The sequence below is a fragment of the Galleria mellonella genome, unplaced genomic scaffold (assembly GCF_026898425.1).
Source record: "Galleria mellonella isolate WM207_F2 unplaced genomic scaffold, CSIRO_AGI_GalMel_v1 utg132, whole genome shotgun sequence".
Lineage (NCBI taxonomy): Eukaryota > Metazoa > Arthropoda > Insecta > Lepidoptera > Pyralidae > Galleria > Galleria mellonella.
In genome coordinates, this window is record NW_026441989.1 from 1,969,088 (window position 1) to 2,041,176 (window position 72,089).

A 72,089-nucleotide genomic window follows, 5' to 3' on the forward strand; every position below is an offset into this window, starting at 1 on the left:
GCTCATACAAGCAAACATAAAATTAGGAATTTTGGATATTCTTGTGTAGTACTGTTAATTCACCATATTTTAGATATAAATCTTATCCGATTAAGCGCTAACTTGTCTAAGTTGGCGCTTAATCAGATAAGTTAAACTAGTTGTAGCTTAACAGAGGAACTGGCTTTCTTGGAGAACGTTGATATTAATTTATATGTCTTTTAGGAAAAAGAAATCAATTTAATTTATACAAATTTGCGTGCTACGGGACCCGAATTATTAGGTGCCTATGTTTTATTAGAACTTATTGATATACGTATAATGTAAAAATAATACTAGACCTATAAACTTATCTTTATTTTAGGTACTTCATGATGATTCCGCTCAATATATATATATATATATATATATGTATAAAATGAATCTGTAAACTTGCTTGTATCTGTACTAATTAATATACTAATAATCTTATAAAGATAAATTAGATTTTTTGTATAGATAAACTAAAAATCTACTTGAGCGAATTTAAAAATTCTTTCATTTATACAAAGCTACATTATTAGGGAGTAACAGTCTATAAAATAACTATAATATTTTAAAACTATATTTTACTTGAAATTTTTATTAACAAGTTTAATTGAAATTAAAGAAACGCTTGAATATTTGAGAGTAGGTATGTACTCGTATTTACACAGTCTCGGTGTTCTTTTATTATTTTAATTATTTCTTAGTACTTTCAGCATTTTTTTGGACTTTCATAAAGTTTTAAGATGTTTTATAATTATTTTATAATTTGTAAATACCTATTTAAGAATTTAGTCTTCAAATTCCAGATATATAATTGGATAATACTTAAAATTTATTTTATCAATTTCTGAATTCTTAAATAATTCATGTTAATAAATTTAAAAGACCAAGATACTGTTCTCTACGTTTACGTTTTTTTTATTTGAGACAGACTACACAAGGTACTATTCTCTAGTGTAGTCTGTCTCAAATAAAAAAAAAATGTATTTATGTATAACTATACGCAATTAGCATACTAATGTTAGTGACAAAGAGAGATAGGTATGCAGTAATAGATTCACTAACAGTCTTACATAGTTTACAAATGGCATCTTGTCTGGTATTTCTCACGGTGAATTTTAACTATCAAAGTAAGTATTAACAAATAGGCCTAAAATTCTTAACATAGTAGTATATGCCAATAGCTTAGGCGAGGTATTTTATTCCATTTTTATCCTATAAAAATTTTGACAGTAATTAAATTCCATCCGGTATTTTTTAATATATATTTTTTAATCTAAGGAGCTTTAATTCAATACAATAAGTAAAGTTACAGAATCGTTGGATCAAACTAGGAAAAAATCGAATCGACCCCCGTTTAAACGAAACTTCTAAACCGATATCTGATGTCAAGATGTTTGAGACTTATTCCAAACTTTTTCATATTACTTTCAAACACTATTTCTACCCCTTAGGGAGCCGATATTTTATATTTCTAAGGCGTATTTCATAAGAAACATTTTGCTTAACAATTATGTATTTTTTCTAATCAATCATTTCTAAGTCTTTTTAAAAAGTAATATCATTTTATTTACAGTTTTATTATATGTCATTAGTGATTAAGTTAAGTCTAAATGGATTATATATTCGATAAACATTATATTTTTATCAATTTCATCAATTACATTATAGGGGGTTAGCTAAGAAGTTTTTTCCAGAATCTGTATGTTTTCATTTTGCATTGCATACCTATCTGCTTCATCAACCTTTTATCTAAAATTCTTTCTACATTCTCGAAACCATGTAATATGCCCTTTCTTATTTTTGCACCAACACTTTCTTTCAAATCATTTCCTCCTCGTACTACTGTATTACGAATATGGTATACCCGGTCTATTTCTAAAAATTCTGCACAAAGTTTCCATTTCGAAATATGTACAAATTATTATATGATTAATGTTTTAATTGGCACTTTTTAAATAATCATTTAGAAAAATAGATAACTGTTAAATGATTATGATTTCGTCTATATAGTAGAAAAAGGCATAGAATAAAATACTACAAAATACTAAGACATATTTATAGAATACAAATTACTACAAAATCAATGTGATATATACAGAAAGTGATGCGATAGTAAATGCAATAGTAAAACATTCAAGTCGACCTATTTTTTTTACAATGAGATCTATACTGATTTCACAGGAGTCTTCATTAATATTTGCAGGTGAAATGTGCACAAGCATGGTGTGTAATATTAATAGAGCGTAGTATGATTAATATGACCAGTGCCAATGTTGGACAGAGTCGGAGCGCCACATGAATCGTAATGCATCTGATACCGCTACGTAAATTTAAATTCTATCTCTGCTTCGTGCGGCCAGTCAAAATGTAGAAGTCCTTACTGCCGGACCAATTAGATTTAGTTTCGAAATGAACGTTCCAACTTGAAGTTTTAACAAAGTTTCAGTTGATGTGTGAAAAGTTCAGTTGTTCAGTGTGTCTGATGTTTGTGACTGGGGTACAGAGCTGGAATGTTTTTGTGGTTGTTTGTTATTTATACAGGTCAGTTTGGTATTTTATAGTGCAGTTTCGTTTTAATCGGTTTTATTGAAATTAATGGAATTCGTCGTTTATATGAATTACATTATTATATATTACTATGTATGCTTATATATTCATCAATATTTGGATACTTCTATTAAAAGGAGCTACCATAAAATAGATTATTATTTCAAATAAATCAATTATTCAGTTATATTTTTGCAATACACTTATCCCAAATAAATTACAGTTCATTTATTATTGATATGAAATTGCTAAACGTTGCTTAAATTTTTAAGGTTATGTAAATCTAGGGCTTACATATTTAGTATCATTGGAACCTGTGAAGTGAAAAATTTATTCTAAATACTCGTATATTAATTTATAAATTAAATTATTTTAAATAAGTATAAAGGCACTTTTTGTAGACTTAGACACAAAAATATAATTATATATATATATATATATATATATATATATATATATATATATATATATATATATATATATATATATATATATATATAACAGTAGGTACATGTCACCCAGAAGACCGTTTGATATGCACCGTATAAATGTGAAAGTAAATTTGTTGCATTGTTTGTTTAAACTTTTCAATCTTCATGAATATATTTCTCATCAATAAGTATGCGTTGTATTTTGCACAAAAAATGACTTTTTAATTCGATAATATAAATAAAGTTGTAAGCACAGTTATAATTAGTTTAATAATCCTACCGCATAAATAACGAACTAGTACTAATAGTACCAGTTCTCGTAATGCAAAATGTAAAGGTAGAGTCACACTGAAAGAAAAAAATATTTGTTCAGATTATAAGAAATGGTATTGAGTTTTAAGAATAAAGAATAGAAGAGCAAAGAAAAGACAATGATACTCCTGTTCTGTGGTCAAGTTCGAAGCATTCATTCATCGATTTGTGTTATCCATTTAGTCAACTCTCGAGAAAACATGTTCGAATTCGAAGAAACGTATTGAGTATTGTATTGTACGTATCTTATATTGTAGTTCAGACAAAAAAATTGTTCACAAACTTAGTTGATTAATTAAAGGAATATGTTTTATAAGTTTACACTAAAATCTAAACGGTATTAAAAGAGTGAGTTAACTTAATCTTAATACGTTAAATAGATAGACATAAAAATTTAGAGTGCATCAATATAGGAATTATAAACAAAATCTTTGAAAATCATCTGAATTTTAATAGAAAGGAGAGGTTAGAAGCTTGAATCTTAATAATAATATATTATACATATCTTTACAACTCTATATAGTCTATGATGTAATTGGATTAATTTTAAAAATATTTTACACATAGTAACTAATACTTAAACGGAAAGATATAATTAGGTGCTAGGTATTCTATTCAAACAGCTAGTGTTTCGCGAAACAAACTATTAAACGGTAATATAATTTGTATTTGGTTGTGTAAATTTATATCAAATACTATTAAATAAGTCAAATTTGTACATAAGTATTTATAAATATTTGTGTACTTTTGTTCTTGAACATTTTTGTAATAGATTTTGTAAAATAAGTATGTAAAAATTTGTAAATCGCCATTAAATTTTACAATCATTTAAACAAACTAGTAAGTATAGTATCACCCACTAACCTACAAATTCCTAGTCAACTTTCACGTTGTAGAGAGTGGTGTGTTCACACGTTTAGTTTTAATTAATAGATGTCGTGAAGCGATAACAATCTCGTTTTCCTCAGCCCTTTCTTGGAAGTGAACCGTTCCCGTTTAGGAGTAGGTAGTAAATGAGGAGAATTATTCATTGGAATCTAATATCACCGTTATACGTTTAACTCCCGAGCGAAACCTATATAATTATTTAAAACTGGTATTGTATAATAAATATAACTGACTTTTATTACAATTCATTTAATTACAAATAAAAGGTTACGTAAATGCGATACGTGACCGTACTTTTTATAAATATAAATTACATTAATATTTCTTTCATGGATAAACTTTAACGAAAGATGAAAAAAGAAAGACATTAATGAGAAATAGAACACAAAATTTTTATTTAGTGTAGGTACTTTAATTAATTCGGTTCTTTATAATTTTACGCTTTATAAATTGCAGACAATTATTTATATTTTAGCCTTCAGGTATGAAAGAAAAATCGAGGCCAACAAATTACGGCAAGATTTATGGCGTGCAGTCACTCCTTTGGCTAAAAAACCGTGATTACTGAAATTTTTACATTATGAAATGTTACGGAAGCAAAACCTATAAATGAAATATTTTTGAAAATGTAATTTAAGAATTTATAATACACGCGATACTAAACCCATAACAATGACTCTCAATTTTTTCCTACTGGTTTTCGTTTTTGTGATTTTTTGTGTGTTTCCTAAAAATGGCCGGACTGATTATACTTCATAAAATTTTTAAAGTCTATTCATATATTATATTAATATAAATTAGTATTAAAATTTAATTATAATTATTAACATTGATTATTTTGAATCGCTGGTCTATTTAAACTATTTATTATTAAGTAGTGTTTACTTTAAGTTGAAGTTTAATATAGTTCACACGAATGAAGTAATAAAGTAGCTATATCTAATGTTTAAATAAACAATACGCTACATGAAGTAGGCATTTATTTAAATCCAATAATATACTATCGATAGGAAAGCAGTTAGTGCCGTTATCGCGAAACGTATCAATAGCTTTTATATATGGAATCACATGAATTACCAAGTTCTTATAGATTTTTTTTATACCACTGAGGTGGCAAACAAGCATACGGCCCAGCTGATGGTAAGCGGTTACCGTAGCCTATGAACGCCTGCAATACCAGAGGTATTACGCGCGCGTTGCCGACCCTGAAGAAACCTCTTTACCCCCCTTTTGATTTAGATTTATATTACAATATTATTGGCATATTAGTGTTATTAGTAACTTTATTGTAATAGATGTTTAAAAATTTTCAAGTGACTATATAAAAGAGGTACTTATTCACACTAACAATAACGATTATAGAAGGTTGAGCTTAGATACGAGAACATTCTGTTTTATTAAAAATAAAGTTAACTTGCAATAGAGAAGTGTCCTATACTTGTTTAGATTTTTGATTACAAATACATGTTTAGACACGTGTTTGTAGTAACACACGCTGACATCTGTTTATGTGTAAACAAAAAGAAAGTCTATGTCATTAAAATATAAAGTGATTAAAGTAATAAATTTTATTATATTAATCTGTAGATTTTGGCACATTATATTAAGAAGTAATATTATTACATTGAATAAATTATGTTTAATCACTTAGATATAATTTTGGGATAAATAATGTAGCTATAATAGCCAATGTTTTTCTTCACTCCAAGTAGTCCGTGTAGTTAAATTTTTTTATACTAAAAAAGTAGCAAACATGCATACAGTCTGTCTGATGGTAAACGGTCATTGTAGTCTATGGACGCCTGCAACACTAGCGGTGTTACGTGCGCGTTGCCGATCCTAAGAAACTTGAAATTGAAGAATTTGGTCGTCAATTAACATGACAATGATGAAATTAAAATGAGATCGACTTATAATTGTAGTGCGAATAACTGTTAGGTACTAAATTATTGTAAATAAAATTGAAAGCAAGAGTCTATTTTTATTTATTTTTTTCTATAAAAATAGTAACTTTTAAAGTAAAGGAACAAGCTGTACCGTTTCAAGGGGACTACTATTAAAAATCAACAAAGAGTCGTACTCGTATAGAAAAGTTTTTGCTTGGCAATTTCACGAGAAATCAAATAACAAATGGAGAAGGCGGACTGAACCGCGGAAATCTTTTGCCGTTCTTTGTTTTTATTCACAACATTCTATACCCGGTTGGCGCTGCAACTGGTTCGTACTGTTTCCATTTCACCCGCTTCGTCCCGGTGGTTGATTTCGTTAACTTTATGGCACTGAATTTGTAAAATAAAAACATTGAGCGAGATTCTTATTGGAAAAATCGTTCGAAACTAATGTTTGGATTTTATTTATTAATGTAATAAGAATCTACGGGTATAAGTTAAAATAAAAACAGGACAATTCTTCGGTTGTGTTTTTTACAAAACAGAGATATTTTACAATAACTAAGCAAGTTTAATTTTTTTTTTTATAAATACGATACACTAACTGATATTTAGATTTGAAGTTTAACAGTTTTCAAAATGTAATTCAAAATGTATTCAAAAAATCTTACAAGAAATAAAGTAAAGAGGCAACAATAGGTGGCCTTATCAGTAAATAGCGATTTCTTCCAGGCAACCTTATCACGGAGAGAAATAATTAAATTACGTCTGGTGTTATATTGTTTTTTATAGTAAAAGTAAACTACAGGAATGAGGACACCGTTTTATATACAACTAAATTTCCTAACTCATTGTCAAACTGAAGGCGATAGAGTGACGATTCTTAAACCTACATTTATTTTACAAGAAACCATACGTATAAATTGTTACGAGCATTTCAGTAATTTGTTTTTGTATTGATATGTTTTAGCTGTTGGAGTTGAAGGAATAAAATGGGACGCTCCGACACCATACGATCCTGTATGGTTGGCGAGCGTCCAGCAGTACTCCGTAGTTCCAGCACTGAACGAGTCCAGGTTCTGGATGGGTTGGGTTTCCGAGTCGGATGTTCAGTTCAGATTATTCACAAGGTATAATTAATTGATTAAACCTCAACCTTAACATCTTAATAAGGCTCCACTGTTTTACATTACTTTCTCTATAAGCTTCTAGGCTATTATCACCATAAAAGTCAGACATCTGTGTAGAGTTTTATTTAGAGTTTTCCTTCACAAGCACTATTGTACTGTATTTTATTCCTTTAGTACCGTTTTACGATATTCTGAGGATGACATGGAATAGTCACATGACCGTCATCATCTGGAGTATACTTGTATATATACTTGAATTCAATCTATTTTTCACAAAAGCTTATAAAACAAATTTCCCTAGTAAGTACATAAAATCCATTATTGAAAAGATTAAATAAGAGACTTCAAGTAATTACTAGACTGTAAATTCATACTATAATAGAATGGTAAAGGTCGAAAAGTCTGTAATTTCGATGGCAACAGCTAGCTTAATTATAAGCTAATCTCACAACTAAAAACAAACTAAGTAGTTACTACTATTATAAAATGATTTTAATTATATCAGGAGTAATCCATATGATTACCAAGTAATCAATATTAACGACACGGCTTCTCTACGGAACTCCAATTTCGATTTTTACAAGAAAATCAAGGTATTGACTCATGGGTGGGTCAATAATGGATACAGCCCTATGCCGGAATCAATCAAGGAAGGTATAGTTTTATTTCAATATAATTATTTATTTATTAAACTTTTGTACATCAAAAAAGTGTAAATGGCGAGCATACACCATATGGCGTTATCTACCAGTTGACCGTAGACAGATGAGAAAGTTTATTTATTTAATTATTTACCGTTTAAAGAATAACACAAAAATAAGTATATATTACATTATGTACAAAGGATGGTATTATCGCTAAAGCAATCTCTTGGATAATCTTTAGGCAGAGAAGAAAAGAAAAAGGTGGTAGCTATTGGTGTCCTAAGTGTATTTAATAAAAAAATTGTCATGTTAATAAAACATTTGCAAATAATAATAAATTTATATCTTACATTGGCCGTGTAGTCCCGGCATAGAAAATGCCACCTCTTTCTTTCCCGTAGGTGTCGTAAGAGACGATTAAAAGAGGGCGAGAGATGGGCAGCAGCATCCCTCTTAAAACATCTCTAAAGCCTAACTGCGGTTGCCAATCCTCCTGCAAAGCGTAACAACTATAGGTAAAATCTCCCAAGGGGCAGGCTTATATTCAGCAATGGATACTTAAAGGCTGATAATGAAATATGCTAATAATAATGCTGCTGCTGATTTTCACCACCGTACAACCCGCCATAAACTAAAGTTTTATCCCAACCATCTGGACGAGTGGCGGTCTTCCACTGTGCGTTTTTCAAGGCATCTTCTTCCACGCACAACAACACTTTGGAATCAACTTCCAGCACAAATATTTCCGAACCGATACGACATCATAACCTTTAAGAAAAAAGCATATTCCTTTTTAAAAGGCCGGGAGCACACCTGCAATGCCGTTAGTGTTGTGGGTGATCATAGTCGGCGGTAGTCACTTACCATCAGGTGAGCCGCACGCTCGATTGCCCCCTGTGTTGTAAAAAAAAATTATATAACATAGTTTGTAACGGTCTTTGGATTTTTAATTCTATAATTCGTAAAATACTTAGCTTTCTGCTCGATAAGATTTTCATGGCGGGGTCTAGGTTTACCTTAATTGATTATGTCACATTTATAATTATTTTTTTATTTTTAGCTTACCTTAATGTTAGTGATGTGAACATCATTGTAGTAGATTGGAGTAATGCAGCAAATGTTAATTATATACTGGCTAGTTATAACGTCGCCATGGTGGGGAGACTGCTTACCGAGTTCCTCAACTTTCTTATCCGGGAAGGTGTCTCCATGAATGATGTCCACCTTATAGGGCACAGTCTCGGAGCCCATGTGTCGGGTATCGCCGGTGCTCATGTCAAAAGAGGCCCGATATATTCTATAACAGGTAATTGTTTAATTTATTTATTTAATTTTATTTAATGTATTTATTATCTTGAAATAACAAATAAGCTGATTGAACATTATGACAGATGGTGTCACAATCGTCTTATGAATAAAACCACGTACATCACCAGAGTGCCATGCTACGTCAATATCTTTAATGATTATGATGTTATAAATTTACACCTACTTATCACACTGTCATATGCCAACCTACAAACCGTAACAGAGCCATGAAACCACAGATACATGAGTAGTGAGATAGTGGGATTAAGTTATCTACATTGTCGAGTTTTTTACACAGTATTCCTCTATTATTACTGTCTCTAATTTCGGCAGCGTGGTGGGCCGGGTTGTTGAGCTCTCTATAATATGGTTGAACACAACAATGGCTGGCTCATCTGTCATACTTGTGAACGGGTGCTTCTACTCGAAGTAGGGACTGGTACGTTTTAGAATACTGCGATTGATTGTAGTTTTTTATTTTCTTTCTTTTTATCAATATGGAGTTTGTGATAGTCATTCTATCTATTCATATTTTTGATGTAAAAAAAACTTTTATTTGAAAAAAAAAAGCATCAGTTGTGTTTCTTGTTCATTCTTCTTAGCTAAAATTGTATTTCAAATTGGGCGGTATATTCATAAAAAAATATGACTATTTAAAAAATGCTTATTATTAAGGTGAATAAAAAATTATTATTATTTTGAATATAGTCTTTTTTATCATTGAGATGACATACAAATACACAGTCTACCAGTTTCTAGATTATTTCAATATAATATGTTAATTTTAGTTGTTAGTTTAAGTTGTCTAAATTTTAAGTTGTAAATTCGATTGTTAACACATTTTATCAAATATACCTATATAAGAATCAATATTGTTTAAAAAAAGTATGTAAACTATATTATGTTTGGATCGTTTTCAAAGTTATGATAGGTAACTTATTATAATATTTTTATAAAGATAATAATTTCTAATAAACAAATTACAATTTAAATCGTAAGATGTTTCTCGACCCATTTTTAATAAATTATAAGTAAACAAAATTATTTTTTGCTGTATTAAATAAGCTGTCTGCCGAGGTTTTCCCTAGAGACTACAGCATGGGGTTCATCAAACGGGGGTTAAAAATGTTTCTTTAGGGTCGGCAACGCATGTACAGTACCCCTGGTATTGCAAGCGTTCATAGGCTACGGTAACCGCTTATTATCAGGTGAGCCGTATGTTTATTTGCCACCTCAGTGGTATAAAAAATACAGTACTTATCGTTAGCCATTACATTAAAAGGATGATGAGTTTTAAAATGCAAAATGCGCCTATTATCTCAGGTGCATTATCATACTAGTGGATATGCTCAACCAGCTATGAAATTGGTAATTTTATGATGCACTATATGTACAACAACAACTGTCTAGAAACTCTTGTTTAAATGTCTTATTAACAAATATTTTTAATGCTATCTATACCAAATATCTTACTATCTTACTATTTATCTATCTTACTTTCTTACTCTCTTACTATTTTACGATCTTACTAATTTTACAAATTTTACTTATATAATAAAATTGTAACTAGACAGTCTCTGTAGATGAGATATTTGAGAAAATTTAAATGAAGGAACTCAATAAGAGTAAAAGCCTTTTGGTTGTTTTCAATATAAAAAAAAACTGTTACACGCAAAAACTATTGCATCACATTGGATACTATTTTTATAATTGTATTTAGTCGAGGGATTGGCAGTAGCGTCCTTCTTAAAACATCACCAAACACTAACTGCGGTTGTCAACCCGCCTACCAAGCGTGGAAAATACTGGCAAAACCCCTCAAGAAGGAGGCTTGTTCAGCAGTGGACAGTAAAAGGCTGATATGATGATGATGATAGCTGAGTAGGGCAAGATTCTTTAAGCATATAAAACTGATAATAATCTATTACTTGATTAAACGTGGTCCACTAATGACTGATAAAGTGGACCCGTACATGTTGATCAAATTTATTGATCCAATATGAACTGGACCCATTACATTTTAAAATTCTTTCAGGTTTAGATCCGGCCTTACCACTCTTCACATTTGGCAATAAAGACGCGAGACTGGACAAACATGACGCAAGGCATGTAGAAGTTATACATACTTGTGGTGGCTACCTTGGTTTTGCGTCGCCATTAGGACATATTGACTTTTATCCAAATGGTGGTACACGGCAGCCTGGTTGTGGATTCGATTATAGAGGTTTGGATAAGATTCATTGACTAATAAAAAAATGAAGGCTGCTTTAATTTTGTTCCAGAATTTATAAATTTAAGGATTTTGGATATTCGTTACTTATTCACACTTAAACAGCTGAACAGATTTAAATGAAATTTGCACCATATATCAATTCAACATAGGATACAAGGCGTATCTTATTAAAGTTTGTTAAAGAAAAGCCTTTAGTTACAGCTTTATTATATTTTATGATGATGATAATGATATCAAGGACATATATATATATATATATATATATATATATATATATATATATATATATATATATATATATATATATATATATATATATCTACATAACTGCCTACACAACCACACCAATTTAATGGTCCTTAAACTTAGGATACACTGTGTTATAAGAAACCAGACGACAAACATCTGGGGGTATAACTGAGGACCGACCGAAAAATTCGTTTCCTAATTTGACCCGTCCGGAAATCGAACTCTCGACCTCATTACGCGAAGCTACCGTCTACCGCCACATATGTATGTCGTCAAATTAAAAACGTCCTCCTATTGGAATTTAGTTGAATATTTTATAAATGGGTAAAAAGCATATACAAGTGCGAAATTCAGTAATACTGAATGAATAGTAAAACATATTTTTTTATTAATGATTTTTATATTCAAAGATATACCTATGTTATATCGTATCATCATTATTCAATCAAATTGATTGCAGAAATCATATCGTTTAATTTTACAAAAGCGAACATCAAAGTGATATGAAACTTATTCTGCTCATCTAACAATGTGATCTTACATGTTACATAATATTGTTTCAAAGTTTCTTGGTTAAGTATTTTGTGTATACCTACCAGTAACAGATAGGTACATACATACATCCCAAATATATTACTCTCCTTTCTTAAGCAGTCGAAAAGAAATACCATTCTACAAACATTTTTACGTATTTTTATTGAACTAACGTGAAATTTTAATGTAGTTTGTTAGCTTATCAAGGTTTGAGTGCAGAACAATTTCTTAATTTATTTTTACAAATCTTTTTGCACTCTATTACTAGGAATATTTTATGATTTTAATTCTTTCTACTTTGCAATATTTAAATTAAATCATTCAAAATAGTAAAATAAATAATTGGAATGTTTTACATGGTTAAATATTAATTAAAAAGGATTAAAACTGACAATTTATAGGACTCTGCGCCCATAATCGAGCCCACATGTTCTTTGCCGAGTCCATAATTTCCGACGTGCCCTTCACCGGGGTCCGGTGTGAGAGTTACGACGAGCTCTATTACCACGGCTCCTGTAAGGGCACCGGGGAGACGTTAATCATGGGCGGTTTCGACGTACATTTCGGGTGAGTTGTTTTATGATAAGTTGATGTGTCCAGACGATCATACAGTATGTGTTTGTAAAGAATTTTGATTAGATTACTTCGCTAACAATTTTAATTGTTAGTAATTTATGTAATACGTGCTGTGAACAATCAATGAAAGAAATACAAAAAAAAATGTCACATGTGGAATTTGTGATTATATCGTCATTTCACTCAACAGGTTTTTCTTTGTAAACTATTTTTCTCTGCAAACTTTTTTTATATACATGTGCAAACATACCTTATGATTGTGTTCCACAAATATAAAAAATAATATTTTGAATCGATTCACGGAATATTAAAAAAGAAAAAAAATTGTAAAAGAGTGCAACCGAATTGAGAATCTCCGTCTTTAACAAGTCGGTTGAAAATAAAAATACTGCTCTTCTTTCTTTTAAATATACCTACTTGTTACGACTTTTTTTTATATTTGTAATTAAAAATATAAAATATTTAATTATGTAAGATATTCATAAAAACTAAAACCTTTTTCTTAAACCTATTTTAACTGTTAGAGTTAAAATAGGTTAAAAAAGAATTAAAATACAAGACACCTCAATAGCTGAAATAGTTTTATAAGATGTTTGATGTTCTTATGAATAACGGAGTAAAATTTTTGCATAAACTCATTTTTCATATACAAATTGATCGATTAAGTCAAATATTACAATACATAAAAAAAAAAGTTTAGTAATTACTGCATTAAATGTTTGAAACACAAATCGTATATACATTTCCCAAATTAAAGTTTTATTCAAATTACCTAGTAAGAACTAACTAGTTACATTGTCAAATATATATGATCACATGTTTATTTTAGAGTTGCAAATATAGAGTAGATATGAAAAGTAGTTTTAGTAGGAGATTCCCAAGGTGTACAAGATATTGTAAAACTCTAAAATAATTTTATGGTAAACGCATATCAATATATATCATTGGAGTAGGCAAAATATAAATGAATTAGTGCGTGCAGTACAGAGAGATGGTAGTTTACTAAATATTTTTTCTAATTAATTTAGCACTGCATGTGCTGGATTATTGTGTAATATAAGTTCAAAGTTTGGCAGTTGCTAGTCAGTTGGAAATATCGTCACTATCAACAGTATTGTATTTGTACATCTCGTAACACAGAAACAATGGAATGTTAAATGCTCCGATTCAAACAGACCTCGTTCTCTTCCTTCACATTCATCAATTTACTTATTCATGCAAACTCGCCCTGTATCAATATAGTTTCGTAAACCTATAGATCTTCCTATGATCCAACATATTTGATAGTCAAATATCGCACTTAAACCTTAATAACTTTGCCGTATCTATGTTTATACAAACATGATTCGTTTGTAAAGAGAATGTTAGCTTAAATCTTGAAGATCCACGTCTATTGTTTTGTTTCAGGAAAGATGGAATTTACTACCTCAAAACGAACGCTGACAAACCCTACGCAATTGGGGACCCGGTGTGAAATACGATGAAATATTAATCTCCGACAGTGCCAACTTCGCCTATAAATTAAAATTTCAAAGGAATTATTTTGGGGAAGTAAAAAGTGGTCCATTTGAAGATATTCTAAGGGAATTTTTTTTAACTTATTAAATAAGAGTTTTCATGCCCTTAATATTATTGATGCATTTAACTTTAGTATAAAAATAATTTATAATAAAGTAAACTACATATAGTGAATTTGTTTTATAACTATTGTTTCACCCTGGCATCGTACGGTTTTTTTTAAATAATTAAAGATCGTGCCCACCAAAAAAAAAAAAAAAACTAATTTCAATTGTGACAAAAACAGTTATTTTGATTTAAAACTACAAAGTATGGATTGCCTTCATCTTCTTGGAAATTCTCTATACGTTGTTTTTTGTAAATGAATCGCGTTGCCAGAATTAAATTGTGTTTTACAAAGAGACCGATTTTGATTGTGGTAATACCAGTTATTTTGATCTCAAACTAAACTACCGAAAAAAATTATGGGGACAAATTTATTATAAGTATATCCTTTCAAAAAAAAAAAAAGATAATTTTACTTTAGAATTGAGACTGAGAAAAACAAAAAATCTGAACTTTTCAAGGGAATTAAATATATTAATAGACAAAATCTATTATGAGAATATAAGGTACATACAACAGTAATAGCCGACAAACGACTCTTATCTAGGGATTACAGTTATGAGTATATTTGTTCATTTAGTTACTAGTCTTAAACTGCGACTTTGTCCCGTGATCGGGATATATTAATTGACTGGCATGAGAAATAGTATGTCCTTTTTTGTCACGTACTCGTATATGCTTTTGAGATGATGGGTTGAACCATTAAAGCCTATTTAAATCCATTTAGTAGTTTTTACGTGAAAGAGTAACAACCATTCATTCATCTTAAAGAAAAAAATTAAAGAACAACATAGCTATTAGACATATATATATGTAACTTATTACATTCGGTACTATTTTTTATAATATATTAAGATAATTGTAGGTTTTTAGATATTATGTTCGTTCGTTTTTTATAAAATTATCTTCACATTTCTTTCATGAGAAAATTTTGGTTATTTTGATAGCCTAAAAAAGGATATAACTTGACTTATACATTTCTCAGTAGAGGTACAGATTTATAGCATGAAGTCCAAAGTTCCTAATCAAAAGAAAAAAACTGTAATTAAAAGTGTCGTGACATAATTGTTTACTATCTCAACCTTACATAGAACCTCAGTGCCGTCGGTCACATAACGAGCACTTTCAGCAAAAAATTGCAAGAAATCGATTTGTTACTGGATGTTTGTAGAATAATTGATTTTTTAAAATTTAATTTGTATTATATAATATTTGACACTGCACAATGCCTACCAATGCTTATAAATACATACATACATATATAAATAAATACATGATAATATATTTAAGTTTATAGATCTTATGATATCCCTCTTTACCAGAGGGAGACTTTGTACAAGAGTCGATTGCTTGAGTACCTCTGTCCCATTCACAACAAAGAATCAATTTGTATTCGAAAAACTAGTATTATATAAAAACATATTACTAATTTTCTGACTACTTCATACGCGTGGAAATCAGACGAATAGAATTTAATAGATCACTTTTAGTTGACGTATCAAAACAAAACATATGTAGGTACACCAGATTTTAAGATAAATCTTCAGAAACACTACTATAGAACTGTATCTTATTTGATGTAGTAGTTTTTGTGTGATGCCGATACAAACATACAGTCAGTCATACATTCACCAAAGGAAGACTTTACACAAAAGTCGTTTGTTTGGACACTTCTGTCCCATTCATATTTCAACCGTGAAGCAGTTGTGTTTGCATGGCTGTGTTTCGGTTTGAAGGGTGGGATATGGCGTGAATTTACTGGGTACAGAGGAATAACACCTGAGTTCTCAGGAATGGCAACGCATGGGGGGTGTCATGGGCGAAACAGTATATTCTGTTATGTCCATGGTACTGCTCATGTCTATAGGCGACGGTTACCACTTTCCATCAGGTGGGCCGTCAGCTTGTTTGCCATTCTAAGTTGTATAAAAAAAGATTATATTACGTATATATAATACGTAATTATATTAAACAATCAAATCAGTAAAACTAAAATAAACAGACCAACAGCAATTGTTCAGTCACAAGTATGATGGATGAGCTACATGTCACTGTATTTTACTGTATTTTAGAGTGCACAATAACCCACTATGCCGTCTCATTATGAGTTTGCGTTTTACAGCATTCATAACATAATTGTATTACCCACCCCTTACTATTATTTGCATTTATATTTACATTATACTCTTATATTCTTCGATTTTGTCCACGTACGGTAACTTGTGTTTTTTTATGCAATTTAGAATGGCAAACAAGCTGACGGCCCACAGAATGAAAAGTGGTAACCGTCGCCTATAGACATGAGCAGTACCATGGGCATAATAGAGTATACTATTTCCCCATGCTATATATCCTCCATGCGTTGCCATTTCTGAGGACTCAGGTGTTATTTCTCTGTATTCTGTAAATTCCCTGCCATAACCCACGCTTCAAACCAAAACACAGGCATGCAAATACAACTGCTTCACGGTAGAAACACGAAAAATTTGTACAAAATTTTATACAAATCTATTTAACTATTTGAGAGTTGGTTATTAATTAGAATTATTATGTTTAATTCCTTTACCATTAGTATATGTGTGACGGCTAACATTTGAAGATTGACCGCCACTGTTACTACCAGAAATTCCACAATCTTCCATATTAGCCATCAATCTACGACTGCCATTTTATTCACGTACGTTTTGCGACACGTGTTTTACCTCTAAATGAAGCATCTTCAGACAAATTTATTAAATCACTACTTGGAGCCTAGTGTTAACCATTCGCCACAAACTGTGAATATACTGCCTGCGCTAACGGTATACGCTGGCGGGGCATCAGTGAGGAATGATAGATGAGAATGAACAGGCAGGTCAGTTAGCCCATGATAAATATACTTGGAATTAAGCACGGTGGTTTTCATGGAGGACCACGAGGAGGTCGATCTAGTTGAGTATATTGCTAGCAATAGAGCCTTTAGTCTCCATTACTAACAAACATTTCCCTTCATATGGGTGGAGTCAGGTATAAAAGGTAGGTGCATAAACGAAAGTATCTAAACATAAATTTACAATACGTATAACATAATGCATTCGTGACATTCGCCAAGCGGTATTTAGTCTAGAAATATGTAGAATTTGTATTCCTCTTGGGGTTGTTCGCCTACACCACCGGAATATTAACCGGGCGTAAAGAAATAATGTGAGGTAAACCGCTGCAGTGAGACGTGCAGGGTGCAGCCTAGATAATATACCTTAAGATGGAGCATGCTCCATCTTGAGGTATATTATCTAAACGGGCTAAAATTCATTTAACTAAATGTTGTTTTTCGCCAACTTAGTTAGGCAAAATGTTTTTTAAAACAAACTAACGTATTCTATTCACTACAACATATCGGTGTAGTAAGTAATTATATTAAAGATTATTTACATCAGATGGAGTTTTTAAATTTAAATTGGGAAAAGTTTTTTCATAAAATATCGCAATTATGAACTACCGCGGTAAGCATTAAATTTTAATTTAATAACTACCGGTTTAACTTACGTGTAATTAGATAGAAAAAAGTTTCGACTAGTTTCGGATTCAATTCGTGATCCTTAGTTATGAATGACTGTGAGCAAGCACGATCCTGACTGCGTGTTTCGGCCCGGTGAGCGCGAGCTATAGGCTCTGGCGGTATCGTCACAGATAAGAAAGACGGCGTTTGGAACTCTTCAGGTATGAACGGCTGGGCTCCGTAGTCTTCTTGTCTGCACGTCTTGTCTGCCGTATTATTGCCATTGGTTGTGGTGGTAAGCTGTCGTGTGTGTGTATGTGTTTTCGATCTAATTACACGTAAGTTAAACCGGTAGTATTTACATTAAAATATAATGCGTGCTTACGAAACTTACGAAATAAAAAAAAATATAAATAAAAAAATATATATATATATATATATATATATATATATATATATATATATATATATATATATATATATATATATATATATATATATATATATATATATATATATATATATGTATGTGCTAATAAAAGCAACGGCACTTTTAATGATAAATCATATCGAGTACATATTTGCAGTTTTTTCTAGATATCAATAATTCATGAAGATAAACATAACTATGAATCGCTATGCTTTGTTTACCCCATTTTATCAAATGTTGAATATTTTTTATTTTTCAAATAGTCTTAATAGTGTATATTTCTTTCAGTTACTGAGTAATAATTATATATTCTGGTATCCCTATTTATACATGATAAAAAAGTTGACCCATTTTTGGCAAACCGTTTACATTGAAACACTCCATCTTGAGGTATGAAGATCTAGCACAGGGTGCACCATCTTACAAACACGTGCGACTGCTCTAATCATTCATAATGTAATTTTAATATAATTAATTAAAGCACTTTCATTAGCTTCACTTTTATGTCTGTTCTTAGCTGTTGAGTGCACACGTAATGGTCGAGTTTTATTATCGTTTCTAATGATAATGGATTTCAAACACACAGTTTATAAGGAAAATTTCTTGGCTCTGAAAATATACACAAAAATTTCTAAACTGTTAACTCAAGATCTAAAAAACAATATCTTTATGTTGTACTGATTATTTTCAAATATAGATACCACAAAAGACATTAATCTATATCTAAAGTTATAATAGGTATATTTTTTTTTATGGCAAACATACCGAATGTCCACCTCATGGAAAATAACATCAGTGATGTCCATACACAATAGATTTTACCGCCCATGGTATATCTCGTTTATTGTATTTATTATAATACTGTTCACTGCAGAATATAAGTATTCCCCTTGAGGGGGATTGCCAGTAATTATTACGCTTGACAGGCGAATTGGCAACCGCAACTAGACTGGAGACGTTTTAAAAGGGACGCTGTTGCCCGTCTCTCACCCTACTTTAGTCGCCTCTTACGACACCCACGGGAAAGAAAGGAGTGATCTATTCTATGCCGGGGCCACACGGTCAATTGTATTTATATTCATGTAAAAAAAATAGTGAATATACTTGAGGCTCGTGCTGAAAATCAGCGCTGTAGTGTCCCTGACACTACAGCAAAATGCTGAGCACGGACGTCATTTTGCAAGTATTGCGATGCACGCATACACGCTCATTTTGGATGAAATATGCATTTTTATTTTATTTTCTTAATTTATATTTTTTTCCTGAAGTTTCTTTATTATAATTTTTAATCATTTTTTTTATTCCTATGTGAGTGTAGTCGTATATTTTTGTAAATTTTTTTTTTCTTTATTTCTACTTGTAAAGAGGATTACAAAAATATACGTAAATGGTTGAGTAAATTGTTCAATGGCAATAATAAGTTTGTGGTTCAAACCGATTTATTTTCAATCTAAGTCTCCACGATTAGAAACTACTCTTACTACAGAGTTCTCGAAACGAACATGCGGAATAGAAAAAATATGTCTTCGCTTCCGCTATTATGTAGAATTATGGTTTCGCCGTTTACGTACTCTCTTTCACCTCGGTATATTTTCCTTCAATGTTAATGCAATAGTGTTGTTGTTTCCTGAACGGTACCTAACATAATATTCAATACCGTTTCTACTACTTATATATATATATAGTTTTTCTTTCATTACGACAAGCATTACAACTTGAAATGTTCTTTAAAATATGTCCTTAGTTAAGTTGTTTGGTTTCTGATTTTGTTAGACGAGTATTATGATAATATTATATAAAATTGATTTTATATTTGGTAAAATGATCAAGAAGAAGTACAACTGTGAAATGAAGGCCTACCATGAAATGTTTTCCAAAATGTTGAGGCCAAACGAAACGAAATTTTAATGTTAAAACTACATAATACAAATTGTTTACATATAATAAAAATGTAATTCCTTTGGACTTTTACTAGGATTAATGATTAACGTCGATTTCGGTATATAGAAAAACACGAAATTGAGTCCGAACATTCGGATTTTTTTTATGGTAGACCCCCTGATATTGGACGTCTATATATATGAAAAACACCACGAATATCATATAGCAGGTCTCATGCTTTGTCACTGCTGAGGACATGTTAATATTTTCATTATATTCTTCATAACATCATTACATATATGATCATGTAGTAAAATATTATCATAAATTAACAACCCATTAACTTCCTACTGAATCTTCCCCCATAAAGATATGGAAAATATGGCGGGTTGTTATGGGGTTTTATTTAGAGTTTTCCTCCTGTTGTATTGGCGTGTAATGTTTTTTTTTCTTTAGTCATCTCTTACAAATATTGGTGACACCCATGATAGTATTCTATCACTACATGGACTTAACAATTAAATTAAATATTTTTCTACGTGAATAAGTACCTTCATCTAAATTTACATTTTATGTGTGTTTAAACATTTAGATTTAAAAAAATAATTTAGAATATTTTATTTTTTGAATTTTATATAAGGTTTTATAATAAATCCAAAATTAATGTCGGTTTGTACAAAACAAGATAACATTACAAATCTTTGAATTACGTTATCATTTAAGTCGTGTGACAGTAGTAAAATACATCTAAAATATTTTGAACTGTTAGAATCAAATAATTTTGATAACTGATTCAAAACAATCAAGCTAATTGTTCTTAATTTCACTGTGGAACAATTTTTATTTATTTTCGTACCTTCCTGTTAAAGGTATGAATATAAACGACATGCTATTTTGTATCTAGAGAACTTTGAAATTCATTTGCGACTATAATTTTCAGAGTGTTGCAACCGCAGTCGACCGTGGCTTGTTTATAGTCAAAGTTAGATGACCCCATTCACGAGATCGACACGTACATTCCTTCAAGAGAGAAACATAAAACAACACGGAATGAACTCGCGAAATATACATTATTACAACTCTATATTGTATTTCACTTAGTTTTGGACGCGTTCTTGTTAAAAGATTAAATTTCCATTGACGTATGATGTAATGAAATTATTATTTTAATTTTAAATATAGCGATACGCTGATCTTGTTTTATCAGACTGAATAAAACAAGCTAAAAATAAGGTAACAGCTACAGACTTGCTATAAAAGTCATCTGTATGGTTGTTTTATTTCGATAGTTAGGTCATGGCATTGAAAGTACCCGTATGAAGGTTTATTAAAGGAAAGAATACTAAATATTCTGTAATATTCAAGGTGCTATTCATATTTTACAGACTACATGGTTACCACTTTTTATTATGTAATATTAAGTAATCCATTGGTTTGTTAGGTTGTATTCTAAGATTATATAGATAAGAGTGTATCCATAGAAATGTTTTGAGAAAAACGGGTCAACTTTTTTATACAATTTTGCGTGATAAATAATTATGCGTGATTCCTTTATAACTTCTATATTTTTTTATCTTATAATTTCTGCATCTTTTTAATGCGTAAACACTAATTTTCTTTATTAAATAATACGTCAAGATATATTTTATGTGTAAATATATAGAAGACTGATAAAAAAAATAACGAGTCAGCTAATTTGACAATTAGCTGACAATAAGTTGACCTCTTTTTAAGCCTCGATGCTCTATCTATATAATCTAAAGTGGTATTGTACAACCTAATCAATTACAGCCCTAAAGGTACACATTAGATATTCAAAATGATAACAATTTTACAATACCGAAAATCTAAACTAGAAGAGAGTTGATAGCAACCTTGTTTCTAAGTGCCTACTATACGAAAACATAGTCATTACGTTTAAAGATAACAATACGTTGCCAGTAGGTATGTATAAGATAACTCCGCTATTATGTTATCGAAATTGGATTTATAGGGTTATTGTATTTCACAAAAGGAGCACATCATACTCGTACGTCTGTTTTGTAACAAAGTGATGATGTTTGAGTAACGTAATTTGATTTCAAATAGATATTGTAGACAGATTCTTGAGACTTGTGTGTAAAGATTGATTATTGTATAAAATTATATTTTTAAAGTAGTAATTTAGGAATCATATTTACAATTAAATTGTTGCACAAACCGAACTTTTATTGTGAAAAACTAGTAAAAAAATTTCGAAATGGAGAACAATCTTTAACTATCTACTGCTGAACATAAACCTCCTTCTTGGGGGGTTTTACCAGTAGTTGCCACGTTTAGCATGCGAATTGGCAACTGCAGTTAGGCTTTGGAGATATTTTAAGAGGGAGATGCCCATCTCGCTAATCCTTAGTTCCCCTTAGTCACTTGTTACGACAACCACGGGAATGGAAGTTTTTTTATACAACTTAGAATGGCAAACAAGCTGACGACCCACCTAATGGAAAGTGGTAATCGTCGCCTATAGACATGAGCAATACCATGGACATAACAGAGTATACTGTTTCGCCCCATGCGTTGCCATTCCTGAGGACTCAGGTGTTATTTCTCTGTACCTTGTAAATTCACTGCCATATCTCACCCTTCAAACTGAAACACAGCCATACAAACACAACTGCTTCACAGTAGAAAATTTCAAACTGTCTCTAAATAATAGCATTGCAATAATGAGATGTAAGGATTAGACTAAGGATTAGAGATACTGTAACTAAATGCTGGCAAATAATATTGTTAATTAAAATACCTATAATATATTTGCTACTCTCTATTACATTGGCACAATAATATTCTATTTCCAAACCTGTTGAATGAAGCAGATTATCTGGGATTATGCGCTATGTCAAGCTGTGTCTAAATAATGGAAATTGTAATGATGACAGAAATACTGTTCCTATTCTATTTATAAATTTGAAAGTTTGTAAAGATGTTTGTATATTTAATTAAATAAATTTTAATATACAGATAGACCATATTCTGCATTAACACTCTTCATCATCAACTGTTAACTGTACACTGCTAAACGTAGTTTTTGTCTCATAAGAAGGGGTTTGTCCAAAGTCGCCACGCTTGACCAACGGGTTAATAACCGTTATTAGGCTTGTTGATGTTTTACATTTATGATAATTTATATTAACTTATTCACATGGACAAAGCCGCAGCATACAGCTAGTGAGAAATAAATAGGAAGTTTTATTAAATAAATGCAAACACATTTCGTTTTCAACAATTCAATGAAATGTCATATTCTCTTATGAATTCATGAAATTTTTTTTTATATTTATTGTTTTCTTTTTTTTATTATTATTTTCCATATTCCTGTTTTGTTTATATTTTTTTTGATCAAAAAATTCATTTACAAGATTAATTATATTATAAATAGGTATTAGTTAATTATTTATTCATACAGTTAATATAATTATCTAGTGAGAAATTAATAGATCTTAAAAGATATTGAAATTATTTACATAAAATAAATTATTATAGTAGATATTTTTGTGATATTTTACTAGTAGCTACTCACAACTTTTGGCGATGCACCCAAGTTCTATAATGTAATTGGTAGAACTCGAAACTACTGTAAAAATATACAGCATCGCTTTATAATATAACGGAAAGGCACTTACTGGATGTCGGTAAGGCAACAACTGTTATAAAGTCACATTGATATCGTTATTATTGTAGCTTTCTTTCCACTTTGTACTCCCATGTTTATTTATTGTGATAGAAAAAGGAATGAAAGAGTTTGAAATCATTTTAGCAAGAAATATATTATTATTTTAATTGAAGCGAACTGAACTGAACCTCAACAAGAATATGTACTGCTAATATTAAGAACTAAAAAAATGTTATACATACATTATGATGATTGATGATAATATTTCATCAGTACGATGATAGCGAATTGTTGGTGCTAATTTAAACCGAATTACAGTCCTACTACTTGGGTACGAGTGTGCCTTCCAAGTTTCCATATACCCTTTCTTATTACACGAGTCTCCGACATAATTTGTTGGATGATTCCGAAGTACTAAGCAGGTGTTATAATGAGACTTCGAGAAGTAATCTAATAATTTGTCTGAAGATGCGTTTAGAGGTGAAACACGTGTTGCAAAACATGCGTGTATAAAATGGCAGTTGGAGATTGTTGGCTTATATGGAAGGAAAAGGGAAGGAAGGTGTGGTCAATCTTCGAGTGTTGACTGACACATACTAAAGGTAACGGAATTAAACTAAATAATTCTAATCAAATAACGAATGTTATAGACTTCCGCAAGTTAAGACCTAGTACAGTAAATTATTTTTAAAATCATACAAACATCAGTTTCAAAATTCAGAGGGTTTTGGCTTTCAGAGGGTTTATGATTCGATATTGACACCACTGTACCGTAGTCAAGCTTTGTTCGATTGAGTTGCCACCGCTTCACAGCAGTGTATGTATTTACCAACATTCTGTAAACAAATACAGCCATACGAGGACAGCTGCTTGGCGGTAGAAATATGTCTAAATTTCAATACGACAGAGGTACTTGCTCGTGTAGACTACTTTCTACAAACACTCATTTTGTTAAAATTTTAAATTATAGTTAAAATATATTTTTAGAGAAAGGTGTGAATTTCTTTAGTGAATACTAGCAGAGTATGTGTATTTTTGTGTGGTATGACATTTTATTTAGTAAATACGTGCCGCTATACCTAAATAAAAAAAAGCTTTTAAAAGGCGCTTGTTTTATTACTTTCTCCTACATTAATAATTTACTTTATAAGTAATAAAAAATGAATCCGAAATAAGTAGCTAAAATAAGTTATAAGATGTTTGACGTTATTGCAAATAAGAAGGTTATTTTATTAATTTGTTATATCAATACGCTACTATTGAAGTTTGGAAGTTGTATAATCGACTAAATTGAATTTAGAGTTTGAATAAAATAAACTAATATTTATGTGGTAGGTATTTATAATACATACTCGTGTTAATGAATATAGTTACTGCATTATCCCTACATCAAAGTTAGACTCCTAGTCTTGTAAATAGGTACCTACTTGTCTATTCGGAACACCGACAGGATATCCTGGCGGTTAGCAGGTGGATATAAGTTTTAACATGCTTTTTGGTTTCAGACGACCGCCGTAGTGCAGTAGTAGATACGTTGCTTTTGTAAATAAATAGAGTTTTGGTTTGATTCTCGGTAAAGCCAATTAATAAAAAAATTTTTTTAATTAGTTCAAACAATCTGTACAAATTTGATTCCAGACTTTCCCATGACTAGGGCCATTAAGGGAGGGAACTGTTAGTCCTAATGCAGATATGTACTAATTATGTCGAGTTTCATGACTTCCGTGTAAACCATCGTGGTTTATTTTCAATCTATTTTAAAAAGTATATTGTAAAAAAAAAATACAACTGAATTGAGAAAATGGTTCTTATTGTATTTTTTAATATTTGTCTCCTCATAATTCCGCCATTTGTAAACCGATTTGGAATATTATTTTTTATTTACTCATTGGTTCTATATATTATAATTTCTAATATTTATTAAAATCGGTTCAGTAGTTTAGTTTTAAAATCAACATAACTGGTTTAGCCACAATTTTTTTTTTTTTTTTGTGAATCAAAATCTTTATTGATAATATAAGTCCAACTACGTTGTCTTCACTTCTCACTGACACCCTGCTAGCGTAAACTATGAGAAGAGACTGTATCTACATAGTGAGATACGAGTATTAAATGATATAGAAATTTCTATGGTTTAATATGAATATTACAACTTATTATGAATTAAACATACAACATTATATAAGCTTTTGTTTAATAATAATTCTATTGAAATACTGAGGAATATGTTATGAAAGTTCACTTTTGTAATATATAGTATATGAGACGAGCTGGGTGGCGAACATGCCGCTACCTACAGCTGGCTGTCAAAGCACGTAACAACCATAGTAAATGCGGTTCATAATTGACTTAGTAGGGACGCGGGCCTGAGTGGCTTCGATTCAATTAGCTTCGCTTAACTCGTGTCGGGGCACGGAAGTTTTATATAGGCCATTTATTGTAGCACTGTTTGTTGTAACAATATGGAATAATTACATTTGTACGTTCAATTTTAATTAAAATTGAAGAGTCTACAATAAGAAAGTTTGCATAAAATATTATAACTATAATTTCATATTACCTATAAAGTATGGATTAGCTTTTTCTTCTCGTACTATTTCTGTATATTGTTTTTCTTTTTTTGTAAAATAGCTTAAATGAATCGTGTTGTTATAAAAAAAGCTGGGAAGTCGGATGAAACGCAGCATATGTATAGATAAAATATATGCATATAAAAAAATTATATATAAATGTGTAGAAGTAGTATATTTTTATAGGTAAAATATTTAAATGTCTTGTAATAAATAGTTTTTATTTTAATTGGCATTGTTATTAATTTTGTTATAAAATGAAAATAAATTATTCTAAAGCTATGTTTTAGCCTGCATGAATTATTATACCAGTCTTTCCATTCCACTAACTCTCCATTGGGAATTGTATCTTTTCTTTTTTAGGTAAAAAGAGTTTATCCATCCACCAAAGTTTCATTCAAAATTTAAGCGTGAACGATTGACTAATAAAAATTCAAACACTCTAACATTTATAATATTAAGAGAATAAGCTATCAAAATCTGTTTTACAATAAACATAATTCAGACATATTCCGTGGAAAGCACGTAATTGATAATGATTAGATAAATTATAAGTCTTTATTGCGAATTGAGAAAATTGTTTTTATTTATAACAACTTAGCAACAAGTAAACGTGATATAGCTAAAAATATTTTTTTTCAGTGCCCACGTAAAAGGCCGTCTAGACGTACGATGCTATTTTAAGACAGTAAAACAACGTTGCTAATCAGGTGGCTTTTAATGACACCCACCTTCTAGTAGGGTTGTGTCATAAGCATTAAGATGAACGTGGCAGAATCCTAAGATTATTGATTACGTTAGGGTTCTGCTATGTTTATCTTGAGAAATTTCATTTCACAAACATTAGCTCCTAATTCAATCGACTAACCGTATCCGGACGTCAATTATTTGCTTCTTTTATTTCTTACCTTGATTACACTTAATTGTATTGAATGAGGAAAGTTTTGACAGACAGTTTCACTGACTGTAACTAAATAATACTAAATATAATAATTGTGATAATTAATGATCATCATTATTATTTTTAGCCTACTGCAGTTGGTCACTGATGATTAGGCTTATAATGATATAGATTCATTTGCCATGAAGTGCGATTTTTGGATCTTGGTTTTCACTAATTAGCCGGGACCATATGAATATTATCGCTACAATACTTGTAATCAATTAAGTTTGGAATATAGTTTCGGGCAAATAAAGAATATTTTTGCTAATACGATGAAATAATCTTTCTATTAATACGTTGAAAAAAGTGAAGAGATACAAGGATCAAACCTAATATCCCCTTGACGATGTTATTCCATAAAAGCAAAAAGTGGCTCTTCCCGAAGAGTGCATTGAAGAGTTTCCATTACCAAATTTTACATTCAAATGTTTTTAACACCTATCTACGGCTTCGATCAAGCCTCGGGAAGAGATGAATGCTTTGCAAATATTTAACTTTGACTAAATGAAAAGTGGAAATATCTTTTTGTGTGCATCTCTACAGTAACAGGCTGAGAGTTTTTTGATTATACACATAATAATAATATCTTTCCAATGAGATAGCTTAATATTTATACCAAACGATTTCATAAGCAATAGTTGAATTATACAATAAAAAAAAAATAGAATATATAAGAAAAATAAAGGAAATTAACAAGTGTAGTTTGCTCCGAAAATTTAGGAACATCAAACTAAAAAAACTTATTATTTCTTGTAATTATTAAAAAAAAAAATTATAGCCCATGTTACTTAAAATGTAAGGATTCTAACAATGCCCTATACATACAAATCTGTCTCATTCAACATGGACCCTGAAAACATTACAATTCTTTAGGTAGTCATGTAAAAAAGCACTTTTTCTTTTTATTACAGAGAATAAATACATTTATTAACGACTACTTCTAGATTAATAACCGGTTTACTCACAGCAATATGAGCCTTGTGATATCCTTATTGTAATATCTTTATTGTACATAACTTACATGGGGCACATTAAAAGATTTAATATACAATGGCGGACTTATCTCATCGAGGGATCTCTTACAGTGAACCTTTGAAAAGCTGAAAGAAAATTATAGAACGTTAAGGGTAAAAACCATACAACTAAAGATAAACTCAATAATAAAGTCTTATTGTATGAGATTTTTTTATTATAACACGACGAAAAATTTATTAGGAAAAAATATGGCTAGACAAGTGGTTTACTAAATTGCTAATGTAAATTTAAAATTAGCCTTTAACCATACAGTCTTAGGGACTGACATACATATATAAAATCTATTAGTTATTTTATGTATAAATATATAAATTCCAAATTTATCTTTTTGTTTTTTAACGCTTTTATGATCTGATATAGTTTTGTACATAACTGATAGTAATTAGATACAAAAATTTCTGAGTTAATAAAAATAAACAGCAGTTTGCAGTAGATGAGCGTACCAACGCGCGGATGAGGACTGACAGCTATTCAGCAAAGTTCAGATAGCAATTAAAACTTTCAGTTGGAAACACGGACGGGATGCAAAGCTTTTTAACGAACGATGCAACAGCATTGTATCGGTGACATATGCTGAAGAGGGCACTTGTTTAGTTATTCTGTTAGTGCCAACTTTCATTCAATGAATTGGTAAATATAAAGTAGGGCGCATTAAAATAACAACAGTAACAGTCTATTATGTGATTGATATTCATGGTGCTTTTCTTGTCTGTAGACAACGATTGCACCACCTTTTCATTTTATTTACTATATTCCAAGTCGCTAATAAAATAATCTTTATTTTAGGCATTCACTCATATTATAAATATATTTCAATTGACATTTGTAGTTTATAATTATTACTTAATTATATATTTTTTTTTATTTAAAATCAAAAGTTTGTGTCAATTTCCATGAATTTGTTAGTTTGAATAACTACAGTCATCACTAGTCATCATCAGTCTTTTTTTGTAAACTTTCTTTTTAGTTCCTTGTCTTTTACTATTCTGTTCAATATGATGATGCAACTTCTGGTTTGTTTTGAACAAGGGTCATTAGTGATTTGACGATTATCATCATATCAGCCGGTATCTGCTCACTGATGAACATGGTACTCCTCATAAATTAGGAGTTTTGCCCATAGTTGTCACACTTGGCAGGGGGCTTTGCAACCGCAGTTAGGTTTTAATGGTGTTTTGAGAGGGACGCTACTGTTTATCCCTGGACCCTTACGTCCCCTCTTACGACACCTATGGGAAAGGAAGGGGTAGCCGGAATTCTACGCTGGGACCACACGGTGAATTAACTTTGAAATTATGTTTGTATGGAATATCTATAATTATATATTCGTATTAAATTTATCTGAAAACAATATATCAGGTTATAAACTAAATAGATGCCTACTGTAGCGAGTCAGGAGTGCTATTCAAAGGACGCGTGCTCACTCACGAACTACCTAGTTACGCTTATTGCTATACCACATTGATGCGCGAAGCATGAAACATTTCATAAACAGCGTTATATACACACGATGGTAAAAGGTATTTACGGTTTACCTGCCTCAATAAATCTGTGAGTGCCGCTCGCCAGTGAGGCTGCGGTAACATATTAAGCGGAACTTACAAGCGATCAAACTTGGAAGCTAGTCTTTCACAATTTCAAGGAAACAGTTTATTACAATAACTTCTTACATCTACAAAATTGCTAAGATATTAGTCTTTTTCATTTATTGGCATTAAATGTTATTATGTCATCAAGACAAAGGTCTTAATAATATAGATTACGTTATTGTTAATACCATGCAGCATCGGCATCCTTATTTTTTTTTTAATGAATGATAATGGAATAGTAACCCCCCCTGCGCTATTGGTATACGCTGACGGGACACCAATGAGGGATGATAGGTGACAATGAAGCCAGGCCAGTTAGCCCATAGTGACGAATTCCACTAGAATTAACCACGATAGTTTCCGGGAGGAACCGCGTGGAAGTCGACCTGACAGGGTGGATTGCAATAGCAATAGGTCATAATATAATATAGCTAGCAATAGGTCAGTTAGACCCCATTACCAACAATCCCTTTCCCCCCCGGCATCCCTCTTAAAACACCTCTAAAGCTTTACTGCGGTTGCCAAACCGCTTGCCAAGCGTGGCCACTACTGGCAAAATCCTCCTAGAGACAGGCTTATGTTCAGTAATGGACAGTAATAGCTGATATGATGATGATGATGATATAAAAATTGAATCCAAATTTTTTATGCAACTTAGAACGTCAAACAAACTGATGACCCACCTGATGGAAAGTGTTAATCGTCGCCTATTGGCATAAATCACAAAGTTATATGTATACTGCTATATATATTGTACCCATCATACGGTGCCATTTCTGAGGACTAAGTTATTATGCCTCTATATTCTGTAATTTCGTTGCCCTAGTTAATTGACAGCTGATGTTTTAAACCGAAACGCGGTCATGCAAATACAGATACTTCACGCTAGAACACGAATGAGACAGGAGTATCAATGTAGACGAGCTGTATGCATTCCTCTGGTTATCGTCTATTTTTTTTTAATTGTTCGTTTATCTATGGCACCAAAATGAAAGCAATAAACTGCTTACATACTTGATCAGGAACCTAAGACCACAGCCTGAAATACATTCACTGGTAAAAGCGTTGAAATAAAAGTGACATGGTACTTTTTGTTGACTGTGGTTTGTCTGCTGACATTTCCACTCTGGAAGCTATAAAGTCAGCGATTCTCATTGTATTTCTGTTGACAAGTCGTGTAATGAGAACTTAACTCGGCACTTGTGCAGTGAACTCGTAGTTAATTTATTATCAAGTGTTCTGATTTCGTTCTTGTAGGTACCTATTGATTTGTATGCCAGTAACACAATTTTCTTCTTAAAATCTTTTCCTTAGATGGCTTTGATAATACTCTATGATCTTTACACACATTAATATAATTTTGTACCTATTTTTGCTTTGATAGTAATGGAAAATTGTGTAAGGAGCCAATGTTAGGAAGAAGTTAATTAAGAAGAGTTCTTTTGACTGTGTCCTGACCGGGATACCTATAAAGGTAACTTTCGGGCATTGCCGGCAGCACACCTGCAATGCCGTAGGTGTTGTGGGTGACCATGGGCGGCGGTAGTCACTTACCATCAGGTGAGCCGCATGCTCGTTTGCCCCCTGTGTTGTAAAAAAAAAAAAAAATTGTATAACGCATCTACCTATTCTATCTTAGCTTTTAAATTCCGTCCATAAATTTAAAATTAATAAGAAAATATTTCAGTGTAAGCTGGTAATATTTATCTTTGTTGTTTTAAGGAATTTGATTACCGTACCGATGAGATGCGTGGTTGTTTGAATATCCTTGGTGTTAAAAAATTATCTATTATTTCATATTTTGTAACACTAGTAATTTTTTGTTTGTTAATTGCTACTAAGTATATATGTATTAGTTTCAGCTATTACTTCTCCACTAATGAACATAATAGCCTTGCCCTATCGACTAACATAAGGAAATTTTTTTTATTGAGATAATAATGGAATGATAACTCTATTTATATCATCGGTAGGTGGAATACCAGTAAATGATAATAGACAAAAATGAAGTCAGTTCAGTTGGCTCATCGTAGCGAATCCACTAAGAATCAATCACGATGGTTTTCAGGACTGCATGAAGATTGATCTGACAGGATGTACTGCTAGCGATGGGGACCAAATTTCACATGTCGTCCTATCATCAGTTGCTAACTTAACTAGACATGTGAGCTAGGGTGAGAGGATTGATCTTTCAGGTCCGTCTCTACGTCATCTGCTCTGGAAACCAAAGTAGATAATTCCTGGAGAATTTGTCACGATTTCTTTTCGTTTTTATTTAATTAAAAAAATCTCCAGTTGTAAGTAGATATAGGTACAAATTTCTAATTAATATTAAAAATGTGAAAGTGGATTTTTGGTTTCTTACGCTTTCATGCCTAAAACGCTAAAACGATAATAATGAATTTTGGTATAGAGATAGATGTGATCCTGGAGACGGCTATAGGCTACTTTTTCTTGCGAAAACTTTGTATAGGGGGTGAGGGACGGGTAAATTTTTATGAAACTTTATTACATCATCGGATTTGCTTTAAGCTTTGCAGAATTGTTGTCTACTTATTTCTTAATTAAAGTATACAAATTTCTTTTTTATACTAACTCTTAAGAGGTTTAGGATTCTTTTTATAACTATTTTATCTACACTTATACCAATGTATATAAAATCAATATTAACGCGAGCGAAACCGCAGGTAAATCTAGTAATTAATAAGTGGCAGTTCGTAAAAGTTATTTCTTACTCATAATGAAATTATGTTTAAATATTTTCTAGGTAACCGTTAAATCCAGTGCCATTAAGTCGATTGGCCCTTAAGCGCTTATAAAATATTTGAAGAGTATTAGCTGATATCAATTAGTGAGATAATATTTAATAAAAAAAAGTGTGTATTTTAATAACAACATCTATTAATTATTAGTTAGAAATATAAAAATATATAGATATTAAATTCCTATCTACATATTATTATACATACTACGTATGTACATATAGCTATTCTGATTAACTTGATTACATCTGTACATTTTGCCTTGTGCTCCTGGTATAGAATGTGAATAGTAAGAGAACTTAACCCCCTGACCGGGCATCCCGTGATTTCTGCGTGCAGTATCCACTAATTTAAATTTTACGCATCTCGCGATTTTGACGTGATAGCATTTTTTATATTTATTGACGTTGTTATCTCGCGATTTTTGTTTTGGTTAGATTGATTCGTACTGCTATCTATTGTCAAAGCGACGTGCGAAAATGAAGCGAAAAAAAAAATACGCGGTCAGATGGTTAATGGTTGAGGGATGTACAGCAGCGTCCCCCTTAAAACATTACCAAAGTCTAACTGTGGTTGCCAACTCGCCTGCCAAGTGTGACAACTATTGGCAGAACCGTCTTATGGGGGAAGCCTATATTTAGTAATGGATAGTTATTGGCTAGTATAATAATAGTAAATTTTGATACTAAGCTATATTTTAGTAAAATTCCTATTAATGCCACTACTATGTATTGTTCATTGCAACTTTATGTTTAATCAATAAGCTTTTCACGATAAATTCCAATAAGATAGTAATAAATAATTATTGTGTCAAATAATACAATACAGCGGATTGGCTATAATCCGAATTTGGTTTAATCTCCATTGTTTTTGAATTATTTGAATGTAGGACAATTCAATAGCTCGTATGATTTTATCCCTCCATTTCTATTTTGGCCGGCTTTGACAACACAGCTACATAGAAGGCACAACACAATACTATTTTATTGCCGGCCACAAATCTTCATTTAGCGGCATTGCCCGAGGCTTTTTAGTGTTTCCGTACACACGAAAACGAAATGGTACCATTTATATTTGATTTACGGCTGCCGATAATTACCTACAGAACCGGGATTGGATTTGGCACTCACCTTTTATTATCTTAAGTTACTATTAAATGCTTCTATGAATTAATAATTAATTGTTTTGCTTCAAAAGCTATTTTGTCGAGCAGTCAATTTTTAGGCACTCCATTAGGCATTGGAAAATAAATTTGAGCAAGTCAGTTTAGAAAGAAAGGTTTCTATTTTAGATTTTATCTCTACAGCCTGTTAGGGATAGCTACATAGTATTTCATTTAATATATTCTAAACTCGGTTATTGTTGGCATCCCTTCATAAAGCTGGGTTATATGTAATAAATGTAACTTCGGAAACAATCGTACTCGTAAAACCTCGTAACATTCTAATGATCAAAGGGCAGTATTAGGCGATAACCGTGATGATGAAGTGTCAGTAATAATAACGTTATAAAAATAAAAGTTGGTGTTTCTATATAAGATCAATATAAATATAATTAACTATGTATTCTAGAGGTCTAGTCCTCTTCGAATTTAATTACGACAAATTAATTAAAGAGAAGCCTTCTGTTTAATTCATCTCCATAAAAACAAGTGGTGGTCCAATAAGCGGTTATTAAAGTCCTTCGAAGAACGAAGAAGGTCTAAAAACTCTTCACATGTAGACCTTTACACAAGTGATAGTATTATAATAGTAGTTGGTTTTATAGAAGTTTTTTTTTTATTGTGGAAGTAATAATTCTAAAAATAACCAGTGCAAAATACATCCAGTTTAGATTTGAGGAGTATGTATCTATGTAGTAGAAAATTAATTTTTATAAGGAGAATTTATTTATATAATTATATTGGAAGAGATTGCTTTCCTGCTTATATGACGATAAATTCATGTAACACCTCTCTATAATGCTACATCTGAATTACGAAGTAATTAACAGTCTGAAACGTACATTAATTAACCTGTAACGCAATAAATTGGTTACTTCAATAATGTAATAATTATAATTTTATTTCTCGGTAATATTATATTATATTTAACCCTAGCTCGCATAACAACTCACTTTTGACCTTTATATAGATCGTAATAAAATGCTTATTTATCCTTTGAGGGGCTAATGACAATAATGATAATGCCCGTTTCACTCGATGTCATGTTATTTTGGGACTGCCCTTTTATTAGCAATGCTTATATGAACATTAAACGGTAAAATTTTTTTTTTACTACATTGCTTTCACCTTGGTTCTCACGAATAGAAACTTTAAATTACTAAGAAGTGAACGTGACAAAGTCATAAAATCCAACTGTAAAGTTTTGACATTTTATGGCTGCTATATTCATGTTATACTGTCATAATGTAACCACAATTAAATCTGATTTCTTTTTATCATAATCTCATGGCTGAGAGACGTGATTATGGTGTGTAACTGATTTCATCATATTTTGGCAAATCACAATTTTGTGATTTCTGGATGAATTAAAAAAAGACAAAGTGCTCCATCACACACAACGTAGCATATCATTGGATGCCGCTACGTATCTTCTCACCATATATCATATCCACCATGTGACTATTGTATAGCCTACATCGTGTAAGACTCTGTAAAAATGCTGACATGCACGTGAATTCGCCGTAATATTTTCCAATAGCCATTGTTTGATTATTTTTAATCTCTCTGGGCAAACAAGTATTGTTACTAGTCAGATCTGATCGGGTAATCAGTCAAAACACACTTGTTCATTTTATTTAAATAAAATTTTTGTCTCTAAAAACTTGCTTTTAAGAAAGTCTCCATCGGCCCAGCTCGTAACAGGACTCGCTTACAAGTTTCTACATAAAAGATAAACGTACGTAGAATAAAGACCCACTAAATCTTAGTTTGTAGAATCACCGCTTATATTCTATTCAAGATGTAACAGGCAAGTTTAAGTAAATTTAACAGCAATTTGCAGTATGTTAACAGTACCGGCGGCACTTATTGCTGCTCCGCTCTCGTTACACTCTCACGCCGGATGATATTGCTAATTGGGTTTCCTGGCTGCCGGAAATCGTATGAAGTTTAACTAATATGGCAAAGCTGCTGACACGAACACGGCATTACTTTAATTGCCATACACTTATGAAGTCTCTGTATCAAAGAATGTGCTGTTTACGTTACTTATATTTCCACAATGTTGAATTTTGTAAGTATTTAATAGTTCACATTTGAGAGACGAGAATGGGTCATAGAAATTATACAGAATTGAATATTTGTTTGTTTACAGGATTTTTTTTTTATATCTCGATGGTAGTAAACAAGTGTATTATAGCCTGACCACTGGTATATCAAAGGTGTAATGTGGTTTTTTGACCCTTAAGATACTTTTAGTAGTACTTTTTGAATAATCCCTCAGATTATTTCGGGAAAATATTAACGGTCAAATGTGAGTTGCATTCACTCATCGACGTTTCCTTACATAAAATGTCTCTACAAAGGTTTTAGTATAAAATATTTGAATATGTTTTATAGTCGCCGTTGCTTTAAAAATACATCGAAATACCAAAAAAAAAAAAAAAAAAATCACTACAAAATGAATGTGTTAAAAAGTTGCAATTACCACGACATACACAAAAAAATCAAATGGATAATACAAGCACATAAGATTTTTTTATATTCAGTGCTAGAATGATTACATTTCCGTAGGTATAAGAACAATATCGGAATCTAAATTTTTAAGAACTTTTCGTTTGGCTATTTGATTTAGCCAAACCAGGTGCCAAATAGGTGAGGTTATTATAAAATTATAATTCTAAAATGATCTCCTTATTATATTTTTATATGAAATAGACACTTATTAATAATTATTATTGTTATTTAAATTACTATTTCCGCATTTAGGTCGTAAATGTGGCTATAAACCCGACCGTAAAATTGAGTTTGTTTTTGAAGGTTTTTTGATAATTTCTTAAACACAGTGCTAGTTAGAAACATATTTTATTTTTTATGTAATACTCATATATACATCTATAAACAATCATTATTTCAAATTTTTCGCTTCACGAAGATAAGGAGACTAATGTGTTTTTTTTCATGTTTTGAGGTCATAACTAAAAATCTACGCATAAATGAAGCCCTTTCATACGATACCAATTTTAAAATACGTCAATTTTAAAATATTGAGTATCTATTTTGGACCTAGGGCAAAGAAATAAAGATTTTTTTTTTAATATTTCCATTTAAACACGTGCGGGCCAGGATATGTAAAACTGTTTCTTTAAAATCCATAGCATTAATAGTTGCTGAGCTATAGCAATGTGACAGATGGATGGACATTTGTATCTTTTTGATATGGAACCTTAAAAATTTGTTATGTATTCTTTATTGACCACATTACAAAAAAAATGTTAGGTACAAAACGTGGACTTAATGCTATACAGCATTTTGTCATATATCTTAGTAATATAGTAAAATTACAACTAGATGAAATTTGTACAAGTAACAGGGATATATTTAAAAAAATATGAGCAACGATGCCAAAAAATATTTTTTAGATATTATCTCTGTCATTCTGTCTGACTTTTTTTTATGTAACTTAGAATGGTATACAAGGTAACGGCTCACCTGATGGAAAGTGGTAACCGTCGCCTATAGACATGAGCAGTACCATGGACATAACAGTGTATATCGTTTCGCCCATAATCCCCCTTTTGCGTTGCCATTCCTGAGGACTTGTACCTTGTAAATTCACTGTTATATACCATCCTTTAAACCAAATATCATAGCCATGCAAAGACAACTGCTTCACGGTAGAAATATGAATGGGACAGAAGTGTCCAAACAAACGACTTTTGTGTAAAGTCTTCCTCTGGTGAATGTATGACTGACTGTATGTTTGTTTCGGAATCACACAAAAACTACTACATCAAATTAGATACAGTTCTATAGTAGTGTTTCTGAAGATTTATCTTAAAATCTGGTGTACCTACATATGTTTTGTTTTGATACGTCAACTAAAAGTGATCTATTAAATTCTATTCGTCTGATTTCCACGCGTATGAAGTAGTCAGAAAATTAGTAATATGTTTTTATATAATACTAGTTTTTCGAATGCAAATTGATTCTTTGTTACATTTATAATAATACAAGATTTCCTTTCACCATATACGTTCACAGCTTTCTGGAAAGTGGGAAAGTGGATTGTCGATAATCAGTTTAGTAGCCAGGCAGTTCAGTTTTATCGTCTTTCAATCTATTTGATTGATCGACACACATTCTACAGAACTTTCTTTGGTCTTCCTAGTGCTAACCTAGCCTTAACCTTGTTAAAAGTGTAATTAAGCTTAATATTTATATAAATTATAAATCTAAATAATAACAGAAGTAGTTTTCTTTTAATGTGTTATAATTTTTATTTAGAAATAATTGTCATATTAAATATATGAACAATAACACTGAAATTGCCTTACATAGCTAAAGAGCAATGTCAGTGCACGAGTATTATACGTGTTACTATTATTCAGGTCTATTACTAGAAATCATTAAATTTAGAGATTATTAGTAATGGGAACTAGTGAAGAGAGAACTAATTATAATCTACAATACTTCACTGATAAGTTGCTAACTTAATCTTTTTTTTTTCATTTAAGAGTTTTCATGCATCTTCCTCCAGCCAGCTCTATCCCAGGCCATATACTTTATCTCCCTGTACGACATGACGCCTAGTGTTTCCTTTATCTGTCCTATGTAGTTAATCCTCGGTCTTCCTCTTCCTCTTATGATCTTCATCTTATCTTACTGAACTTAATCTTATGATGCGTAAAAATCTTTAACTAAGAATGAAGACTATAACGATGCCATTAAATAATAAATATAAGAAATTTGTAAATCAAAATATTATAAACAAAAAAATACTAGAATGTAATTAAAATTATAAAAGGAAATGACTTCTTTTCATAGTGATAAATGACTTATATTTTCACAATACACAATCATAGCTTTATATCAAAGTTTAGAACTCTATGAATGTCACACTTCAACGTAAGAAAAAGTACGAAAAAATAATATTACAGATGAAAAAGCCGGCATGAAAAGAAATGGAAAGATCGTGTATTAAAAAAGATTCTGTAACTGATAGGGTTTCAGTGTTCAGTCGGTCAGAGCTTTGAGATATAATTTTATGCTGATAAGATTGGAAATAAGATTTGGTAATACTCAATCTAATAGGAAGCTCACGATATTAAAAAATACAGTTTAAAATGCTGTGTTTTATATTTAATATTTTACTTAATGTACATCAATTTTTTCACAAAAAAAAATATTTTTTAGTTTATGGTAATAATAACTTTAATAGAGCCGCAGGACATAAGGGACCCCTTACATTTTGTATTGAAAGTTAATTATTATGAGAAGAATTAAAATCTTGTCATTAATACAGTAATTAACTTGAACTGAAAAGAAAAATAACTTCAAAATATTTCAAGCTGTATAAAAAAATAAAAACTAGATTCTAATTTTTTTTATAGTCTATAGTAATTATATTTATGTCATAATCTGGTTGTGTATTATAGGAATTTTTGCACAAAATGTACCAGAATATACTGTTCCCGCATTAACCTTGGGAACTATAATCATTTAATGTGTTATTTATTTTCAATGCATGTTATTTTAAGTTTATTAAGCTTAATGAAAATTATCTATATAACTAATACTACTAAAGAATTTTTCTATTCGAGTTTTTTCTTATAATGAAACAATTCGTTATATTAACATTTCAATGTATTAGCAATTACTAATAAATCAAATAAAGATCCCAAGGATTTCATGTTGAATTAATTGCGATGGCATATGACAATATAGTAGTAACGAAGGCTGTCTACTTTGTAATCTTATGTATTCACCTCAGCAAACGCCAGCCACAACAATTTATCTCGTTGTGAAAGATGACAGCATATCTTTTATCAAATACCCCCAGGCATGTTTACGCGTAGTAGATCAATTCATTTTGTAGGTGCAGTTTTTACGGATCCATATCCATGGAGCTGAATGGTAATCCGTTATTATTAACGCTGCCTTTTCATATCTTTCCATTAAAAACATATTATAAACGAAATAAGATCTATTTTTGCAATTAATTATCAACTTGGTTAAACACAATAGTGTTCTTTTACAATATAAATTATATAACCAAGATGGAAATTTTATAAAAACTCCTCTGAAATATCTTCTTTCGCTCGTGTTTTTACCTCCAAACAAGTAGTGATTGCATGGTATGTGTTTCAGTTTAGAGGGTAGGGTGAAAAAGTAATATTTTTTTTATGGGTGTTAATGAAATAGTAAACTTGCCTGCGCTATCGGTATACACTGGCGGGGAACCAGTGAAGGATGATAGGTGAGGATGAAAAGACAGATCAGTAAGCCCATCGTGATGAATTCAACAAGAATTATTCACGATAGTTTCCAGGGGAAACCACGTGGAGGTCGACCTGATATATTATGATATATATTGCTAGCAATGGGGCTGTCAAACTCCATTGCTAACAATCCCTTTCCCCCCAAGTTATATTATTGGATAAGTAAGCATGTATATCTAGTATTCTAGTTCTTAAGGATGCCATCATGATTTGCCGTTCCTGAGGACTATTAATTTATGATTTCTAAGGCGCTGTTCAAGTCTATATATGGCGATTTTTTTAACCCATTTGCGCTATCGATGGTAGACACCAGCAAGAGATGTTAGATGAGGATGAAAGCAAATCAATTGTTACATTATGATGAATTTATCAAGAATAAATTACAATGGTATTCAGGGGGCCATGTGGTAATCGACTTGACAGAGTATATTGCTAGATATGGGGCTATTTAAAATAAATAATACAAATATGTTGGATATGATTATAATAACTCTATACTTAAAATACTGTTATTAGTACTGTAAGGTTTAGTTGTAAAACTGTAATGTATATTGTACTAATATTTTGTAAATGCCTGTTTGTTGCCATAAATAAATAATGACTAAACTATAATTATCATGTCTTTATAATTCTAGCTATGCCACTCGTGAATTTGGCAATGCTCTTTGTTTCTCCCACTTATTTATTAGTCGTGCTCATTACTTGTAATTGAAACATCGAGTTCTTGTTTGTACGGGACGAATCCTTTAAAAAGTAACGGCTCGCAAATTACGCGAAGTAGTAATTAAATTCGTTACAGCTGTGCTCTATTTTGTTAAGGTTTTGATTCGCATCAACAAAGCGAACGTCGTTGGCCGCAAATTGCAGACTCATTGTTTGCCGCAAACAAACATTCGCGGCCTCGTTTACTTCCTCTCACAAAGGAACTCCATTTGCGGAAAGCAAATCACTCTCATTGTTTTTATTTAAAATGACTTATAATACTATAATATTTTACGTAAATTAACAACATCGGACATGAAAGTGAATGTAACAGGCAATCTCTGGGAGATGAAAGTCTCTTTAATAATGTTCAGTTTGTTTCAAGCGAAAATAAAAATATGAAAAGCCATTTCAACCTACATTTATATATATATATAAAGGTAGTTTATAAATTAATTGACTTTATAAATGCGGTACTCATTTTTTTTATTTACTTTATGCTACATGCCCATTTAACTTTATGTTTCTGTTGATGTTTCACAGAATAGCTACGAAATACTGTCATAATTTTTCATAAAAACACTTTCATTTCTTAAATAAATCTCACAAAAAATTCCCATTGGACTGTATTAATATTGTTTTGTTAATAATGTACTATATCAAAATGCACCTATTATGTATAAATTTCCATAATACGAGTAAATGGCCGCATTTTTTATTTGACATAGATTTGAATAATCTTATTTTTTAATTTAGTGTAGAATTGTCTATACATCGAGATATTTGGAACAATTGCTAATTGATCCTATATATACCTATATTTATCATTACGCTGGTGGTTTGATATATGATTTTGTAACATTATTTTGCTCTGGCGTTGATAGTTTTCTTCTCTTATGAAGAAAACCCGCACTTGAAAGTAAGATGGTAATTAGTAGCTATAGTATAATAGACGTAATAAAATCATGAGGTTAACGGTATACATAAAGTGTCGAATTTTATATACTTTTGCTTAATTTAAGCAATACTAATCCTAAATAGTAGTTTTTGAAATTTATCAATTTATTCAAGAAGTTAGAAAATATAATTAAATATTGAAAATCTGAGATTGAAAGAAGGAAATAACGTATGGTTATTTTATGTTATGGTTATTTCCTCGAACCTAAATCCAAAAATTTTCCCATTCCTAGAAGTTATTTTATTAAATTTCTAGTTCAGATTGAGCCGACTTTAAGTTTTTTTTTATATGTAGATGTCGTTGATGAAAGCGGTCGAGTTAAATTGATTAAGATATAAAAGCTGTGAATGTTCAATTGACAATCGTAAAATTCTAGCACCCTCGTCTTATCTTTTGGTTTAGGTGTTAAAACTCGATAACTGAGATACCTAACGCCAAGTTAAATTACGAGTAGGTTTTGTCTGAAAAGAACGCGTTTTTACTTTCCTTTTAATTTTCTTGTTTTGAAAGGAAATTAATATTTATTAGATCACTTTATATAGACTAATACAAGTACCTTAGATTATACAGATAGCTCTATCTATCGAAATTTATCTATCTAAAAAGTCGACCTGTTTTGAGGCTCAATGCTCATTAAGTCGACTTTTTGTTCGATTTTTTGATTGACTCCATTTTTTATCAGTATTCTATATATTTGCGCATAAAATGTATCTTGACGTATTATTTAATAAATAAAATGAGTGTTTACGAATTAAAATAATAAAGAATTTATAAGACAAAATAAATATATAAGTTATAAAGGAATCACTCATAACAATTTATCACGCAAAATTGTATGAAAATATTGACCCATTTTTCTCGAACCATTGTTATGGAGACACTATCTATATTATCTAAGACAAGTACATAATGTAAATTTTAGCATCGTCTAAAATATTGTTAGTTGTCTTTTGACAATAGTTTGTAATCTGGAAAAAGAATTTCTTCCCAATGCTTCAAATTTATTTAAAATTACCAGAAGGAGACTTTATATAAAAGTCGTATGAATAGGTACTTCTGTTCCTCTTATATTTCTAACTATGGTTTGAAGAGTAACATATGGCAGTGAAATTACAGGCTGAAATTACATATGGAGGCATAACACCTTAGTCCTTAGACGTGACAATGCATAAGGGGTACTATAAGTAAAACAGTACAATATCTAATGTCTATGATACTGTTCATTTCTAAAGGTAACTAACGGTTACTACTTTTCATCAGGTGGGCCTTCAACTTGTTTGCCATTCTGTCTTAAAAAATCAATTTAGATTATGAAAATAAAATATTATTATCTTATATTTTGGTGGCTAAAACCGTCTTCAATAAACCACGTCAAGATCTACTTGTAATAAGGGCAATCCAAAATCTCTTGACAGCAGAGGGCGTGATCTTGATACAATTATACTAGCGCATAAAATCTGTTTTCGAATCAGCAACGTTATTTTTGTACTCACTGAAGATGTACAGGTACATCTGTACCGCTTTCATCAAACAAGACAGAAATAAGAGAAAAAAACAATTGTAAGTTCTTTTTCTCGTACTAATCTCTTGCATTTATATTTTTATTTGTGAAACACGGTAATAGATACAAATTTTTAAACAGTTTTGCAACATCCCTAGACATTGTCATTCCGGGCATGGCAAGGACTGGCCAGGTTAAATAACTAACATCGTTTCGCTTTGAACGAGGAAGTCACGTACAAGGTTTGACGTTTTCTTAACTGAAGAGTTTACCAAGAAAATAGGCTTAAGACGAGATTGTACTCACAATATTCTAAGAAACATTAAGTGAATGTCATTAGGCCAATTTACCAACTTTAAGAAGATATTATGTTATCTAATAACTTTTATTTGACGATTAAAGAATTTAATGGAATTAATTCACTTTATATATAATAAAAATTCTATCAAGTGTCTGTCGAAGTTGCGTATTGAGAGTTGTGTTCAAAGATGTAAATTTTTAAATATGTTAACTTTGTCATGAGGTAAAATTCTGTGGTTATGTCATTTATATTACAGTCACTGGCTACCTTTAAGCACTTTTTAATTTAATTAAATCCCACTACCTGTCATTATAAATTGTTCTTTTTTTCTTGTTTTAATCCTCCAGACCTACTTATCTCAATATTGTGTGTAAAATAAATGTTAAATATATGCATATATTAATTATATATATATATATGATTAATATATTTATATATATACATATAAATAATATTACAATATGTATATATCTAAATGTATGTTACGTATTTTAAATATTTATTATATATTTATTTTTCTAATTATATTATTATAAGTATTTAGAATAATATATACTGTAATGTATGTATAATGGTGTTCATATGTTTTTTTTTTAACAGGAGCATTTTTTATTAGATGTGCTCCTTTCGTCAAATAGCTACCGTCTTTTTCTTTTATCCTCTATCCAAAGGTTGTCTGGAAGGGATTACTTTAGGGATAAGACAGCCTTTTGTACTTCATATGTGTATTATATTTTTGTACTATTATTCTTTAAATCGTGCAATAAAGAGTGAATAAATAAATTACATTTATTTACATGAAACATTCTGCTATGGACTTAAATTCTTTCCCAAACCTTGTTTTTTTTTTAGATTTATAATTCCAATCTGTTTAAGGTAAAAGTCAACAGGCTGTTTATGGAACCGCGAGCTCCTTCGATCTCAATGTTGCTTCCGCTTCAGGTGAGATTGAGGTCAATCACAGGACTCTTGAGTATGAAAAATAAATGTTTCTGTGGAAAAACCTTAGTATTGGTATTTTATAATAATAATATTAGTATATGGAATAATATTACCGGAATAAAAATGACTTTCTGTAAAATATATACACGAGTTACGAGTGACTACTACATACCTACGATTGAGCAATGAAAATCCTCAATACACGTTAAAACAGAATGAGTAATTAAGGCCTTTGAGCTATTAAGGACTCATCTCATCGGCATTTATTTACAGTCATTAAAATATTCATAAAACTTGTAATTATAAAATTGTCAAGAAAGAAACTTGAATAGTTGTTAACTTATTCTGTGTAAAATATGAACGAAACCTTACAACTTTCTGTTACTACCAAGGAAATTACACAAACACAATATTAGCTCAGATAAGAGTCTTAATATTTGTTGACTCATGGAAATTCTTGGGAAAATACTCAATAAGCTGTGTTTAATACATTGTAAGCTTTTATCAACACGAGACAGGCGTAGTATCTGCCGGGCCATGTACAACGGTTCCTTTTCAATGGTACCTACTTGTTAAATCGGTATTTAGGATTAACCAAAATTCAATTGTGCGCATTCTGTGCCTCTCTATTATAAAGTATTTAATTTGTTCCTTCGGGACAATCTGAGGCTTACATAGCCTTGAAGAAACTGTTACAATTTGAGTGTTTTTTATGCAACTTAGAATGTCATTCTCCCAATAATAATAATTACAATTTAAGTTTATTAATATTTTGATAATATTATTTAAAATTCAAAAGATTAAAAAGGAACAATTTAATCGAACATTGTTGCTGTATTTAATTATTTATTTTTATATGTCAGTAGGTATGTGTGTAGACTTAGTAATGTTGGCATAATGCTCAGTTGCAAGGATGGGTCTATATTAAAGACACAAGGCCAGTCCTCTGCATCAAATATATGTGCTCCCCATGAATGCTAATGGTAGTGGAATTATATAAATAAGAATACTACTCGTGATCATTCCCATCTAATCTAGTCGAAACGTCTAGATAATTAAGGCAAATTGTCATAGTTTATCTAAATGATTGCGTTAATGCTTGCTTTTTATTAACCATAAAACATACAATGTGAAAGTCTAAAAGTTAATTCTAATCCTATATCCTAGAATATAAAGATAAAAATAGGTAAATTCGCCTGGATAGATACTGTGAATGGTTTTGCAGCAGAAATAGATCAAGGCTGAGTACTGCTGCGGAGAAATTTTTTATTAATGAGAATAATCCGTCTCATTGCTAGCAGTTGATAAGGCAGCAGTAGGTCGACTAAGCGAAAAGATAGTGCAGACGGGGTTATTATTTCATATTCATTTATATAAGACAAATGAAAAACAGCGATATATATAGTATGTGATATAAAAAGCATAATACATCAAAAGATTAATAAACAGGAATCAAATTGTAGCAACTAGCATATTTATTCTTTTGCAATCAACAGTTACGTTTGTATGATTCTTTATAATATAAAATAATTATTTTATTTTATGAAAAGACAAACTAGCCTATGGCTCACCTAAAAAGTGGCAACTATTGCCTTAATTGACACCGCTATTCTACCAAATATAATATATCAGTCAATATGTCCAGTAATTTTCTTTATTGTAATTGTCTGAAAATAATTTAATTTCTTATAATTGTTTGTATTGATAATAAGTTTGCTACTGTTATCATTTGGAGGAATAAAATTCGAAGGAAATTTGAAAAAAAAAACAGTATTTATCTATGGTCACGCGGACAAAGTCACAGGCAAAACTTGTTAATATTATATTAATTATAACAACGACGATAAAGACTATTTTAAGAAAATGAAACTTTACGATCATAGAAATACAAATTTATTTTTGAAAACTTACAAACGCTCGCACTTCGAAACCCATTAAGAAAATAATTGGATTCCCTAATTTGAAGCTATTTCCTAATTTGATTAAAATTGACTTGACATTCGCGAATTCATTAATAAGTAACTGAGCTTTCGTTTAGATAACACTCAATATTTTAAAGGCTTTCATTAACCAAATTATTGATTTAAATTTATATATATAAATATTTTAATCTGTTTATTTTAGGTAATAGTTTCTATAAAAAGGAGCAAGGTTTATTATATAATGGCTTAACTAATATTTTTATAGCAAATTACAAAACATAGGTATTATGCTAAAACACTAAAGGAAGTAAGTTTACACATAGAATATTATTTCAAAATATTATGTTAGGGGGATGAAGTAAGAAGTTAAAACATACATCTTAGGCATTTTTATTATAAATGTGAAAGTAGTACCTTATATTGTAAATATAAACGACTAAATTTATATTGATAAAATTCGATATGAAAATGCATTAAACCTTGGAGAAGTAAATATGATACTATATACAATATATTTTATCTCTAAGAATGAAATTCGCGGGTACAGAAGATATTTCATCATTACATTATAGCATTTTATACGAATAAAGTTGCCGGTAAATAATTTAATTAAAAAAATATCTTACTAAAATTTATAAAGGTAATATATTCATCTACGTTTTTAAAAAAGAATGAATATAGAAGATCTAATGACAGAAAATTAAATTGATAATGTGTTTTTGTTTAATAATTAATAAAATTCTACCAAGTGGCAACTATAAGTACTATAATATAATATCATACAGTATTACATAAAATGACAAGCATTAGTTATTTTTCAGAGATTCAATATAGCCATTATGTATGTACTTGAAGGCATTTAATTCCACTTCCCGTATTATTCGTAATTACTCCGTCAAACTTCGCTTAAGCAGATAATGAATACGCCAAATTCCAAATCTATGAATCTAAAATATACCAGTAACTTATCTAATTTATTATTATTTTATTACCATAAACTTTGGGGATATCTTCCTTTAGTAATGTAAGCGGCCATTAAGCACGAAATCCGGAATTTCTCAGTCAGTAAAGTAACATGGAAAGCTATTAGACCACAGTTTCCCAGAAACCACTTGGACTTAATCCTTCCCGACATGCAAAGTAGTTTCAAATTATGCCAGTCCCTAAATCTAAATTAAATTTTTGGTGGCACTGTCACACTATGTTTCCAATTGAACCCCTTTTAACCCTTCGGAATTAGAATATTGGCCAAAATACATATATTGTCCATTCATCTATTAGTAACTTCGAAAGTGCAAGAACTAAGTAAAACTTATAATTTTTTTTTTTTGGTTACAACATAATACAAATAAAAATCCAAGAGTATTCGTAAAAACTAAATAAATGGCCCAATGTACATAAACTGGAGAATGAAATTATTTTATAAATTTTCGATACAAATATCAAAATAACATGTTCAATTTTGTATAAAAAATTCTGAAAGGAGAAAGTATTCAATTTGACAGTTTTTTTTATGTTACGTGTAATTTATATAATATGTTTTATATCTATCGCCAATTCTGAATTCTTAATCTGGAAACCTTTTTATTCTAATATTATATTTATGTGATTGTATCATTTATGTTTGCCGTGTGGTCCTGGCATAGAATAGGCCATTCCTTCCTTTTTCGTAGGTGTCGTAAAAAGCGACTAAGGGACAGCGAAGGATGGGCAGCAGCGTCCCTCTTAAAACATCTCTAAAGCCTAACTACGGTTGCCAATCCGCCTGCTACTACTACTACTACTACTACTAGCGAGGCAACTACTGGAAAACCCCCTTCAGGCAGGCTTATGTTCAACAGTGGACAGTTAAAGGCCGATATGATGATCATTTATGTTGAACTAGTTCATTAAATATAAACAAATCATTATTATTTTTAAAAGTTATGTTAATTTTTTAATACAATGACTATATGTATGCACAATGGGAATTAAAAAAATACATCGCTGATAAAGAAAAATGAAGGAAAGACTTGAATTCATTTTAAATGAGGTTATGAAAACATTATATTAAAGCTACAATTTAAATAAAAGTGTGAGTTGTTATTATATTTACTATAATTAAATATGTCGTGGACGAAATTCAGGAATTTAAAAATACAATAGTCTTGAAAGAAGGCTGAACTATACAAGCAGCTTATAATTATTGTAGCAGTGAAATTACAGAATTCCAAGGCACACACCATAATGCGTTACCATCACGGTAATGTATCAGGGATGCTATAAGCAGCGTATTTTGTGATATCCATGTCTATAAATGATGGTATTATACTTTCTATCAGATATTTTGCCGTTCTAAGTTGCATAATATATATTATATAAAAATATCATAAATAAGTTGAGAATTGGTTCATAATTTAGATGTTTAAAATTTTTTTAATCAATTATTAAATGGATCGATGCTCTCAAATCTAAATCAAAGAGGCCATGAATAATGATGCCTCAAAATAGACTACCTACCTATAGAAAGGCCTATTTTCAGGATCGGATAATTAATGAATGAATGCCCAAGACAATGAGGTCGTGCTGGTCTTTAGCTATAGTAATTAGTACCTAATTTAGCAGATACATACCTACATAGAGAAAAAAAAAATAAAAACAAAAAAATTTACATTTTTTTATTGATATAATAAATGTTATTGTTATGTTCTATAATAGGAGTTGCTCGTTGATTGGAACGTTTCCGACGAATGAATCGGCTCCACCCGGGGGAAATTGAACTCGCCCTTGGAATGCGCAATGAAATTAATCATAAGAAAAATAGCATATTGAGAGAGTAATTGGAACACAATTTTGTTAATTAATTTAGTATTTTTAGGGAGCCATAAATATATTCCAGAAAGAATTAATTTATTGACTGTGTTATTGTGAAAATATTGTTGATTTTAGATTATTGCATATCGTAGGTATAATATTTGTAAGCTTATATTTTGCCTAGAGATAAACAGATCTATCAATAGATACTATTTTTCTGCCATATGCATTGTGAAAAAACCAAACGGTACTTCTCTCTTGTTTTTTGCTCAGGGGTAAACGAATCTATAGATAGACATTATTTTGCTACCACATGCATAATGAAAGAACCAAATAGTATTTCTCTTTTAATCTTGTTGTTTCTCATTCCGAGATTACGGTTTAGATGTCATGAATCTTGATTAAATACAGATTATATTTTTAGATGGTTATTTACCCAAAAACAAGATAGCTGGAGGCCAGGGGAGGGAGACAATGTTGATGACTGGATCCCGCAAACTGACAGCTCGAGCAAATTTAAAAAGATTACAATACCTTTTCTCTTTAGCGCGACATTTGAATGCCCTTAAATGACCTTATAAACAATAATTTGATTTTCGTGATCACTCCAATCTTTTTCCTCCCACTGCTTCACCCCTTTCTACGGATCTTTTATTGCTAAATGGAAAACAATCAGTATGGAATTAATGTATATTGATAGATTCTTCGTCGCAACAACTTTAATTACGTCCCGAATGTAGAAACGAGTTGCCAAAACTAGTTAGTGGGTTGAGTTGCTGTAATTAAAGTTATACTAAGTTATGATGAGGCAGGGAGATGTTATGTTATCCCCAGGGTTGGTCTTCTTAAATGTAATTAGGTTTTTTACATGTCTTTTTTTACTTACTTAATTCCATGTTTTGACACATCGTTATGGATAATATATATGATATAAATTATTTGGTCTTTTTGTCATTATAATGAATAAATAATCTAACATGATAAATTGATAAAAAAATTAGAGACTTTCTGATATTTTTGCTAATAACGGTTTATACCTTAATACCTTGAGTCTTACGGACGTAAAATGGCGAAACTTTATAAAGTTGTTTAAATGTTTGTGACGTAATTATAATTACTTAATTTTAGTTACCATTTGTATATTCTCAATTTAGTTTTGATTTATATTATAGGTCTTAGACCATAACGTATGTAAAAAATTACAATGAAGTACATAGTTTAGTAGATTATTTGCTAAACTTGTGGGTTTATAATAATGATACAAAAGGAATTTCAAACTACGAAGCAACACTCGTGGAGGAGAAGCCATTCAGCATGGTTACATGTATGAAACAAAGCCGCTCCCGGAATAGCGTACTTTCATCTTTGTAGTACGTGGAAAGTAGCGTAGTATAATAGTTCCTGACAATTTGCACTTGATGGAAAAACTTTAGATTATAAAAATATAGAACTCTAAAAACTATATCGTACATGAAAACATAGTTCGTTATCGTAAGTGTAAAATAAAAAAAAAGTTTTCATTTCTAGATTTTCTTCGTTTGTGGCAATTAAAAACTACAAAACTTTACAATATCAATAGAAAAAATATTTTAATAATTATTTAAGACAAAAAGAACATAGAAAAGAAACCGTTTTTGTCAATTCAAACCCGATTTTAATAATTGTTTTGGCGATCGATTGAGTTTATTTCCATGTTGGATCGTCACCTATTTAATTTTATTATGACAACAAAAATCGAAAATTAGATATATTTTTAATCGTTTAAAAATATTATCATGCAATATAATTAAATTGATTCATTTAATATTGATAAATGTTTATATAAAAAATGTATATTTTTGAAAATTTAATATAAAACTACAGAATTAGTCCATTTGTTTCCTGCTTAACAGAAAAACTCAAATATCCCTAGAAATTGATTTAAAGATGGTAAAAACTATAAAAGGTAACTAACGAAAGTAAAACTTTAAGCTATAAACTATTGTAATTTATAACTAACCTTAAATGCTTTGCATTTATAGGTACATATATTGACTTTACTAATAATTACATTAATTGAATTGTTTTTTATGTAACTTAGAATGACAAACAAGCTAATGATCCATCTGAGTTCTCAGGAATGGCAACACATGGGGTTTATCATAGGCGAAACAGCATACTTTGTTATGTCCACGGTACTGCTCATGTCTATAGACGACGGTTACCACTTTCCATCAGGTGGGCCGCTAGGTGGTTTGCCATTCTAAGTTGCATAAAAAAATGTGCTGATAAGTCAATTCATGCCTCACTAAGATAAATAATTAAGACCTTAGTATAAAGTCTGCTAAATGATAATTGTAAATTACTTCAAAGAAATACATTATCTCATATGTGAAAATAAATTCGTAGAATAGGTGCAATAGCAATTAAACTAAAGATAATGTAATAAAGTATAGGTGTGTGTGTCCCTGTGACAGCGTTTTGTTACAGTAGTCAGTCTTGAGTTCATGCTTGCTCCCGTCTAATATACAACTGTATGTTATTGTTACGGCCACCCGACTAGGCAAATTCTGCTGACACCGGGACAATGAATAAAATATATGACTTGCTCCAAATTTAATTAAGGTACACTTCACATCAAACAGTTTGGATGTTTGCTGAAATCATTACTAGTCCCTTAACACCTTCTAGGAAGATATATTATGTAATAAATATGTACCTTACTCTTGATAAATGCCTTATTTAGTAGTTCTATTTCCTTTGTTATTTACTAAACATTTTAATTTTAAATTATTTGGTTAACTATTAGTTAATCAAAAATTTTAATAAATTATTATTTTAATTAATATAAAGCGAATCAATTCACTATATTGTGACTTCTTGATGGAACTTAAATAATTATAATATATCGTTTATACAATATTATTTAGAATATATGTACTATGTTCAGTATTTTCAAAAAAACGTTTTTATTATTTATAAAGACCGATTTCGAATTTTCATCACTAAAATTAATTATATTAATACACATAATATTAGTCCACTGCCGGACAAAGTTTAGTCATATTACGAGTATTAAATTAAATTTCCTTTAAGAATAGCTGAACTGAAGTTTACAGATAATAAACTTCACGGTTCTCGAGCAAGCCGATTGTATTGTCAAATACACTAAGAAATCGTTAATAGCTAGTTTTTACCCGCGACTTCATACGTGTAACCGGAATATCTTTACTGACTGGGATGAAACGTGGCCTATATCATTCTCCATATATATATATATATATAGTACGTGTATACCAATTTTTATAGTCATTAGTCAAGCTGTTAAGGCGTTAGGTAACAAACAAACGCACTTTTACATTTATAATATTAGTAAGAATTCTAGAATACTAATTGTCTCCAATTAAAAAAACATATCGAATTTAACTTTTTTCCCACTGACATATATACTAATATCTCTTATTATCTCTTATGATATTCGGAAATGAATATGAAAATCAATGATGGTATTGACACATTGTATCCTTCACGTCACCAGACCGCGAAGTGGGTACGTACGTAAACGCTCTATTGTAATTGGTAATCAATCACCAGCAACAAAAACTTCGTACGTACAAACAAGGAAATCGATTCAGTCATTAGTGAATGATTCAGCAGATAATATTTGAATGATTTTTATCTTGACAGTGTTAGTGGCATTTTAATGATGAGTTTCGCCCAATTAGGTGAAAGCTGACGATTTATGGAGCATTTATAATTGTTGTCAAATGACAGTAGGAATTTATTATTAATAATAAATGGTAACAAAAAAAAATATAAAATTAACTTAACATTAACTATTTATGAGGCACGTCATGTCACACCAGATTCAAAGTTTTTAATATATTCGGCAAAATGTGGACATGGCCAGTGTTATTCACCATAACAGTAATTGCCCATGTGACTACCCTATCAGGGATTACAATATTAAGCATATTTTTTTTATAGTAAATTTATCCGTCCACTTGCTATATTCAATTATACCAATTGTAATATTTATTAATGTACGTAATGTGTGTAAAATAGCTATATGGTTCAAGCATAGAATAGGCCGTTCCATCCTTTCCCGTGGGTGTCGTAAGAGGCGACTAAAAGAGGGCGCAGGATAGGCAGCAGCGTCTCTCTTAAAATATCTCTAAAGTCTAACTGCGGTTACAATCTGCGTTTCAAGCGTGGTAATTATTACAAAGCCCCCAAAAGGGAGGCTTACGAGTATCTTCAGCAGTGGGCAGTTAAAGGCTGATATGATGATGATGATGAATACGGTCTGATATCTGGATTTCTGGAGTATAATAATACAGTTTCTTTTATTTGTATCTGTCACAAATATCCACTTATATTTTAATACTATTTGAAGTGGCAAAAAAAAAAACTATCCATTAAACAGTATTACAAAAAACAAACAAAATTAGTGTTACCCAATTTTTATGCAAATATTACAACACTCGGGAAATTTAGTTCAAACTTTTGCCGCCGGACAAAATTTGCAGTGCGGTCTGTGTAATACTCCGGCGTTGTTGATTTTTAATCTTTTTTTTATTAAACTTTGTTTGATTGCTGATAGAGTAAACATTTAATAATGAAATTTTGTAAAATATACTATGATATAGACTTTATAGTCTACGAGTATACTGTGTTATAGAATTCATAGTGTTTATATACTTGTAAACATTACTCATCTTCGATTTGCCGATGACATAGTAATTATGGCCATATTCCTGGAGGCTCTAAATACTACACTCAATGACCTCAATGGTATTTTTCAACAGGATCAGGTCTTAAGATAAACATAGACAAGACTGAAATCATGTCTAACGTCCATGTCATACCTAGATCGGTTACGATTGAGAACACTACATTCGTAGTTGTCGATGAGTATGTATACTTGGGACAAGTTGTCCGAATGGGTAAATCCAACTCAAACGACGAATCCAACTCGGCTGGGCAGCGTTCGAAAAACTACGCCACATCTTTTCATCCAAAATATCTCAGAGTTTGAAGATGAAGGTCTTTAACCAGTGCGTGTTGCCAGTAATGACTTATGGAACCGAAACATGGTCCTACAAGATTACCCCTATGCAAAAGCTGAGTAATTTAAATTACTCAGCGGGCTATGGAGAGAGTATGTTCGGAGTCTCTTTGCGTGATAGAACGCGAAATGAAGATATCCGCAAAAGAACTAAAGTAACCGACATAGCCCGCAAGGTAAGCAAGTTGAAGTGGCAATGAGCGGGTCACATAGGTTCTTTTTTAAAAAGCCAGCAGCACACCTGCAATGCCGTTAGTGTTGTGGGTGATCATGGACGGCGGTAGTCACTTACCACCAGGTGAGCCGCATGCTCGTTTGCTCCCTGCGTCGTGAAAAATAAAATAAAAAAAGGTGGCTCAGGATCGTTCTTTATGGCACTCTATGGTGGAGGCTTATGTCCAGCAGTGGACGGATAATGGCTGAAATGATGATGATAATATACTTGTATATTGCAATACTGCATACTGCAGTTTGTTCCGATGAAAGCACCATTGTATATATTATAATGTAAATAATATTCCCTGATTTACTCCATAAGTGATAGGCAGGAAAAAAATTACTGAAAAATTTTAACGCTTTGTTTTGCTACGGTTAATTATGTTTTTATTCAATCTCTCTTTGTTCCCTTATTATATAATCATATTTGTTGTTGTTTCATTGCAATACAATGGCGTTACCTTTCGCAGAATTTTGCAAGAGCTTTCCAATAACAATGTAACTTGCAAGGTACGTTTGTGCAGGTTCTTCAAGCACGGGCTATTAGCTCGACAATGCAAAGTGCACAAGGCGTGAACTGAGATCGCGATGAGGGCTTCGACGATCCTTAACGTCGTCTACTCAAAGGTACATTGCAGTTTTGGAACGGACCAAATGCAAAATGCAAATGCATTATACAATATACTATAAACGTATTTGATGTGAGAGTAATTCATCCATTTTTGAACGGAAATAAGAAGTCTAAAACTATTGATACATTTTAAAGATTCCTTTTAGCTTCTCAAAAATTGACTGTAAAAATCCTTCTTTGGGATAAATCCGCCATTTTATGATATATTGTTTTTTTTCATATACCTGATGTAAGGTGTGCATAATAAAGATTTATTTACAAAAATAACATATATGTATATATATAATTGTATAGTTTATGGATATAGAATAAATTATAATAATATGGTCCCTAATTTCGGCTCTATATAATCTTTGACTTTGGCTAACTTCCATTTTAGAGTTATTATATAAATAGTGGAATAATAAAATGTTTAGAGTTTCCACAGGATTTAAAAGTTGGACTAGCTAATTGTTAAATCCTGCAACAAGGAATTTTCGAAATAAATGGATTTCTTAAATTTATAATAAGTTGTTTAGTAGTAAAAAGCTTTGTTTTGTACAAACATTGCGGTGCTTGGGTTATCTATGTCTAAATAGTATATTTATCTAATTAGTTGATTTATTTATCAGTGTTTACGCATACGCAATTCGTTATTTAGTTATAGGCTCATTTACATTTTGTCAAAATTATATTTTGTTTTTGTTATTATTTCCGATACCAATTACTGGAAACCGGTTTGCATTGAATTGTTTGTGCAAATAAATTGGCAATCAGTTATTTCAACTAATTATGATATAAAAATCTTAACTAAAGTTATCCTTTTAACGTTACAAGCTATGAGCATCTATTTATTGTTTTAGCAATAGATGGATATAGGGTACTCATTCATTTTTGTGGTGGATATGATTAAGTTTCTGGTCATCACTTTATACTATAACAAAAAATAACCCAAACACGGCTAGAAATAATCAAAAATAGTACACTATATATTTACATTCACTTAAGATAAAACAAAAGATGCTTTTACAACGTACTTAATACACTTAGAACACCTTTGTATATTAAATTTTCAAACGCGGGATGTTAAAAGTGCATAGGTAGAGCGTAAACCGATCGCATGAAACGAGAGCTTCAGTAATCCTTTATATCGTGTACTTTAAAGAATAAAACGCCTTATCGTTTCTGAAACAACGTGCTTCTGTTTTATTACTAGTGCCATGTTCGTTGAACGATCTTCGATAGCTTTATTCGAAACTATAAAATTACAGTTTGAAACTTAAATGTCTCTATATCTTAGACTAAGAATACTAATATCTGTAACATCCGATTAAAACATCAAATTTGGTCGAGCAATTAATACCTTATTTACTAAGTGAGCCACTATTTTTAACAGTTTAAAACTGCGCTTTATCACTTTCATTTAATGTATAAGTTAAACACAACATTTAATAATATTTAAATTCTTTTTTTATTTTCCTTTAGACGATGTCATATTTTAAGTTCTGTTTAAATTATTTATTAATGCAACATTTAGTTCTCTTAGTTAATAAAATATCTATATTATAGGATACGTATTTTATTTTATGTTATTTCTTATAGCAGTTATATCATAATTGTAGTATACGACATAAATATTATTGAGAAATATATCTGTCATAAAAATTTGTAGACATGATCAAATAGTTATTAGATAGCTACTAAGTTTATTAAAAGATGGAATAATAACAAACATTTTATATAATACTAGCTGACTCGGCAAACGTTGTTTTACCATATATGTACATTATTTTTAGAAGTATACATGAAAATTTATTCTACTACAATTATTATATTGGATTGCCATCTTGCAACCCTATTGCAGCATATAAAAATCGCGATTAAAAAACAGGAGTTGATCGTAAAACGGTGAAAATTTGAGGTTGTATGTATTTTTCAATGCTAAATCATAATAAAATAAAAATGGAAAAATTTGTCAAAAAAATAAAAAAAAAATTTTTGGCGAGGATCACCCTTGACATTGAGGGGTATGAAAAATAGATGTTGGCCGATTCTCAGACCTACCCAATATGCACACAAAATTTCATAAAAATTGGTAAAGCCGTTTCGGAGGAGTTTGGTAACAAACACCGTGACACGAGAATTTTATATATAAAATTATAAAGTGTAAAAAGTTGAAATCCAATTATTTATCAATATCTGGCTGTAAGAAAGGTATAAAAAACATTTTTTAAGAAAAAAGTAAGGGCAGAAGTAAAACAATGTACGTTTGTATTATTAAAGGGTTACTTTATATAAAAACTAATTTTAAATTTAACGTATCCTCATAAAGTTATTTTATAAATTACAAACTAATTTTAATCACATTGTAGTTGGTTCATTTAAGTACACAAACTATTACACAATTGAAGTATGAACATTAGATTATGTAGGCAAGTACGCTGTATAAACCCTAGACGCATATCAAATTAAGGGATCTTAGGTAAACGAGTAACCTTTAGTTATAGAGCTAGTTTATCCTCCAGTGTTTGTTGTTAAACCACATTTCAGCTTCACTGAAAACTTAATTATGAGTGTTTCGTCCTTGCAACGCGTCGCCCACACTTAAACTATACTAACAGAATACGACTCGGGCACAACATTGTTACAACGTTTTCTTGATGTCATTAAGAGGCTATTAACTGGAGTGTTACATGGCTGTCTGTAAGCTAAATATGCGTGGTACCCTTTGGGAAACCCGAGCATAGCTTTGGTTTTCATTTACTTTGCGATCCAAGTAAATAATTTAGTTTCATTTTGAGCTTCAAGAAGGTTTTATGATTTTGCAGATATATTAGTATTGTTGTCGCAGTAACTAAATAGAATCCACACACACACACACACACACACACATCTATCACACACAGCATTATTATCTATCTAAACATATAAATAATAGTACAAAATAATACAAATAAAACTTTAGAATTACCTAATTCAAGAATAATATTATCCTTAATTTATATTTTATAGATTTTTTTTATCTTATTTTATTTTTAACATAGACAATTTCATTCATACTTAATCAGCGTTTGTAGTTCATTCATTCGAAAAATAAAATTCTAAAACACTAAAACCTAGTGCTTATATTGTAACAAAAATACTAATAGGTTATTTTTATGATAATTCAAGATCGATAATAGAAATATATGTATATGCAAAACTATAAGGAATTCTGTAATTAATTGTTTACGAGGTGATTATGAAAACAAAGTTAGATAATACATATCTTGAACACCTAAATAGAATTGTGTGGAATTTCAAATCGAATTGAATTCAGCGAGTGAACAAAATGGCTGGCAGTCAGTTAGCCGTTATTGAAGGCGGCTTTGCTGACTGTAGATTGATCTTTGGATTTGCACATAGATTGCCACTGTGGATCTGGATAAATGTTTAAAAATACGTATAGTAGTGTAGACAAGATAACTGGTAATATAATATAAAACAGTATACAAGAGACTTGAATAGAAATTGAATTGGCAATAAAGGTTATTTAATTTTTCGACTATAGAATGACTAAAAAGACTATAAAATGTTTATGAATATATATGAGAGTAAATTTATTCTAAATGACTTTATGAATTGTATTTTAAGCGACTTCTGATGCAAATGTTGAGGACGTTTATATACATATTATATTTAATTATTAATATACATATATTTTAGTAACACGCATATTATGTAATTATCATGAACGAGCCAATTTTGAACACATTTTCATACTTATTTTTAAAATCAATAAAAATTTTTTCCGTATTAGTCACACATTAATTTTATTTCAAAAGAGGGTAGTGGTTTTCTTTGAGAGTAAATCCTACTTGTAGAGAAGTACCTGAAATTAAATTTTTTGCATTTTAAATTAAAATATTTTTAATCTAATCTATTTACAAAACATGTAGTACTCTATATGTTTTGTCACCATTAAAGTCTTAGTTTTTTTTGGGACAAAATGTAATTTAATAACCATTCATTATTCAAGTCAATTTAATTCATTAGTCACTGATTATTCAAGTCTTACTTAAGTTTACAGTAGCTTGTTTTAATACTAAATGCAAGTTTAATCCCAATAAGATATATTTGTTACAGAAAACGAGACCGTAGATGTGTTTCACCGGTGACTGGACCGCCACCACCCGCATCAAATTAAAACTTTTCTATTTAGGAGAAACAATACGGAATGGTACCACATGGGAGCAAAATCAGGCGCAATATTGTCGATCCCGTACAGAAACATCTATCCACACTGTTCTTTGTTGAAATACTATTGTATTCTTCCTGGAACTGAGTGTTTTCAAGATTGCTGACTTAGACAATCGATTTTGCGAAAGTATGTGTTCATTTCAGTAACATGTCTCTAAGTATGCAGTGCGTATTTACAATTTAATTTGTATTAGTTTAGACATATGATATTTCTAAACGAATCATTATGAAAGGGTTATAGATATAAAAATTCATAGATAAAATAAACATATAGTTATTAAAAAGGACCTCTGCGTTTAAAACCATTGTACAGGCATTGCAACCATAAAGTACAATGTTTACCTGTTAATCAAGGAATAACATCCATCAAATTAAAAAACTGTTAGCATCATTCGTACTAGCACCCTTGATATTGCTATTACAACTAATTCATCATCATCGTTATTTCAGCCATTATTGCCGGATATAGGCTTCCCCCATAGACTGCCATAAGGAATTATCCTGAGCTACTCGTATCCACTGACAACTAATTAGTAAAATATCATTAATAGAAAAAATATTTCATATTAATGTAACCATTAATACAAAAAATAAAATGTATGCATTAATAAACAGTTTTTTTTAAAAGAAAATATCTCGTAACTTTTACGCAATCTCGTACGAAATCTTAGAAGTGAACCTACGAGGAGAAAATTGCGGGAGTTTTAGCTGTGGTTTCCCGAGTCCTTTATGGTTTTCTATAAATCATTGGGAAGACAAGAAAGTATCTATACCTACTTACACCATTATATATATTATTTTTACCCACTTGAATTCAAAAAGGAAAAAGAATCGTAAACTTATATCGATTTCATATTTTTATGTTATTTTTGTTATGCAACTTAGAATGGCAAACAAGCTGTCGGCCCATCTGATGGTAAGTGGTAACCGTCGTCTGTAGACATGAGCAGTACTATGGACTATATAAAATTATTGAAAAAAAAGAACGGAATATGAAATAAATTTATTAAGTTAGTTACACTATTGCATTAGGATTATTTACCTATAGTGTATAGATTTTAATAAATAAATAAAATAAACTTAAAAGTAAATTTCAAACATTTATTAATCCAATAATATAGACATAGACACTAGCATTGTTCCAAGGATACCGGCTGCGTTGTAATTTTTGTGTCTATGTGTGTAATTTATGCGATATCTTCGAAAATTCTGAACAGATTTTGTTGATTCCTTACAAAGTTCGTATTATAAATTAGTTTAATTCCGATACAGACAAAACTGAACTATACTGTTTGTAGTTAAGGCATATGTTACATCGACAACATAAATAGTTTTAGATTGTTTTTCTCTTCAATAATGTAGTTAGTGTAGACAATGGCTATATTTTGAGTTATGTTTCGGTTCGTAAAGCTTTGTGTAACACCAAAGTCGTCTAATACTACTTAGTATAAACCTATTCTGTATGATGATGGAATCAAAGTATAATGACACCACTCCTTTTTATAGCCAAGTTGCCGTAACAATATATCATTATATGTTTATTTAAAGAAGAAAAACTCGAAATAATAAATTGGATGCGATACACATACACACACACACACACACACATATATATATATATATATATATATATATATATATATATATATATAATAGATATAAAGAAATGCTTGTAAACGCCTGTACTTAGTCGATGCATGCAACTAGTTAAATATTGAACTTATATTTTATAATAAGTATAAACTTCGTTTTATAACATATGTTAGTGTAAAATTGGACTAAGAGTAAATCGGGATATCTACTACGGTCTACAATTTACGAAATCCACCGAGAGAATGTGGCATGAAAATTTAATGACCTATGCAAAATTACGCTAGCCGTGTAACTATTACGGGTGTTTCCTTACAAAAAAAAAAAAACGCCGCTTAAAATAATATATTATGCACATGGGAATACACCCGAAATGTTCGTTGCATTTTTGGTATTTGCTATATTTCTATAATAACTGCAAAAGCGACTAACACTAAAATCCTATAATACTAACAGTCCTACTTCCTACTAATATTGTGTATAATAATATAATATTGTGTATAATAGTATAATAATGTGATTATTATGTATTTTTTTTATTTATTTCTTATTTTAGTCACTATAATCGTAGAGTTCATAACACAGGTAGATTATAACATCTTGAATTAACACATTAACTGGAATTATTAGTAATGATAATTTTAGTCCCTCTTGCTAGCAATATACCCTACAATATGAAATGCATTAAAGTGAGCCCAGGTATGACGACTGACAGGAATTTGTGGAATAGAACGATAGAGAACATATTGCGTTGATTCGAAAAAAAGATGAAGAGACAAAGGAATGATGATAAAAGTCACATGCAAAAATTAGTCTGTGCTAACCTTAAAAATCTTAAATTATTCGTAAAGTACTTTACAACCTGTTTTGAGGGTAAGTAGCAGAAAATAGGTTAAGAGAGATAAATAACGGTGTTAATTAATGCTTGCGACGTTCGCTTGTCCGACCACCGCCACTGGGAGGGAAAACTTTCAAAGCCTAGGACGCTTTTGTATGCAAATTTGTGCGACGATATTGATCCTACACGTTAATTGCCAATTTATATCAGACTATATTGTTTTATATTACCTTATAATCATTTACGAGTTTTATGGATAATCATAGAAATTGATCGAAATAGATGATGCAATTATTTTTTTTTTCTTTTAAAAAGCTCATATTGGTTGAAACTCATTTTTGATTTTGATTATAAAATGCACACCAAGTACTTTAGGAATTGTGATATTTATTTAATATATGTTTGTAAAGAAGAGATTTTACAGAAAAAAAATGAAAAAGAGTGATTTTGTATTAAAATATTAAAAACATTCTTAAATTTATAATATATATTAGAATGGTAACAAGATGTTAGAACATCTGTTGGGAAATCCTAACTAGTGCTTACCTATAAATGATCTGTGGTCCCGGCATACAACACCACCTCGTCTATTCTTTTGTGTGTCATAAGAGACGACTAAGGGAACTTAATGATGAAGGGATAGGCAGTCAGCAAACATCTTTCTTAAAAATTGCTTGCCAAGCGTGGCAACTACTAGCAAAAGCCGTCCTATAGGAGAGGCCTGTGTTCAGCAGTGGACAGTTAACAGTTGATATAATAATAAAAATCCTATCTATAAATAGTACCGTGGACATAACAGTGTGATACTGGGGGGAATTGGAATTGTTAGTGATGTGGTCTAATAGCCCCATTTCTGGCTTTCAGGTCGACCTCCACGCGGTTTCCCCTGGAAACCGTCATGGTTAATTCTTGTCGAATTCATCATGGTGGGCCAGCTGACTTACATTAATTTTCACTTATCTTCCACTGACGCCTCGTCAGTATATGTCGGTAGCTCGGGCGAGATTACTATTCCATTTTCACCCATTACAAAAAAAAAAAACACTGTGATACTCACAGTACTCCTCTTGGCATCTTATTGGTACCTATGAGTAGCGCCATAGATGTAATAGAATATATTAAATTGCGCAAGTCCCTGCAAAATCTGAAGAAGAATAAACAACGTTTGAGTAAAAATATTTACAACGTTTTGACTAAGAAATATGATACTCTTCTGGCCCGATTAGTTTTGAAGACGTATTCTCATAAACACGAACAGAACACTACGTCCGTATATGGTAATACACCCTGTAGAAAAAAATTGGAGGGCGTGCCATGTTAACGTAGACAATCTAATAATCTTCTCGGCAAAAGTCTTACCATTTCTGATTAAGTAATTATGTCTGCACATTCTTTACTGTAATTGCATTGCGGTATTTCCTTTGCAAACGGATAGGAGATACCGCTATACAGCATACAGGTACAGTTATTTGGTTCTACAAATGCAAGTGAGACCAATTCAGACGACTTTATACGAAGTCTGGTAGTAAAATATCACCTTACGCAAACGGAAACGTAACTCGGCAGGTGTGGGCAGAGACAAATGGAAACTATTTTTCGTTCATGTACCACATCAGTAACACGCATTTCCCCGGTTAACGGTTCAATTTTTTATTTTTCCGTTTTTGTATTGGTTCTTGTTGTTTATTTAAGTACCTACCTGTAGTTTTGTGGTATCGTTATTTTATCTAGTGCTTCTTATTATAACTAAAAACCTATTAAAAATACATAAAATATTTTCATTGTTATTAATAATTTATTTAATACTAGCAGTTTTATATGGATTTATTATTATTTATTATTTTTTCAGTCGTTAACTATCCACTACTGAATATAAGCCTTCTCGAGTTCGAAGGATTTTGCAAGTAGTTGCCACGCTTGGCAGGCAGGTTGGCATCGCAGTTAGGCTTTTTGAGATGTTTTAAGAGAAACGCTGCTGCCCATCCCTCGCTCTCTCTTAATCGACTCTTACGGCACCCACGGAAAAGGAATTGGTGACCTATTTTATGGCGGGACCACACGACGATTTACGTAGATGCAATGTTGCAACAATATGGTGTCAGTGTGTGTCATTCATAATACTATTAATAGTTTTCTAAACTATATATAATTTATATAAATTTTTAAACATATAAATGGTTGTAGAAAGCTATCTGTATAATATAGAATGCATATCGGTGACTTTTTTGTAGTCCTAATAAAGAAGAACAATTCTATCATACTAGTAGGTTATTTTGTTGTATATCAGCATTTTCAATAAAAGCTCTCAGCTGACATAATTTTATATCTTGAACACGTCATATATCAGCAAATTAACACAAAACAATATTAAAATATATGTGTAAACCTTTCGTGGCCATGTGGCCCCGGCATATAATAAATAGGCCACCTCTTCCTATCCGGTGAATGTCGTAAGAAATTACTAAGGAAGGGCGAGTGATGGGCAGCAGCGTCCCTTTTAAAACATCTCTAAAGCCTGACTGCGGTTGCCAATCTGACTGGCAAGTGGAGGCAAGTACTACTGGCAAAACTTCCCAAGGAGGAAGCGAATGTCAATAGTGGACAGTTAACGGCTGATGATGATGATGATAATGATAAACCTTTCTCTTGAATCACTCTAATTATTGATGAAAATTCCATTGCAATCCGTTGCGTAGTTTTAAAGATTTAGAGGTAGAGCAGCGGAAATGGACTTTGTTTTATACTATAAAGAGAAGTATGAGTATAACACAATTATATGGATACATTCTTGTTGAAACATTATAATGGTTATAGTACCTAACTTGAATTGTACAATCGGTTTATGCTAGTTGGATACCAGTGAGTGATGGTCAGCGAGGACGAATAAGTCAATGATAAAATGAAACCAGGAATTAACCAGAATGGTTTAAAAAGCATAGCACAACGAGGTCATTCTGATAGTATTTGTTTTTAAAATCAAAATATAGTATTTGCTTTTAAAGATTATTTTGCTATTTATTGGTAGTTTCTAATTCCCATTAAAAACATTTCTGTCTTTCCTAAATACTTGGATATTGCTTTTTATAACTGATCTAATTTTATGCAGATTACTTTGTATGCATGTTTATTATTGAGTTTAGGTTGAAGTCAAACTAAATATCTGAATCGAGATCATCAACACTACGAAATTGAACGCTTACAAAATGTGCATTTTGTGAGTTTGACAATTCTTGTTTGTCCATTATTTTCAGAACATTTTATATTGCTTTATTTTAAACGAAACAAACATAAGTCTTAGGGTGTTGCCGGTAGCTAATACTGACATTAACCATAAACTATAAAAGACAAACAGCAAATAAAATATTTATAGCCATGTGTTTGTAATGATCTAAGTGTAACTACTTTTCACGTTAAAATAGTGGTTGATAGAAATTAGAGATACATTGTCTCAAGACTCAGTGTATCTCTTGATCTGTCTCTCAATGTTGCACAATTAATGATGTTGTTTCAGTAAATTACGGTTGAAATTAAGACAGTATATTCAATTAAATAAAAATGTAAATATATAAATAATTAGACAGGAAAAAATAAACATATTACAGTTTTTAGTACAATTTTTTTATTCTGTCTACATCTACAACTGTAGATAAAGAAAATTATCTAGCAAACAAATCTGGGTATAGCAAACTAGCTGACGGTTGCTTGACGGAAAATAGTAACTATCATCTATGGTGATTAAGTATATTAATAAGTAATACCAGATTTTACTGCCATATTCATTTATTTATTCATTAGTACATATCTGTGTACATGGCGAACCTAATGCTAAAAGCATTCTCTCCCAGTCAACCATAGGGAAGTATCAGAATACTCGAATGTGGTACTAGTAATTATTGATTTACATGCATACTAAAATTACACATATAAATGAATAAATATATATAAATAACAAATATACCCACACATATATAAAATATACTATATTATACACGAAATTGAGAATAATATAAAGTACTTACTGCTCAGATAAAGCATAAAGTGAGCATGAACGTTTCTTTTAAAGACTATTTAGTCGGTAGTCTCTTAATGGTATCAGGAAGTGCGTCTCAGATCCGTGAAGAATTTAGGAGAAAAGCATTTGAAGCGAAACTAGTATAGTAAAAAGGTATAGATAGTTGGAGAGTATTACTGGAACAAAGGTTACGACCATCAGTTTCAAAAAGTTACTGGAATTTTCTGCTTAAGTAGTTAGAAGACTGGGGGTTTCGAAGAAGAGGAAAGAGGGTAAAAAGAGTCCTAACGTTTCTGCGTTGACGAATGGGAAGCTATTTGAGCTCAGACCGATAGAAAGAAATGTGATTGAATTTCAGAAGCTTGAAGATAAAGAGTATGGGTTGGTTGAGGAGACGATCCAGCTTATCGGGAAGATCTTCATTAAGATCTGGATAAAACACGTTAGTATAATCTATAATAGGAATAATTAAGGAGTGCATACATCTCATCATTCAAAATGAAACAGCCTGCGTACAAGCTCAGCTGCTTATCAGCTGAAGTACAAGTGGAGCAAACGATTTTTGGATAACGTGTACATACATTCACATAACTCAACAATCCTGTTATAAACGCCATACATACGGACTATAACGACGAGGGCTCATTGTTATTTAATTCCAAGCTGCTAAACTTCCTCACGAAACTTCAATTAACTTCGACACTTGTTGAAGTAGGTACTCGCAAACTTCATTCGAAAATACCTCATAACTGAACACAATCGGTAACTTTGATTACACTCTACTAAAATTACCTACTCGATTGTAACTCAAACTCATGCTTTAATTAAAATATATTCACAAGAGAAATATTAAACGAATATTTTAGCTAAAATATAAATTGATTATAAAGAGCACATAATAAAATTTGTGAAAGGGTACTGGCACTTAACAGAAGTGTCAGGTTATAAGATATAGTAAAGATAGGTCAACAATAATATAATTACTGTACCCATAGACTTAGTATCGTTATATTAAGTCTATGGGTATATATGTATGGTACTATATAATGAAATTGGCAGAAAATAATTTGTGTCGAACTCGAAAGGTAAAATATCTCATTTATTAAAAACAAAATAATGATTTCGACCAAATGATGATAGTAACAGAAATAAATGGTATAATTACTTTTATGCTAATGATTGCATTAAAATACATTCCCAGTTATTATATACATATATTAATGTGATTTGGAAATATATGTACAAAATGTAATTTATTATATATTCTAAAAGGAAGGAATGGTATTTTTAGGAACAATAGTTCCAATATTAAAATCTATATTTACATATACCGAAATATACAAACACTAGCTTATTTTGCGACGTTGCCCCTAGTACGACCACAATGTTGTGATTTTTACTTGTAAATAATCTATAATGTTTCTCAGGAAATCAAATGTAAAAAAATATTTAATTCCAAAACAAGATTATCGTGTTCAAATAATCAAACAACAAAACTCTTTCATTTTATTAGAGGTTTAAACTAAGTGCATTTAGAAAGAAGGATTCTCAATTCATATTTTTTATGTTTATTACCTCATATCTCCGTCAGTTATAAACCGATTTGAAAAATTCTTTATTTTTTGTTTGAATGGTTATACTTACAGATTAACTCCGTAGAAAACTTATCAAAATTTAATAAATAGTTTAGTTTTAAAATAACCGAATTGAATTCGATTATTTTCAACCGACTTAAAAAAAAGGAAGTTCTTAATTCGGCTGTATTTTTTTATGTTCGTTACCTCATAACTCCAATAGTTCTAAGTAGATTTGAAAAATTCTTTTTTATCTAAAAGGATATACTTACAAATAGGTCCTATACAAATTTTATCAAAATCGGTTTAGTAGTTTAGTTTTTAAATCGAAATAAATGGTTTTGTCACAATCGAAGTCGGTTTGTTTCGTGAGATACAATTTTTAATTATTGTTGAATGAAATCTGTTATTCATAATATTTGTAAAATACTACTAACAAGTTATAACCTCAGGAAATATTACATGGAGAATTCTCTAATGAAACTCGATAAAGTTGCAGAAAGCGGGCCGACTCAAATGGGTCAATGGTGTCTTGGTCAATAACATTATTGAAATTATAATGACTATAATAAGTCTACATATGTGAGTCTGATTACTAATGCTACATTATAGCAAATTTATGACTTGCTCTATAAAAAAAGCAACTTTAATCGTGACAAAACTTTAACATGGGACCAAGACGAGCACAATAGTTGCATAAAGAATAGTCATTAATCTCATATCTTATAATAAATACAAAAAATATAGGCAAATTAAGAATGTTTGTCCACGACTACCTATTTGTCAGATTGTCTAAATTTGTGTAGCGGTTTATATGCGCGATTGAAAAATAATGTAACATATCTCCAAAATCTTTTCTAAAAAATATTCCTAACTGCTAATTTGAGTCATAATACTAGTAATTAGTACTTGCCATCATTATGATAATTATAAAGTATGTTTGTACAATTAGCATGTAATATTTTCTGTTCATTATTTTCAAGTCAATATAATAATAGAGGAGAGCTTTTAATGGAAAAAGGTGACGAGCATTACATACGAGGTCACTTCAATATAAAACGTACAGCAGAAATGTGGAACTTCAAAGTAATTTTCATATTTTGTTTTTTTATTTATAAGACAAATGCTAATCTTACTATTTCGGATACTAATACTACAAATGACTTAAGTGTTTGTGTAATAAAAGTGCTAAAAGAAACGAAATTAAACCAGTCAAACTTAGTGGTTACATTGACAAATTCTGATGACGTAATAGGAAAAACTATAAATAATATTAAAGGCTTATCATTAATAAACAGATCATTTTTATGGACGAATCAAAGCACATCTGATCAAGTATATGTAATTCTAAGTGAAGACTTTAATGAGTTTGAAAAAGGAATCGCTCAACTGAAACACAATTTTTATTGGAACCCCAAAGCGAAATTTATTATTATAATAAAAAACATAACAAATTATTTACAACAAACTTCATACTTGCTTTTTCTGAATAACATATTTAATGCAGTAGTTATAGGAAAGAATTACGAAACCGGTAAAGAAGACTTTGCTTTGTATAGATTTGATCAAGAACTAGATTCTTGCAATAGACCTAAGATACAAATTCTGCAACTGCTATCATTTTGTACAAATATAGGAAACAATAGGGTATTTGTTTATACAAGTAGTTCAAAATTGCGCAACTGTCGTATAAAATTATACGCCGTCAATCAGTGGCCATTTAGTAATATTTCCGAAACAAAAGTATATGGAATCGAACCGTTTATTCTAGACATATGGCAACAGTTCAACAATATAACTGCAGATATAACTACTGATACAAAATCAACATTCCCAGAAGTTGTTACAAAATATACTGCCGGAAGTATCTTTAAATGGAAAGATGGAAGTTCTGGAGATGGATCGTTTGGAGGATATGCTCTTTCTTTAGAAAGAGCGAATATGTTAGATTTTAGTGAGATATATTTTATTGATTACAGTTCAGTAATAGTACTTCGCAGTCCATATGTTAATGAATGGGAAGCTACTATAGATCAGTTCACACCAATCGTTGCTTTTATTTCTTGCTTATTATTTGTTATATTTTGCATTGCTACCTCATATTTATCTTTATTTAATAAAAACAGTAGAGATCTAGTTCGAAATGTCCTTACAGTGTACGGATATTTTTTGACAAACATTAATATAAAGAATATGAATAATAAATTAGCGGCTCGCATTATTTTGTTAAGTTTATTAATCTTTGTTTTTCTGATGACTAATACTATTCAAGTATTTTTGCTAACTGTAAGCACAAAACCAAATATGAAACAAATCGATGACATTAAAATAATATACAGTATATACAACCCAGTTGTACTAAAATCTCGTATTTCTTGGTATGCAACTCAATTCCCAAATACAAAAATAGATGGCTGTGATAATCTGTCTATTTGTCTTGTTAAAGTATTTCATGAACCTAAGAAATTTGCTATAGTGCCTAAAATTTTTTATGAAGTATCGATTGGAGAATATATAGATGATCGTGGAGAGTTCCAGCTATTTAGGTTACGCGAGTACGCAAGTATTTTAAATAGAGTGATGTTTTTATCTCGTGGTTCCGTCATTAAATCTCCTTTTGCTAAACATATACAAAAAATAACCCAGAGTGGTCTTATAGATCGATATGTAAAAATGCTGAAGCATGAAGCTAGAATTAAATCTAAAAGAAAGTTCTATTCAGGTTATATAACAAAAAGCTTAAGCGATCTCAAGGAGCCCTTTATTATACTCATTTTTGGATATTGTGTATCTATATTTGTATTCTTCTGTGAATGTAATAATAAAAAAAATTAACACTGATGCTATTTTATAGCAACCAACCGATGTCAATTGCAATTAAAGATAAAAAAGTTAAATGTTCGGTTTCATATTTATTTGTTTGTACCTATATTATACATAGATCTAATAAAGAAAGATCATTCAGTTGAAATTATAATAAGTACCAAACCCATGGTACTTTTCATACGTCGCCATTCCTGTGAACAAAACTTTTTAAATTAAAAAAAATTACCATATTTATTTTGTTGTATTAAATTTGTTTGTTTTTGTTTTATTGCTGGCTGTGTTTGTCTAAGTAGACTATTGGAACTGTGAAGTATAGAAAGAGAAGCCTTAGCATATGCTGGAACTTTTACGATATCCGTATGACAAGCTTACACATCGCAACATCTTGTTTAGTCCTCAGCATATAGTTTCCGGAAGTAGTTAATGTTACTACTTTTAGACTATATGGTTTAACAGTGTTAACGTCTCTTTTTATACGTTTGCTTATAGAATATAAAAAACATATTGTTTGTTATACATTATTGTAATTGATATACCTACTTATTAAAGTTTTAATTTTGTAAAAAAATCTATTATTTTATTTGTCTGAATACAAACATTCATATCTTTATAGTAAACTATCTGACCCGTCAGATGTTTTTTTGTTCAATTTATTATTATTATTATTCCTTAAAATTTTTGATTAAATATTACGGACATAGAAAAATAGCTATATAAGTTCATCCAAATAATCCTTCTCCTAACGAAGGGCATTCATATTAGTTCTTATGTAAGTATTAATTCTGAAAGTCTATTCATGAAAATATGATTGAAAGTATAATCTGATCTGATTAAAAATAGTAACCGTCGCCTATAGACGTGAACAGTACCATGAACATAACAGACTATACTGTGTGTCGCCCATGGTATCCTTCATGCATTGCCTTGCCATTCCTAAAGACTAATGTGTTATGCCTTTGCACGCCGTAATCTCATTGTAATATTCCATTCTTCAAATTGAAACACAGCCATACAAATACATCTGCTTCACGGCAGCAACTCGAATGAGACAGAAGCACCCAAGCAATTGACTCCGGAGACGACTGTTCATCTAGTAAAAGTGGTCTTTTTTCATAACACTAATACCTGGTACAAAGTTATTTTAACTAAATGTTTTGTCACTTTCTCAAAGAAAGTGACAAAACATTAAGAATTAAGTATAAAAGAAAAAGACTTCAACAGCTAAAATAGGTTTATGAGTAGTTCGATGTTTTTATGAATAAGGGGGTAGTCGTACCCCCCGCGACTTAGTAGGCATTACTGTGATATATTGAATGACTGGAATAAAAAGTAACCTATGTCCTATTCCATTACAAATAGCACCAATGTATATACCAAATTTTAAGACAATTAGTTGAATAGTTAAAATGCCCAGAAGAATCTAATAAATATTCAAAATTTATGATATTAGTAAGAATCTAATTATTATAATTACGAAAATGAGGATAATACAATAATGATGATAGCATACATTTTTAAGAATCCTTTGATGTGTTCCAATACGATCTAATGTTGTGAATAGAAATAAAGTAATAAATTTAGCGTATTCCTAGACCTATGTTAAATTAATACGACACAGCCTCGGTTAAGTGCGTATCGCTTGCCTAAGGGTCAGTCTTTCGGCTCATTGATTATTGAAATTATTCCGAATCGGAAGTAAACTAAGCGTATTTTATATAGCATCGGTCAAAGAGACCTTTTTCGGTTTATATTACTTCTATGGATGCGTGCGTCTCCATAGAAACAGGTCTAGTAGGTCAGTTGGCCCATAGTGACGCATTCAACAATAAATCAATCACGATGGTTTCCAGGAGGAAAACCGC

The 72,089-nt window shown here is 30.7% G+C and overlaps 1 protein-coding gene across 2 annotated transcripts; it reads left to right on the top strand.

Annotated features, from left to right (window-relative positions):
• The first annotated feature begins 2,292 nt into the window (after positions 1-2,292).
• Positions 2,293-59,394, top strand: LOC113518545 (pancreatic lipase-related protein 2-like). 2 transcript variants are annotated; one of them, XM_052903117.1, is made up of 7 exons: positions 2,293-2,550; positions 7,047-7,206; positions 7,712-7,860; positions 8,911-9,156; positions 11,194-11,382; positions 12,576-12,741; positions 59,274-59,394. In XM_052903117.1, the coding sequence occupies exons 1-7, from the start codon at positions 2,520-2,522 to the stop codon at positions 59,332-59,334; spliced, it is 1,002 nt and encodes a 333-aa protein (XP_052759077.1). In that variant the 5' UTR covers positions 2,293-2,519; the 3' UTR covers positions 59,335-59,394. The 2 variants fall into 2 exon arrangements, with proteins under 2 accessions (XP_052759077.1, XP_031769076.2); XM_031913216.2 differs by lacking the exon at positions 59,274-59,394 and adding an exon at positions 14,158-14,416.
• The last annotated feature ends 12,695 nt before the right edge of the window (positions 59,395-72,089 follow it).

What these genes read in the sequence shown, in the direction of transcription:
- LOC113518545 (XM_031913216.2), top strand. Translation starts at nt 2,520, where the DNA reads ATGTTTTTGTGGTTGTTTGTTATTTATACAG. An exon ending in GCCGGAATCAATCAAGGAAG is followed by an intron (nt 7,861 to 8,910) that starts GTATAGTTTTAT and finishes TTTTATTTTTAG; the next exon opens with CTTACCTTAATGTTAGTGAT. An exon ending in TTGTGGATTCGATTATAGAG is followed by an intron (nt 11,383 to 12,575) that starts GTTTGGATAAGA and finishes GACAATTTATAG; the next exon opens with GACTCTGCGCCCATAATCGA.